Consider the following 72089-nt stretch of genomic DNA (forward strand, 5'->3'; position numbering starts at 1 on the left):
GCAGTGGAGGATATGTTGACAAATAGCGCAACAATTGTTGCGTCTGTTTCAATGACTCTTTCCATACAATTGTGTTTTTTTCTGTAAACTGCCACTTTCTGGACGGCCTCGTAATTGCGGTCGAGTGGCCAAAATTTTTATAAGCACTTCTTTTGACATAACTAACATGGTGGAAGAAAAAAAAATAACTTTTTTATCTGCCCCCAACAGAATGTTTGCTTGTTAGATGTTCGACATCGTGAAAACATACAACTGAAAATATGAGAGGGAGCATCACAAGTTTATTGATTTTGATGCAGGAAAAGGGGAAGAGGAGACTAGATACTGCAGCAACCGATGACATCGATCTAATGTTTGTACATGTTATAATATTCAACCTACATTAAAACTACTGGATACCATAATAACGGTCAACATTACACTTATATTGACGTGAACACATTGGAAACAACTTATCGTTGCCATTTGTCGAGGGCCTGTTGCCATATTGCATTGTGGTGCGAGATTGAAAGTATATTTTTAAAGTAGGAACATTAAAGAAATGTTTAGGGAGGTATACGTTAAAAAATAAAATAAAATAATAATAATAATAATAATAATAATAATAGTAACAGAAAAATTATATAGCTAATGTAAAATGTGTCATACAATTTATGTGGTCCAGAAGAGTAACTTTTACGAAACATCTCAGAGATCGTGTTGCCAATTTATCGTTAGCAGATGGGATGTTACATGAGAAAAACAATTGAATTATTAAGTTTTTTTATCGTGTTGAAGAGCACAGGAAAAGAACGTGCTTTGTCCACTTTTTTTCAAAAATGAGTTATGCATGCTATGAGATGCAGGATTCCATGTAGTTTAAAGTTATTAATCGACCAATGTGATAATGTGAATAGTCGAAGTGCTACAAGAGATTTTAGATTTGGCGTACAGGGAAAGAATGTGCTAAGTCCTCTCACTACAGGGAAATAATGTGCTCTGTCCACTGTCTCTGTGATTTAATTTTTAGTTTCCTTACGGATTGGCATGCATGTTATAGCAGGAAGAAGGGAATTGGGGTAAAAATAATATTCCATTGTTTTTCATTATTGTTATAATGAGAAAATTCGTTCTTGCTGCATAAACTTTATGTACAAGTATAAATCTTTTTAGTTTGAGAAATTCAGTTTAGAAGTATAAGTGTTGTAAATTTGTCACTTAAATTTTAATATTATTATTAATATTATTATATTATTGAATGTTGAGCACTTCATCTGAGGATGGAACTCAGAGACCTTCGACTTCTAACAGTGTTAAGGAAAAGAAAGTACGAGGGAGAATGACTGCAGTCATGAAGAAATTAAGGGTTCAATCACATGAAGTAGGAGAAGACTGCAACTGTTAGTTAAAGTGTTTCGAGGAAGTAAATACTGAAGAAAGATCAAGTATTATAAGGCAATTTAATGATTTAGAAGACTGGAATCAACAATCATTACATATGACTGGGCTCATTGCAATAATTCCAGTTTATCGAAAGCGATCAGTCATTACAGCAATGGAAGCGCCAATAAATTGTATCTCCCAGAAGAACTATCAGTGAAAAAGATGTATGAAATGTTCAAGAAAAAATACCAAAATTTAATAATTTCATATGAAACATACAGAATAATGTTCAACACCAAATTCAATATAGCATTTGGATATCCAAGGAGTGATACATGCATATGATAAGTACACAGCTGAGATGGAAGTGCTGAATGCAAGACTGACTGAAAATAATTTAGATGGCAACATAAAGAAACAAGTTTTGGAATAAATTAATAAGATCACCTCTAACAACAAGGTCCATAAACTCAAAGTTGAAATATTTTATACCAGAAAGAGGAATGGTCGTTTAAGAAATCGGAAGTTTGAAGAAACAGAAGCAATTTTCATGGACTACGAAAATATGTATGCTTACCGTACATTAGTATCAATGATGGCTATTAGTATTATTTCAGATGAAACTTCAATGTTTTTTAGTTGTACTGAAGATAATGGTAGAAAAGGAGCCAATGAAGTCGTATCCTTTTTAAATCACTTTGTGACAGGAATAATGGACAACAAAGCGGATATCTTGAAAATTTTTGGAATTCATGTTCAGGCCAGAGCAAGAATTATATTGTTCTGAAGTATCTTAATTATCTTGTGAACGAATTGAAACTTCTGAACAGAATGAAACATTCGTTTATGGAATGTAATAAAATATAGGACTAACTAATACAAAAGCAGTAGCAGAACTTCCAATGGGTTGGGTGCGGATCATGGTACAAGCTCGAAGTAAACCTACGCCTTTTGATGTTGTGGTGTTCAATCAAGATATGATGGGAAGTTGGGAGTCATTTCTGCAGAAGAAATATTTGAAGAAATATTCATTTCTTACAAGGCCCATTAGAGGGGTAATCATCACAAAAGAACACCCTCACCTCATTCAACATCGTGATATGTGTAATGGAACCAGGATTTCATCGGTGGTGAGAGCTTCACTGAGATTTCGAGAGCAGCAATCTGAAGAATACCCATGTCCTGCTTACAGAGGCAAAACACAAATTATTTTGAATAATTTATTTTATATCCGCTAATAATTTAAATATCGGTAACATTATTTCTAACAAAGAAACTTCTCTGGTAATATCGAAGGAAAAGTATTAGGACCTCCAGATTTTGAAGGAATTTCGTGGACACGAAGACAGAGTGTTTTACACAAACCTTCCACACTAGACTGGGCTGTGCATTTTGGGTCAAAAGTGATTTTTATTGTTATTAGGTCCTGTGCAGTTTGGAACAAAAGTGATCATTGTTATTATTATTATTATTATTATTATTATTATTATTATTATTATTATTATTAGGCTCTGTGCATTTTGAGTCAAAAGTGAGCATTATTATTATTATTATTATTATTATTATTATTATTATTATTATTATTATTATTATTATTATTATGTCCTGTGCATTTTGGGGCAAAATTGCACAAAAGTGACCTTTATTATTATTATTATTATTATTATTATTATTATTATTATTATTATTATTATTATTATTATTAGGCTTTGTGCATTTTGGGACAAAAGTGATTTTTATTATTATTAGTTCATGTGTATTTTGAGCCAAAAGTGATGTTTATTATTATTATACCTTGTGTGTTTTGGGACAGAATTGATCTTGTTTTATTCTTATGAGGCCCTGCGCATTTTGTGACAAAAGTGATCTTTATTATTATTATTATTATTATTATTATTATTATTATTATTATTATTATTATTATTATTATTATTATGCCCCACTCCACTTCATTACAGAAAAAGTTAAAAAAGGAAAGTGAAAATGTTTGACGTTATGTTATCATTTAAAGGTTTGTCAATCCCGTGATTTTGAAATTCTGAATGTTAATTCAAAATTTCTATACACACAATACGCACAAACAGACATACAAACACTTTTCCGGAAGAAAACAGCTTTACTTGTAATATTTAATCTAAAATTAATTCCTCCGTACATAAGAAGCACGTTTTTTCCCTGTAACTTATGACATTACTTTACGTAAATGTCAATAAAACTACAATTTAAAAAAAATATGGATGCAAACTTAAATTCAAATTCATTCAGATAACCTGTTCTTTCATACTGACTTAAGTGTTCATTAATATTTCCGTTAGTATCCATGGAATTCGGTTTCAAACTTTGAAATTGCTCTCCTGAAAAATTTGATAAAGTGGACAAAGCACGTTCTTTTTCTGTGCTCTTCGTATATGATTGAAGTACTAAATTTATTATTTCCTTTATACCATTATACTATAGGAAACGAATGCAGTTGTCGGACTTAGATCCGATATTATATTGGAAACCCTATCGACAACTGTCGATTAGAGACGAACAAAGCAAGGATTTTTAGAAATAATGCAAGTCCTATGCTGATGATAGAACCTCGTTAGTTCCGGCAATTGTATCGCCTACGTTATACAACCTACAACCACACAAAGACTGTAATCTTGAAGGTCGTTTGAATGGAGTGCATGGATTCATGTGGGAAATTCCAGAATATCGGCGGTCTCTATCAGGACTCTATAGAATCATTGAGTCTGTCCAGGTTTTCGACCATGATTGAGTTTCCTTCGGGAATAGGTTCCCGCTCCAGCAGTCTTGGCCCCAATAGGGTGATGAGTATGGCACCGAGGGGTGCGGTGACCAGTATTGCCAACACTGCCACAATCAGCACCTTGCTGGCGTACACTTCGTCCTCGTGCGACCCCACTTGCCGCGCAATGTCAAGCGCCACAGGTGCGATGGCCGCCTGCGACAAAAGAATGACCACATGAAATGTCTTGTCTGTGAGCACTGGTTAGACTATGTACTGTACTACTAATAAATACAAAAAACCAGATTACATCTCTTTCCCGCTACAACTAAATTCAATTCATTATATTTTCAATCTTAGTGTGGGGAAAATTTGCGTGAAAATTTACTGAAAATAATATGAGGTAGACGGTCCTAAACAACTTGGAGCAGCAGGTTTTTTTTTTTAAGTTTTCTCGTTTTCATGGTTTCAGAGAGACGTCGCCCGGGTATTGCACGACTGCAAAACCGGCCCCTTTAGATTAGTGACTTTAGCCCTATGTCATAAGTAAAGACCATTTTCTTAGTACCACAACATTGGAATGAGTATAACTGTGCATGACATGTAGGCCTACATTACGTCACATATCCTTCAGTAGACACCCTGCTCACAAACATAATGCGCACCGGGAAGCAAGTTTGCGGTAATTTTCTAGAAACGTAATTATTTTTTGCGTCGCAAAAGGCAACTCGTTTGCAGCATGGTTCTGCTAGTTTCAAGGGCATGTTTGCGGCAAGACTCAGCAACACGTGGTGACTGACTTAGGGGGTGTGTAAATTCTTGTTATAACACATGGCCACATTTTTCTTCCCAATTTTTACAGGCTTAGGACTGTCCACGGTTTGGTTAAAAATATGGCTATACTTCAGTGACAATAATGCCACCTCGTTTGATGTTCATAAAAATCTACAACTTTGTTGCATGGAATTTCATCCCTAACACTTTAATGTGTTGCAAGAGTCCAAAATCTCCATTCTGATATTCCTCTCATAGGGACACGATGAAATTAATTTTTTTCGGTCGTACTTTTTTTCCTCATGTTATATTGTCCAGAATTTACAGAGTTTATCTTGGTTCGGGCAACTGTGTGGATTTTCAGTAGAACATTGATAGTCTTGTAAATGTTGGGATGTGGCGAATAAAATTGAGAATTGTAGAATGGATGAAAGGATTCAAGTCCATTTGTTGTTCGTGGGCCATCAGATGGTTCAGCCGCCCAGAGAGGATTGTTGGGGCGATTGACGTAAGATCCGCGAAAGCATCACCTACTTCTGAAGATGGAAGGAAACATAGTCCAATATATATATATATATATATATATATATATATATATATACAGGATGTTTAAAAAATACGGGGCATAATTTCAGGTATGTATTTCCCACATGTAGACAATCAAAGTAGTTCATTACAACATGTGTCCGGAAATCTTTATTTCCGAGTTATGGCCTTCACAACATTGAAATTCACCGGAACGTTTTTCTTTCCGCAGGTCGTTGCCGTCAAAGGAGACATTAAGAGGGCACTCTGACAGTTCATTCCGAGGCGAAGGTTACATTCAGTGTTGTGTAGGCGTTAGACTGTGCGACATGTATTCAAATCAAGAGCTGGCAGAGATACCCTTCATGTACGGTAAGGCGGACGGCAATGCTGCGCTGGCTCGTCGTTTCTACTAGGAGAGGTACCCACAGCGACAATGAGCGTATTCCGAATCTCACCGGTGAGCAATCCGATGGCATTACGGTGTTCCGAATTCCACCGATGACGTCATTGATGCTCCACCGGTGTCGCACCGGTGCCATCAACTTGCAGAGGTGGTGGTAGTCTCCATTAGCCGCCATCAGTGAATCTGATTGGTTCTTGTATAGGGCGGGAATTAGCAGACGAATGACATCGTGCACTGTTGTGTCATGGCGGTGTGTTCTGCTGTATTGTTTGTAATGAGCACAACGTAAAAACAATATGTTAATAGCTTATGAGCGAACATGTCAACGGACCAGTTATTACTACCGGTTCAAGAAATAAGTTGTTTATGATCTCTTTTATTTGAACGAGATGGCAGTACGGAAATTTCGCAAAATTTTGCTAGCGTAGCACAGATAACCACTTACACAGTCGCCATGACAGCATCGATTCTTCCAGCAGTTTTGTTCCTTATTTTCGTTGCAACGTGACGTCATTGATGCCACCGGACCGGTGAGATTCGGAATACGCTGAATGTCCAGATCGGAAGACATTTGCACGTCTCCATTACCGTCTGTGCGAGTATGGAAAATTTAACTCTCCTGGTTTGGGAAGGGGACGACCAAGATCTACAACTCCAGAAGTACAGGAGGAGATTCTGGAGGCTGTGAACATGACACCGTCTATCAGCACACGAAGGGTAGCGTTGCAAGTCAGTGTTCCTCATACGACTGTCTGGAGAATTGTCTGTCGAATTGTGGCATGTTCTGAGGACATATGCAATACTCCTGGAGTTTGGGATCGTGTTCGCAGGTCAATGAGACATCGATGTGAGGTCTGTATTCAGGCAGGAGGTGGACATTTTGAACATCTTCTGTAATGACAACGACCTGCGGAAAGAAAAACGTTCCGGTGAATTTCAATGTTGTGAAGGTCATAACTCGGAAATGAAGCATTTCCGGACACATGTTGTAATGAACTATTTTCATTGTCTACATGTGGGAAATACATACCTGAAATTATGCCCCGTATTTTTGAAACACCCTGTATATTTAAGCCAATGGCCAAGTTCGGAATCTTTGTTTAAGTATTCTTTACAAAGCACCTTATTTTTCTGAATTCTACGGAAAATACTTTGTCCGAAATGGAATGTGCAGCATGTAAAATACGATAGTCGGGAAAAGAAGCTAAAATAGCAGCATGAGTAGCTTGCTTGAAGTCCACGTAGAAACAATCAATAATAATTTATTGTCCAGTTACAGAAAAGCGTAATTTCTTCAGTTCGATCTACATGTTCATATATTCTGTATAAGTTTTGTATTTTAAGCAGCAGTATGGAACTGATATATAACAATTGTTCACATAAACATGAATAATTGTGTACAGCTGAGCAAAATTGGCTAGTGAATAAGAAAATGTGCCATCGCCAAATGCGACCCTCTGTTTACGTAATATATTTAAATTTTCTTCCTATGTAAATAAAACTATTTGAACATTCTTTTTTTTTTTATCGACAGTTTAAGTGTTATTTATTGCGTCAAGCGAACATTACGGTATCGGTGGTGCTGTTACTTTTTCGACACCCTTTCAATTTATTAGGTTTAAACGATGTTTTTCATGTACCGCACTCGGGTCCTCCAAAACCAACGCAAACTCGCTGTGATTTAATCCTCCTGATTAGCTGTCCTGCCGCAAACATGCTGTCCCTATGCGCACTACGTGGTCACTCTTAAACAAGCACAGTATACTTCAGGTTAGCAATGTTTATGATATTATGCACTACGAGTTGAAATAAAGATGCCTAAAAGCTAAAAGAAGTGTACGAAAGTGAGTAGAGGAATTCTGAAGACAGCATGTCTGTGTAAGTGGCGACATAATTGTGTGTAATTTATGTAAGACTGACATAATCTGTTCTAAAAGACGGTATTTATAACATTATTGTAATTAAAAAATATATAAACCATTTGAAATTGATGATCATACCAACATTCCTTTCAACAAAGTTGAAGACAACCACTTTAAAAATGTTCTTGGAAAGTGCACTTGTACACAAGGGCAGTATCGTATATTATTGTAGTACCGGTATTTTTTCAGTTAAATTTGCAGAAAAGATTGTTGTAATATAGGCTTAAATATTTCATCCTGAACAGTACCTGTGTTACAGTTGTACCAGTGTTCTAAGTTAAAATTTCACAACAAAGATTATCGTAATATGGGCTTAAACATTGCATTCAAATCCGTACCTATGAAAAGTAACAGTAAAAGTTAAAATTTCACATCAAACATTATTGTAATATAGGCTTAAACATGTTAAGAGTAGTGCCTTTGATAAAGTAAAATTTCAAATTAACATTTTACTGCTATAATGTAGACTTAAACATTTCATTATGCAATAGTGCTGTGAAACAGTAAAATTTTAAGTTAACAGTTTACAGGAAAAACTACGGTATGTTTTTTTTTTTTAATATAGAACACATCCCTACTCTTGAAATCATTCTTTTATTTATTTTTATTTATTTATTTTGCTAACAATTGTAACATAAAATATAATATAAACAGAAAAACTTTAGCTCGTCCCTGAAAGAGTAGAACTCGTGCTCAGAGGCAGATTCCTGATTTGAAATTAAGAAATATATAACACAATTTGTCTTATGTCTACTACGCAATAAGAATATGTAAATTTAAATTTACGATTTCTTAATTTTTATAAAATTCACACATAACTTTTTAAATTTAATACTAGAACCATTAGAATTGACAAGATTAGGATATTTAAATATAAATTTATTATACATATCCTTGGGCCTAAATTACTATTATGATTAAATACTGTAGCAGTGTTGCATTTTAGTTCAAAGAATCTTAAAACATTCATACCTTTTGTTTCATAACTATGAGAATACAATTCAAAATTATTTCGATTTTTATGTATGAATTTTATTAATAGAAAACAATAAATTAGTCTTATTTTAAGAGCATTAAAAGTCTAAAAACAATTTTTGAGTTGGAAAATCAATAGGTTTATGAAGATATATTTTAATTATTTTCTTCTGTAATAAACAAAGTGGATTAAAATTGGATTTAAATAAGCTACCCCATCCTATAATTCCATACATAATCACCGATTGAAATAAAGTTAAGTATATTGTGCGTAATATACTTATTGACAAGTAATTCCTCAATAAAACAAAATAATATATTATTTTACGTAATTTATTACAATTTATATCAAACCATTTCTTTAAATTAATTTAAGTCCATTATTTGAATTATGTACAGTATGTGTTTGTTGTCTTTGATGTGGGAGTAGTCTGTTTACATCGTACAGCACCACGCGCTACTACTCTAGTTACAAGACTTGTCGTTGAAATGCTCGTGATTATATTTTATTAAATTATTATTAATCAGTGTCAAAGATTGTTTATTGTAGATGTGAGAGTGTAAATCTACATAAGTTTATTCAATAAGAGGTAGCGGAAGGTATTGGTAGAATGATAGAGTGAAACGGGAGTATTCCTGTGCAATGTCTGATTTGTCGATAAAATTTTATCACGACCAGGGTGGGAATCGAACCCAGGTTATGTGTATGAGCCATAGACGTGACAACTCATCCCCATACGTCTTGGTCACAGTAGGAGTAAGCACTCATTCACTGTGCATGCTGGTCTATTGTCTTACTATTGTCTTATGTCAATGACAAGCTTGTTTTATATGACATTACACATGTCATTTATTTCAGACAAATAATATATTATCAGGGTTATCAAGAGAATAAATTCTATAGGAGGACATGGAATCTAAAATACGAGGACACTGCTGAAAAAAGGAGGACTTTTTAAAAATTGGTATGAACAAAATTAAAGATAAAACAATGGCTCGCCTTAGTTTTCTCACTAGTTGCTGGATCAGTATTACATCTGTACCCTACTTATCGGTGGAGCGCACTTTGTGAACAAGAGCCTGAAGAGACAAACTTCTATCTTGTAACAAATAACTATGGACCTGTTCACAGGACATGTCCTTGAAATTATATTTCACCATGACGATACCTCTGACTGTCTCCCTTAGCATGCGATTTCGTTCTTTTGTCCATTGAGTAGATATTAGGGAAAATACTCTCTCAGCACTTCCATTGTGACTGGGATAAATAAATAGAATTGACATATTTTTAAGAGTTCTGAGAAAGTTTCAGTGCTCGCAGAACTACTGTAATTGAAGAATTTGCACCATTGTTTATCTGAACTTAAATCTTTGTCCAAATTAACTTGATTGTCATATCTTTGTACATTGACGAATAAAATTGATAAAATAGCTTAGAATCATGAATAGTGACATTTTTAGAGTGTAAGGATTCAATGCATGGCAATAGGTCATCATATTTTATGTTTTTTTAGTGCTCCAGCTTCAACTATTGAAAGCAGTTAAATTATTTCATATGGTTTCACCATTTGTTTAGATATTCTATGCATAATATCGCACAGTATTCAATATTCATATTAGTTCTAGTTGAAATGCGAAATGCCGGACATTTATTTTTTTTAAATGCCTGCCGGACAGGATAAATGATTAAAAAAAGGACATGTCTTCCTTTTGCCGGAAGGATGGTAACCCTGCATATTAAGCATTAATCTCAAACCACCAACACAGTGAAAATATTTTATGTTAGTACGAAATAGGCTATAAAGAAGAAAATGTAATGAATCTGGTAGGTATATGTTGTGTGAATTATTAAGTTGAAATTGCTATTAAAATTAATGAGTATATATTTTGTATCATTTCTACCCATATGAATAACAAAATCACTCCTCCCTCTATCTTATGCAATAGTTCAAAATAGGCTAGTGTAAAATCTTGATGGTGATACGAGTATTTGATGCTCATATAATATTTAAGAGCTTTAGAGCTCCAGGTCCTCGGACTGATCATGTGTTTTTCCGGGAATGGAACCTTACCTTCCTGTCACTAGCCTACTGTACTCATGAATGTCGACCAGGATGGAACAATCATCATAAATAGTGCGGACAACAGGTCAATATGAGCCCACGTATGTGAATCTATTCCGGTCAGGTTTTGAAAAACCAGCCAGCCAGTGTTTAGATACTTCCATTGTGATTAAGGTGTATGAGGGTGAGTAGAATGTGCCTCATCCGTTGTGAATTCGTCGTCTCTGACTATCTACATTCTGCATTCAAGGACAGCGCACTTTCACCCATTCTATTCTCATATTTATAAGTACTGCGAACGAACCACCAAGCATGAAAATTTCGGGGATCTCTAACCATGTCCAACTCCTATGGAAGGAAGATAGATCTTGACTTCCTGGCAGGAATTGATCCCGAACCCACAGAATTTTTAGCTAGAGACATTATCTTTCGAGACACAGAGAAATTTATAACCGTTGATAACAAACAGTTTCTGAGAAAAAATCAAAATTTTTAGACTAGGTACAGCAGAGTGTCGATAGTCCGACGCTAGGTATAATCCGAGTGACGAAGAAGCATAAAAAAAAAAAAACAACAAAATGACCAACCGCTAACAAACAACAATCTATTTCCGACGCGTCTTTGAATTCAGTTATGTTTTTTTTAATTGGGTTATTTAACGACGCTGCATCAACATCTCAGGTTTTTGAGTTCATTTTTGCAAAATTCAAATAAGTCAAGTGCTAAATCAAAAAGAAAAATATTATTCAATCATATGATTCATTTTAATGTATATTGTAAGGTTATAAATTTACATTTTATTTATTAAAATTGTTAACGTTTCCGCCATGCAATATGGCATCTTCAGACATTGATTAGATATATATTATGAAAAAAAAAACATTGCAGTAAGATTGTGAAGTGTAGTTTATTAATGTCAAAGTTAAAAATATTAAAAATGTTAAAATAGTGAAAACACTTAAGTATACAGTTACAGTCAAAATTTTAACTATGCATATTTAATCGAAATAATAAAGCACATGAATATTATTTGTCAAATGAGAGTATCACAAATAACTAACATATGGAAGGGTTTTTATAAGTGAACCTTGTTAGGAAATCTAAATGTGGTTGTGAGCTCATGTTTAAATACATAGACTTATTAAATATTCATATTTTTACAAAATATAATATGAATGAATGAATGATAATTAATATTTGAAAAAAAAAAAAAAACATATAAACTACCATAATGCAAGTACTATGAGCATAGAGAAGAACTTGTTCTATTGCATTGATTGTGTTATATGTTACGAAATGATTAAATGAATCATAAATTTTGGATATGAACGTATATTGTATGATTAAATATGGTTGCTATTTTGTGCTAAGTTGTATTACACTGAAGATAAACAATAAATTATACAGGTACAAAATATTTAAAAGTAATATACATGTTTTACTTTCATTAGGCCTACTTTATTACTATATTATTAGTATTATCCGAGTTTTCGATATGCCGAGGTAGCCTAGATCCCATCCAACTCGAATTATCAAAACTTTATGCAGGGGTTCTCAAGATTTTGAAGATTGTGAGCATCGTCCACATGTAATAGTAAGTGAGCGAGCACCATGAAATCGAGTAGGTTTAGTAGGCCTATATGAATACACAAATAAAATAAATAAACAAATAAATGAATGTTTAAAACACTTATCAGTATAATATCCTTGAACTTTAATGTTACTCAGAATGTCAGTAATATTTCAGGGCTAAGGAGGACTGGAGATCTATCAATTGAAGATCTTGAATAAAATAAAATTGATTTTCCTTATTTAGTTCAAACTGAATTATACACCATGAAATAAGGCCTATAATATTATATTATAATGGATGGATGAGAACACTATTTGTTCTGGCTCATACAACGAAGTTTTAATTGAAAAATGGACCCCAGGTGTGTTCGTGCTCGCGAGCACCTCTTTAATTGCATGCCGAGAGCATCAAATGTCATTTAAAGAGCACCATGGCGCTCGCGTGCACCTGGTTGAAAACGCCTGCTCTAATGTATAGGAACATGAGGAGTGAATTTATATTTCTTGCTCTTTATGTGAAAATTTGGCCCAGATAAAATTTGTCACGATAAAGACACACAATTTGTGGGAGATCGAGATACAGTATGTCATATGACGTTCTTATCGAAATGTGAAGCAATAAAAAGGATACGGTAGGTATATATATATATTTTTTTTTTACCTGTACAGTAGCCTTGGGAAACCAGGCCCATGCTACGAAGACCTTCTCTTTGAGAGTGAGGTTCCCCCCAGCTGCAGCCGCTACGGACACGATCAGCCTTCCCTGCAGACGGCAGCAAAACAATAAACTGTATGGTGTGAATGAAAAATATAGAATACATTTCTTTCATTAGGTTCTGTAGTACCGAAATTAATATAGTTCATACGTAAGGTACTTTTTCAATCTGTTATTTAATGAAGTTGCATCAAGTGCCAATTTATGTAGAGTCAATTATATTTAGGGTGACCAGACGTCCTCTTTTGTCGGACATGTCCTCCTTTTTAGGCCTTTGTCCGAGGTCCGGACGGATTTAAAAAAATCAAGAAATGTCCTCCTTTTCGTAACTTGCATACCTGCTATTTCGAAATTATCTGATTTGACGCTTTTTTCAAGTAATTTGCCTGTAGGTGACAGCAGCATCGATGGAATGTACTCTTTGCCAACGATCATAACTCTCTTTGCTTACAAAGTAATATTAAATTCACATTTTGTGCCGTCTTTTTATGTATTTTGATAATAATTATAGTTCCCTTGGCTTTCATATACAGTTAACTGTAAAATCATTATATATTATTAAGTTTTATCATAAGTATACTGTAATAAAATCGATATTGACATAATTTTAAGTATAATATAGGCCTAAGCCTATAGATATTTTCTGTACCATTTCATAATTATAGTTTTTTTACTTTCATATGTAGTTAACTGTAAAATCATTTTATATTAGTAAGTTTTATCATATGTATGCTGTAATAAAATGGATAGTGACATAATTTTAAGTATAGGCCTAAGCCTAAATCTAAATAGATATTTTCTGTCCCCTTTAACAATTATAGTTTCTTTACTTTAGTATGTAGTTAACTGTGAAATATTTTATATTATTAAGTTTTATCATATGTATGCTGTAATAAAATAGATATTGACATAATTTTAAGTATAATATAGGCCTAAGTCTAAATATAAATAGATATTTTCTGTCCCCTTTAATAATTTATAGTTTCTTTACTTTCATTATGTAGCTAACTGTAAAATCATTATTAATAAGATTTATCATAATTATTTTTCAATATTAACATACTTTCAGTCCCGCGCCATGGCGTCGCGGTCTAAGGCATCCTGCCTAGGACTCGCGTTACGGAATGCGCGCTAGTTCGAGTCCTCATGGGGGAAGAAATTTTCTCATGAAATTTCGGCCAGTGTATGGGACAGGTGCCCACCCAGCATCGTGATGCACTTGGGGAGCTACGATAGGTAGCGAAATCCGGTTGCGAATGCCAGCTATAACGGCTGGGGGGATCATCGTGCTAACCACACGATACCTCCATTCTGGTTGGATGATCGTCCACCTCTGCTTCGACATGTGGGCGTGAGGCCAGCAGCCGTCTGGTCGGTCTAGGCCCTTCACGAGTGTAGCGCCACGGATTATTATTATATAACATACTTTTAAATCTGTACTGTAAATATTTTGTAAGAAACTATAACTATAGTATAGTATAATATAGGCCTAAGCCTAAATCTAAGTACATATTTTATGTCCTCTTTTTTCGAACAATGTCCTTTTTGAGGCTTTGTGTCCTCTTGTCTACCGATGTGAATCTGGTCACCCTAATTATATTATCAAATTGGTGAGAGCTAGATCAATTCGAAAATTTGTCATGAGATTACTTTACATTTGTCTTACAGTTTAGGAAACTTAGTAGGAAACCCTACCAAGAAGTCAGCCCAAATGGGATTCGAACCCATATTTGAACGCAGCTTTGAATTAGCAGGCAAACGTATACAGCTTTAGCTACGCCGATAACAGCAACAAACCTATGTACTCGTATTCATTCATAGTTTTCTGTCCAAGGGTAGTCTTCCATTGCAAACGCAACATTGTCCAATCTTTCCTCTTCTCCGCATTCCTCTTCGTCTCCACAAAAGATCCATAAATCTTAATGTTGTCTATCTTCTGATTTCTTCTGCCCCGAACTCTTCTCCCGTTCCCTATTCCTTCCAGTGCATCTTTCAGTAGGCAGTTTCTTCTTAACCAGTGGCCCAGCCAATTCCTTTTTCTCTTCTTCATCAGTTTCAGCATTACAGTTTCTTCACCCACTCTGTCTAGCACAGCTTGATTTCTTATTCTGTCTGTCCATTTCACACGTTCCATTCTTCTTCATACCCACATTTAAAATGCTCCTAGTCGTTTCTCTTCACTTCCTTGTAATGTCCATGTTTCTGTCCCATACAATACTACACTACACATAAAGCATATTTCTTCCTTAGTTTTTTTTTTAGACAAGTTATAGTAGTGTTTATTTCGTTAATATACCAGTTCACCAATGAAGTGTACGATTCCGTTGAAATTTCAACCAATCAAATTCATACTGTTAATTTCATTTTGTAAAGTTTGTTTTTGTAGCTGATGATTGGCAATTTTTTCCACAAGTGAAGAACATCATATCTACTTATGAATGCACTTAGAAATAATCAACATTTCTCTCAGCACCAAGGACACATTAAATTTTATTTTGTGGCATATAAATTATTTTTGTTGATTTATTTTTTACTTTTATTAAAATTATTTATTTTGTTTTTGCATATGTTGTAAAGTGTAAGCAGAACTAAAAAAGATAAAAATTAAAGTATATGGTCCTGTATTAACTAATAAAGTTAATAGTAGATATCCTGCAAATAACCTATCCTATTATCCTGCTATTTTACGGTCAATTTCTAATAAATTAGGAGGAATAATTCATCTATATGTGTTGCGAGCTGCTACGGTTGTCGTCATTTCTCGCTTCCCATCAGCCATCTTTTCCTATCATTCCACTCTCCTTCTTGAAGACTTCTTGCATCCATGGAATCTAAGATATCTTCTTTCCAATTCTTCATTGGTCTTCCCCTCTTTCTATGTTGTACAGGAGACCATTGCCATACTTTGTATATCATACGCTTAATAGGAATCGTTTAGCTTCTATGGTATCCAAGAATGTTCTATCTACTTCCATTATTTGTCTTATCGTCTCATTTTTAACAATGGTCATCCTGGAGATACCAACACTTCTCCGTCAGAATTCCATCTCTAAATGGAACCAATCTCTTCTTATCCAGTTGATTGGTTAAGCTCCCGTGTTTCAGTCCCATAAGTACAGAATAAATACTTTCCACTATTTTGCAAATCTAGCTTTCAGGTGAAGTTCCCTGTGAAGCAGACTTGAATAATTTCAAGGGAAAAAATTGTTCTGGGGCCGAGTATCGATCCCGGGACCATTCACTTAGCGCAGGAATGCTCTATCGACTGACCTACTCAGGAACTACACCCGACACCGCCCAATTTTTTCCCTTTACATCCACACAACTCAAGTGGGCTGACAAGGCGCCAGAAACCCAACTTTGAGTGCACACAAACTCTGTGTGACTTGAATTGTGGTTTTTGTTAACGTACCTACAGTGACGTATATATTATGAAAATTTGGCTTTCAGGTGAAGCTCCCTGACAGACTTGACTAATTTCAAGGGAAAAAATTGTTCCGGGTCGGGTATCGATCCCGGAACCATTCGCTTATTCCAATTATTCACTTTCCACTATTGTTTTATAAATAATTGTTTTAGTTTTTTTTTGTAACTTTATAATTCCAGAGAACCGAATTTAGCTGTCTACTAGTTCTCCTTTGGGCAATTTTATTACCCTATAATCTCTATTTTGTCTTGTATATGAAAGAGTTACTCCTAAATAGCATATTTAAATAATTTACAGTTCTTAATTGTACTTGTTCCAAGATCCAGCTATTGCATATTTTCTTTCCCTACTTTTAGATATCCTGATTTGCCAATGCTTATAGATAGGCCCCACTTATGATATTTCTCTTGCAGATGTCTCACCATATAACTTAACCCTTTCTCATCTCCAACCACTACTATGGACAGAAGGTTATTTTTTCACTTTAGGGAGTAAATAATCCTTAAATTAAGGGGCCAGTAGAGATGACTCGTTAGCAATGGTGAAGACAATGCCCTTAGGGGATGGAAACCCGAATAAATATCCCTGATCATCCAGGTTGGCGGTTGAAGCGACGGACCTGCACTTCGTAATTCGGGAATTTTTCAAAATTCCTGTAACTGCCTCTCATTGGGAAGGATAGTAATGGGCCTATATTGTGTGGCATATTTAATTAAACGTACACTTTGTAAAATGTCATTTTTTAAAATAAATATAAACATCAAACTTCTATCATTCCGCTCTTTTTCTGTCATTCATGCGTAGTTAGATTAATTAATTAACACTTCTGTGGTACAGAACGTTCGGCTTGGCTCCCGGTTTAGAACGCGCGCACTAGACATACTTGCATGGCTGTAATTATCGATCCGTAACCTCCCGCGTATTTTACTACTACAGTATAACTTTAATTAATGACAGCATTCATACAACTATCTTTTTATTCCATAGTAAATACTAACAGGTGTTATGGGAGTTGTTCAATGTGTTGTCCATCTCCATTCACACATTTTCGTCACCTTTTGAGTTAGTTAGTGAGGGTTTAAGAAGGGCACGTCAGCAACTATGGCTATTTGCGTCCTTAACTAAAATTGTTCATAAAACATAAAACACAGACAATACAATAACCATAATGATAAAAAGGAGCTAAAAACGTTGTCACAGTAAAACGAAGTACACCACCTTTTGATGAAATTGCCATTGACACCCAAAGTTTGTACGTATTTCTGTAATGATTCCAGTTTTCCTCCTTATATTGTCTCTAAATTCGTCTATAATGTGGAGTCATTCCTATAAACTCTATTTTTTGGGGTGTTTTGGAGTGTGAATACAAATTTCATGAAAAGATGTCAGGAACGTGTGAATGTAAACGGATACCACTTCTAACAACTTCTATAACTTAAGCTGGTATTCATTATGGAATACAGATATTATCACTTTATGCATGTTATTATTAGTGGAAGTTTATGAGCAAAAATACACGGAAGGTTAAGGATAGATAATGACCAGTTGTCCGGCCATGCAACTATGTTTTATCCGCGTGTTCTCGGTCGGGACCCAAGCTGAACTTTATGTAAGTCCTATTTGGAAATAAGTAACTTCATTTTTTACGGATTTGGATGAAATATTGTACAATGTAAGTAAATAGTATGCGCTATAATCTTTATTTAATTAATTATTTATTGAGTACTCTATTCGTGAAATATTATTAATGAATAACTTGTAAGGTTTTCTTATTCTTTGCAAAAATTAACTCGCGCTCGACAAAATGAAAACCTCTTGTGATACTAGATTTAATAACAACTTTTATAGATATTTAACTCACTAATATATTTCTGCATGTATATCACCAAAGATCATGAAGTTATGACACACTAGTATATAATAATAATAATAATAATAATAATAATAATAATAATAGTAATAATAATAATGAACTTACGACAAGAGCTACGACGAGGCATGCCAATGCCAGGCCTACAACCTGAAGATCAAGGAAATACAGGTCGATTTCAGTGCCAATCAGTCCAAAGAGAATAGGCTGGAAAATACTCCACAACACTGCGAAGTTTTCAGCTACGGAGCTCTGTAAAATGGACGATAATCGTGAAGGTGCGTATATAATATTGCTGGAGCAAAAAATATTGAACGAAGAGAAAGAAAGAAAGAAAGAAAGAAAGAAAGAAAGAAAGAAAGAAAGAAAGAAAGAAAGAAAGAAAGAAAGAAAGGAAACTCAGCAGAAGCCCACTAGTCTGAACAAATACTGGGACCGAGGCCTGTTCAGATTAATGAAATTTCGGAGTAAGCTGGGAACAGGAATGCACGCAGGGAAACCATGCAATATACCCTATTCACCCTTTACTGTTCACCTCTTCGTCAAGATTATCTGCTCATAAGGAAAAGCTCACAAATTATCAGAATTAGACCTGCGAAATATATGCCATTATACTACCAGTGCGCTTCGTGCGCCTCTAAGTTTGAGTACGTCTCAGAGTTGGGGTGAGTTAACGCAGTGTGTTAAAATAAATGTTATGTTTTATTTAACGACGCTTGCAACTGCAGAGGTTATATCAGCGTCGCCGGATGTGCCGGAATTTTGTCCCGCAGGAGTTCTTTTACATGCCAGTAAATCTACTGACATGAGCCTGTCGCATTTAAGCACACTTAAATGCCATCGACCTGGCCCGGGATCGAACCCGCAACCTTGGACATAGAAGGCCAGCGCTATACCAACTTCCAACCAGGTCGACTTAACGCAGTGTCTTTCGTTCGTTTGAACCCATGCTTATCATCACGGTAAGGTTAGTCTTCAGCATTTGGGTGGTTGAAAGGCACTCCTTTGACTTCGAAACACAACTATCTGCTAAAGAAAAATTTAAAGACATAATTTTCTGTGTTAAAGAAAAATTGCAATATTTTAAAGACATTTTATCTTCTGTCTGTAGAAAATACACCTAATATAACATTGACAAATATCAGCCTTATTATTTCACTATGTTAAAATGATGGTATATTACGTTTTTGTTTTACATCATTTTTCATTTCAAATTTTCAAAGGGGAATGATTACCTGTTGCTAGAAAACACAGCCTTACATCTAGGAAAATTTCGTTCCATTTCTGCAGAAACAATGAGGACATATTTGAAATATTTTATATAAGCATTACCTATCTCAAAATCTGTATCATTATTAATAAATTTCCTAATTTGAATTGAAGTCACAAATTTGACATAGTTTATCCATTATTTTTTTCATCTTGTTTGCTACATTTTTTCCAATTTGGTGTTCCAACTATTCAGTTTCGTCACAATATCATTGACTACATGTTATTTTCGGTCTGTAGAAAATACACGTAATATAACATTGATAAATATCAGCCTTATTATTTCACTATGTTAATATGATAGTGTATTACGTTTTTCTTTACGTAATATTATCATTTCTTATATTGTTGCAGTGAATAAAAAAAACACATTTTCAAATTTTCAAAGGAGAATGATTGCCTGTTGCCAGAAAACACAACCTCATATCTAGAGAAATTTCGTTCCACTTCTGCAGAAACAATGAGGGCATATTTGAAACATCTTACATAAGCATTATTTATCTCAAAATCTGTATCATTATTACAAATTTCCTCATTTGAAATTAAGCCACAAATTTCGTTCTCGGCATCTTGCTATTATTCTTCTTTACAGGACGTTGAATGTTGCCTGTTACGAATAGCAGTATTCGGTCGTAATGTAACCGATCAACTAAAGTTCACTGCTGAACGAAACACACTGAAATCCCCCACCCCAACGCAATTACGTACCGGTACCTAAAGTCAGAGGCGCATGAAGCGCAATGTAACGGCATAAAATTCTTAGCCCTACTCATAATAGTACAGAAAACAAGGACTAATTCATTCACTAGTGATAAAGTAAGTAGCAGTGTACGAGTATATTGTACATTTTGAGTTTCTATATTTGCAAGAATGCCGCTTGATTGCAGAAGAAGTTGCAAACCCTAGGCCTACTGCCTTTATTGACGACGGTCGCAGTTTTTGCTATGATGTTGCTACCGCAGGTGCACCGTATTCAACGATTAGAAATGTAGTGAAATGGTTTAGAAAAAAGAAATGTTACTCTAGAAAGCCTAGATCTTGCCGGAAACGAAAACTATAGCCTATGATGACTGATTGAAGAAATCGTCATACAACGTCGGTGGAAACCCGAAATCGACTCCAGAACGTGATGGGTGTCAACATAAGCGTTAGGACAGTTCGAAGGCATCTAGGTGAAGTAAATGTAAATCATACTGCCTTGCAAGAGGTCCAATATTGAACCCAGAACATCGAGTAGCCCGTCTTCGATTTGGCGTGAACATGAGGAATGGATTGGAGAAGTGGAGTCATGTTCTCCAAGAGATCACCAGACGGCGGGAGAAGAGTCTGGACGCCAGAGTCTGGAATATCCAGAGTATCGCAATCCTTTGCGCCGGAAATGCCGACAAATCAGCCATTGTTATTCCAGCGCACGCTATTTGCCGTATACAGTTGTATAGGGAATGAATGTAACTTATGTAGGCTAAATCAGAGTCAAATATTTTTAATTTTAAGGGCCACGGACCCTGGCCTAAATTGAGTTTTACTTTAAATGTTCCTATCCCAAGTTGTTGAAATGGAATAACAATGGCGGCCGATTGCGCTACTCTGGTCTGCTGGAGGAGAGCTGGAGAGCGTTATGCAGCATGTGATTTCTCCCATAGGAATTCTACTACTATTACTTTTATCTAGTTTTTAGAGTGAGCGGATTTTTTTCCTCTCAATGTATTTCCACCATATGTAAGTTGGTTTCATTGATTTTCAGTGGGAAATAAAAGATTCTCTTATTAGTCACTTTTCAAGCAGGAGAAGTTCGACTCGTCTAGTGTAAAAGTAATGTACGGTACTTCGGACATCGAAACTATTTTAATGATATACAATTAATATTTCTGAAGTAATTGTTTATAGAGATATAATATGATATATTTAATTTCACTTATAATTTTATGTTACGTATAAAATAAAAGAAAACATACAAAATAGAAAATGGTTACAGTTTATTTCGAGTAAATCACTTTTTAAAAATATTTATGACATTAAAGAAACGTATCAATTTCTTTCATGTGCACCATTCCAAGATGAACTGGGTCTTAGATACATAGCAAGAACAAGATCGTTTCAATAATAATTTGAGAAAAAATTACGTTACAGGGAGGGATAGACAGACAGACGGCATCCCAAGAAGCAACTTATTCAGTGTATTTATCCCGTAGTCCAGACAACACGGCTGTTTCTCTGGGTAGTCTGGTTCTCCTGTCCGTCACCACCACCACCACCGCCACCACCACCACCACCGCCGCCGCCGCCGCCACCACCACCACCACTCATTCATTCATTATGAGTGTAAAGTCGATCCACTGCCCGAATTCAGTCTGGATAGTCTCTGACGAATGAAGTGGCCTGTGCTTCTAGAGACTAGGGACATCTATGAGCCCGATCGTAGAATCGGGTGAATGGTGAATAGCGGTAAGTTAAGGGGCATGTTACTGGAAAACAAAAAGTTTGTAGCCTATAATGGGAATGTGTAACTAGAAAGAAACAAAGAAAAAAATTAGATGGTGTAAAAATCAAATACATACGGAAAATATAAATCCAATACATGGTATATTGGAAGTATAAATAAATAAAATAAATAAATAAATAAATAAATAAATAAATAAATAAATAAATAAATAAATAAATAAATAGATAAGTAAATAAATAAATAAATGAGTAAATAAATAGGTACACGAATAAAGGAATAATTAAATAAATAAATAAAAACAAAAATAAATCAATGAATAAATAAACAAATAAAATAACTATATAAGGAAATAAATAAACATACAAATAAATAATAAAATGAAATAAATCTGATATTTATATTAATTATTAATCAATTGCGTGGTGGTATTGATGATAGATAGATGGTGTTTGGCTTTGAATGATTGAGCTTGAGAACCGGTCATGGGATTACATGACAAGTAGTCTTAAACTGAGGAAAACCTTGAAGGAAATCAAACTACGCAATCGAGTGCAGCCTGGAGTTCAGTTCTAAAGCTTTACAAAACGCCGGTTAATATAAATATTAACAAATAGTAAATTAACAAATTACCTTCTCTTGGTCTCTCCAGCCACGAGCCGCCGCGAAGGACGCCACAATGCAGCCCAGAGGCCCCGCACCGTCATACCCGATCATCTCGCTGCCGAAGAGCAGCAGCATGCCGCCGAAACCGAGCAGCAGCGTGCGCAGCACCACCACGTAGCGCTGCGACAAGAACACAGGAGGTAGCGTGCTCGCTTCTTGTCCGAACTTCGAATTACAATCCGGTAAGCCTTTGAATGAAATGGGGTTCGAGGAGCCTTGCCCTGTCACTTACGTCGCTCTTGGCCGGAAGGTGGTGCAGAAGCAGTCCCCACAGGACGCCCAGTAATAGGCCGCCCAAGAGACCCAACGGACCTTTGAGGATCGTCATAGTCATACTACCTGCAACACGGTAATTGTTTCCTATGGATTGATCGGATGTATTACAGGTTGGGGCAGGGAAAAAACCCAGAACTCATTTTGACGAGAGGGGTAAATATTGTCTGAAGTCTTTCAGCCACGAAAAGGGGATTAGTTCATTGACAAACAGCTAATGCGTCACCTTTCTAGGCTGTAAAGTAGGATTCAAATCCCAGTGGAAGTGAAATCTGTGCTGAAAAAATGACTGTTTTGTGCTCTTCTTTAGCAGATGTGCTTATCGGTTGGGACATGGAGCATCCTTAAGTGCTTCAGCCCAAATAGGCTTTTTGAGCACCTGTGGTGGAATGAGTTCCGTGTCTACTGTGCTGACCGGCTAAGATGGCTCTATCATCAGCCATACTACGCATTCCTCTTTAGCCATCAAATCCGTATACCATACCATGGTGATCTGCCGTACGTTACATGACCGTAAGAGTCGTCATATCGCCGGCATTAGAAGACTCCTGTGTCTCTGATACAGACCTATTAATCGTCAAGAATCCACCACTACTGCCAATCCTGAGGAAAATTGCTAGGAACACCCAATCATGACGGAAGATGGATTCAGCGTTACGCAAACACAAGTGGTGCCCTACTTATCGAGATGGAAAAAAGAATGAAAGGGTAATTCTGGAGAAAGTTTATGAAATAGTGAGGGAAAAGTGGGGGAACCCCTACGAAAATATTCACATCTTGGCTTTGTCCATCAGACATAGGCTACATCTTCACCATCACTGAGATTTGAATTCTGGTCGTCGTAAGCCAATTGAGCTGCCAAGTCGACACACAACTGACCATATTATAATCAATTTGCTTTAAGATTTAATTGACTGTATGTTTTAGCTGGAATTACTTTAATTTTGTATGGTGATATTTCCGAGTTTATACGTGTGTAGTTTTCAAGAATTAATAATTCTTCATGAACCAAGTATTAGTTGCAATAGCGGCCCTAGCAAAACATAAAAAGCTTGAAGTTGTCCGTGTGCAATGTAGAAAAATGATTAAACGGTTATAAGTAGATTTTTGGTTCCCAGTCGCTATGTCCACGGATATTTCGTTCATTGTCTCGTACGACCCTTTGATATTCTGTTCACTATATTTTTTCGTCCTCTGGTGTTTTATGTCCACTATTATTTCGTCCACAGTTTAAATGTCCATTGTGCTGTTTTGTTCTCTGAAAGCTCGGTTCACATTTTATTATGTCCTACATTTAGACCTACTGTATCTTTGTCCTCTTTATTAAGTTGTCCATTTTATTGTCTCGTCCAATACACTGCGTCCAATATTCCTGATTGTCCATTTGCATAAATGGTTTAAAACTAATAAACTATTACTATTATACCACCACAACTGCTATAATAATAATAATAATAATAATAATAATAATAATAATAATAATAATAATAATAATAATAATAATAATAATAATAATAATGTGAATGAAAGTGGTAAGTAGCATATGGACTAGCATGTTCTGCCTTCTTACGGTTGTTATTATATAAGCCAGTAGTGTCGGAGTTGTAAACTCCAAAACCGGTTGTGGAGCTAGAGAGTGCAGTCGGAGCGTGAACTTGCTTATGTCTGTGGAAACACCGGAGCACGCAACGAGTCATAGTGGAGCGCTCCACTCCGTTTAGTCTCTGTCTTACTACGCTGATATAAGCCATTTTAAATGTTTTCACTTACTTAAAAATTTAATACTGAACCATTCCATAAATATGAATATTATTATGCTACAAAGTAATTAAATACATTTCCATAGCAACCCTTCTTTTTTAAATTGCATATTGGAAATACTTGTTACCCAAAAATGAACAAAATATTTAGTTGGCACAGAAACTAGTGGAGAAAGAAAAATTTCGAAAAAATTATGGACACAATAATTCTTGACCGAAATATTAATGGACAATTTTTTTGGTGGACGAAATGTTTGCTGGACTAATTTCCTTGGGCAAAATAGCTGTGGACGTGAGATAGTGGACAAATTGTCTGATGGACGTACTGCTATGGACGTATCGTCCTGGAAGCATATTTTTAAATAATTTATGATCTACAGAAGAACATTCCGAGAGCCACATTCTGATTGCTGAGGTATGCAGTTGTGTGTGGGTACAGTTTCGAGAAGTCTATGCTACAATGCATGACCAACTGTTGTCACCTGTAGAGTAGATGACACTGAGCATGATTCCAAACGCAGAGATGGAAATGATGTCGTCGAAGCTTGCAGCGGCGATTACCAACGTAGGGATGCCCTTGGATCTGCCGTAGCCACGCGCCTGCAGACTAAAAAGGCAAGGAACTACTACGGCCGGCGATACGGCTGCCATCACGGCGCTGAAACACAACAAATTGGTATGCTTATTTATTATAGAGAACTAATAGTTCGTAAACAGAGTAAGGTATTCCGCAAAATCTGAAAATGAGCACACATTCTATTAAAGTAATGACAGGCAATGGGAATGGGCATACAATGTCACCTGTGAAGTTTTGAGTGCTCATCATCTTGTGGTCTTCCGGTGCGGTTTGGAAAACATTGGCTTGTAACTCTGTGTAATATAGTATGTAATATATTGTAATAAGTGAGGAAAAAATATGGAACATTTCTAGTAGATTACTAGAGATGGGTAGAAAAAGCTGGGACAGTTTTTTTGAAACTGTTTCACAATTGAAACTGTTTCGGGTAGAAAAAGCTGGGACAGTTTTTTGAAACTCTTTCACAATTGAAACTGTTTCGTAACGAAACAGTTTCGTGAAGTAACCTGTTCCAACTGTTCCAAAGAGTTACACTGCTCCAGGTATCATTTCAACGTTCCACATGGTTCCAATAGTTAAACAGTTCAATTTATAAACAGTTTTCCTCTTCTTTGCTGTCTGCAAAGGTCACGTGTAGCGCTATCGTCGACTTCCAATCGAAAGTAGGTATAATAATATCTATGTTCCACATGGCCTTCGTGCAACAGTAGCCTATGTGGGGCATCGCAATTTAATTCTACGAATCAAATTCTCTAATAAATCTGATATTAATTATTAGCTGCCCATTGATGGAAAATATGTTCATGGTGCCCTAACATGGTGTTAATTATTAACATACCGCGAAAAATATAATCGACTTATGTCTTACCGTTATTAAACTCTCCTAGGGTTTTAAGCGTTATTTTTTTACTAAAATCGGTTCATTTTGAATTGTAGTTATTTACTGTACTCTTCAACAGTAACCTACGAAAAATGACTTTTGTCGTCATAATACACTGAACAGCCGATTTAAAGACGATTCAAGGGCTTTGAAACATGTTCCTGAAACAGATGAGAGGTTGAAACAGTTGGAACACTTGAAATAGTAGGCATTGATGTTGTAAATATATTCTTATGAAACTGTTATTTTGAAACAGCTTCGTTCATGAAACAATTACAGTCGAACCTGTTTCTTAAAAAGAACAGTTTATCCCATCACTATAGATTACTACTTTTGACTTCATAAAGAATATCTATGTACAAAAGTTGGAGGGAGTGAAAAAGGAATATTTTGAACATGTTTTGAAAACTGTATTTCTTTATTTATAAAGACTCTGCAAAGGAATCTACTCTTTAAATGACACCATGTACTTGTTTTTCCATTTCTGAATTTTTCAGGTCTCAAAACGTACAGAGTACACACACAGTAATGTTCTTTATACAGTAATAAAAACACATTTATGGCTTAGAAAACTGATATGCATCACTGAAATTTAACTATAATATTAAGTGAATGTACAGAAGTTAAAGGAAGAAAAACCATTAAAAACAATTTAACAATGTTATAATTGCGTGTTGATTTCTGTTCACAGAATGTGTTAAAAGATTACCTCCATTTACTACCAAACGATTCATAAGCCTCTCTTCGGAATTGTTCAATGTTTTCAGTAACGCTGTACTGTTGATCTACGGTATCTCATAATTCTTGTGTTCGCTTCGTCTGCGATGTCCGTCGCGCTGACCACATTACACCATCCTTCCAAACTCTAAACTGGCTACGGCTTAATGAAAGTAGAAATTTTCTTTCCCTTGTTCTCCTTTTTCAAGTTCTTCACACCTCTACACCTACCACCCTGCCTGCCGTTTCATTTACCTATCATCATATCACAATCTCTGCACACGCAAGCAAAATAGTCGCTTACTAGCCACACCAACACATAAGATATCATCGGTATTCATCTTCAATAACAATCTCGCTATCGCGCTTGTGGAATATCCTGCCCGGTGACTTCAGAGACTGTCCAAATTTAACAGTAGTCAAAAACAAACTTATTAAGCATCTTCTTACTGCGTAGAGTGTAATGCAGTAAACTGAGTATTCCAACTAATGTTTCGAAATTGTTACTGGTTTGTTTCCCTTGAAATTTGTATAATCAGTTACTTATTTTGAGATATTTAGATATTTTCTTTAATCACTAATATATTAGGCAGTCAATATATTGCACTTTTTGTGCCCATTGTGATCTTATCTTTTTGCATTTTTTGCATTTGTGTTTTTTGTATTTGCATTTGTAATTGTATTTCTATTTCTTATTTATTCATTCTGTCTGGATTTGTTTTTGTATGTGTCAATTTGTATTCTAGTGGCTTGGTAGAGAAGGCCTGATGGTCTTAACCCTATCAGAATAAATAAATAGATAAATTGATAAATAGATAAGTAGATAAATAAATAAATAGATACATTGATAAATTGGTAAGTAAATTGGTAAATAAACTAGTAAATAAGTTAATTCGTTAATTAATTAATAAACAAACAACTAAACAAATAAATAAATGTATGAATGAATGAATAAATAAATAAATAAATAAATAAATAAATAAATAAATATTATTCTTCATTTTAACTCTTCCTGGTATCGTGGTAGATTTTCCACTTCAAATAGCCCCATAAGAAAATAATCTAATATGCTGAGATCAGGGAATTTTGAGGGCCATTCAGGAACCATTGTTATTCAATTGCTTTTGATTAGCTTTCGTCTATGATTATTTGATAATGATTCCGTTATTTTCCATAGTGGTAAGTTGATATAAGCCTACTCAAACATTTCTCTCTCTTATGTACGTAGATCTACATAGAAAATTTTTGCAATGTTTCTGAAATAATATTTTATACGTAAATGATAAAGAATATGATCTTATGCGTTTTGAGACTAAATAATCCAAAAATGGAAAAATAACTAAGTTACATGGTGTCATTCGAAAAAGATACACACTCCTTAGCCCACCCTTTATAAATGAAAACACAGTTTTGAAAACATGTTCAAAACATCTTTTCTTCAACACCTACAACCTTTGTATACCTTTAGGGTTTCGCCATAAAATGAAAAATGGGAAAACTACAAGCAATGTTCCGTATTTTTACTCACTTTGTATGGTATGGTATGACAATCTCTAGATGGCCGATTGTAACAGACGCATTACCATTCTCTTGTAAAACTCTTCGTTGTTACCATTCTTCTGTTCTTTTCTGATCGTGGCTACTGTTATTATAAAATAGGCTAAAATTTCCTTTTTCAAAGTGTATTTCCGAGTATTGTCGCAAGGAGCAGAGTTTTCACAATGAATAACACATTTATACTTCTTCATTGTCTATAAAGACTGTCAGAGAAAATGTGAAAAGGGCTACCACTATCTTGTTAACATGGTTAGTACTTTCTTACGAAATACTCTACCTGATTGGTAATGATAAGTCCTATATACCAAAACAGGAGTAATTTCCAAGATGGGATTGGAGGATAGTATGACACTGAAATTTGCTGGTATGTTGAATGCATGGAGTGTGGTAAAACGAAGTATGTAGGAACTATATTGACAGTGGCTTTAAGGTCAAAGAATTTGGAGTGCAGTAATAGTAAGTTCACAGAAAGCGACTTTCAGGTCGGAGTGCCGGAGTATAGTAGGCTAAATTAAAGTAGAATGGTCTACACAGCATAAAGCATAAGTTATGTTCAATTTCTGGCACAGAGTACTTTACGATGTCTAGTACTGTTAAACATCAGCAGACATAATATCACCAGACTAGGTTCCTGAGGTAGCTGTATCCATAAATCATCATCTGACAGCTTCGAATCCCGGTAAGTTCTGGGATCTTTCATTGTATGTAAGCCAGTATTCCAGATTCGTGTCAGTTGTTAATGAAAGCTTGGAAGCGATTTACTTAACAATGAATCATATACATGGATTTCCTTATCGCGACTGGAGTCTTTTGTCTGGATCCGATTGCATTTTATTGTACAGCCACGGTCAAAAATATTTTACAATACTTAATTGTACAACAAAATTCACAAGGAAGTTACTTCTAGTTCTTGGGACTTGGGATATAGTTAGGTCTATTTTGAATTGAACCAGAGTATTGGAGAACAATCATTTATCTCCCGTACGGGTGTGCACTACTTTGGTTGTGGATGCTGCGCGATATCGATAATTCGACAAACCAGAAACCGCTAATGTATTATAGGCTATTGTTAAACATCAGTTAATAAATTGTCATTTACTCACGCAAATTTATTAATAAAGTTTACGAAACTGTATGCTTTACAGTTCCAAAGATTTTTGACGCCTCTACTGCGGCGTACTATTCTACGGAAGAAACTTCATAGAGTTCTCGGGAATAGAATTATCAATAGAAATGTATGGCCCCTTCGATCTCCAACCTGGGGCTTTATATCTGGATAACTTTAAGAGATCATCTTATTCTTTATGACGTAGGCCTTTTGACATGTTCCCCCTCGTCTCTCACCATATTTTCCTTGGCCTTCCGAGGTATGTTTTCCCCTTCTATTATAATTGATGGCTGCTCTTACAACACGTACAGAATGCATTTTATCAATATGATCCTTCCAATGCTTGTGATATTGTTTTGAAAGATAAAGTGTATAAAAGTAATCCCATACCTGGAAGAGCTCAAAAATAGCATCTGGTCCACATCTGTGGAGTAACGGTCAGCGCGTCTGGCCGCGAAACCAGGTGGCCCGAGTTCGAATCCCGGTCGGGGCAATTTATCTGGTTGAGGTTTTTTCCGGGGTTTTCCCTCAACCCAATACGAGCACATGCTGGGTAACTTTCGGTGCTGGACCCCGGACTCATTTCACTGGCATTATCACCTTCACATCATTCAGATGCTAAATAACCTAGATTTTGATACAGCGTCGTAAAATAACCAATAAAATAAAATAAAAATAAATAGCATCCGGGAAAGCAATCACCTAAGTTTCTCAATGAGAGAGAACTACAGCGAGTGATGTGTAATTTCTTAAGCAGTTGCCAAAAAATACATAGTCTATTTCTAATTTATATTCGTAGTTTGTGGTTTGCCCAGTCACCGATGCTGCGTTGTCTCTGTAGCCACCGTAAAAGTGCGCGCCCATCAACTGCCAAAGTAATTTGCTCACCCAGTGGAATAAGCCGAGGAACTCACATTTCTTAACACTTACTAAATAACTCTCTCTGGAACCTCTACAATCCTTAACAAATCAAAGCAACTATTTGTACTGTCTATAGGCTTATAGTAAATGGGGCTTTGCTATACTGTAGACTGATAGATAAATAATAGAGAGGCTCGGATGTAAAACATGGTAACTGATATTTTGGTCAAAAATGAGATATATAGCGTATAGCCTAATATGGTATTTTACATTGTGCGTCTAATGCAGTAGTTAGTTTTCCAACATCTCAACAGATGGCAGAAGTATACACATTTCACTTTCTTGGTAACTATACAAATTGCTGCATGTATAAATGTTTACCTACCTAATAACTTCAAAACATTAAAACGTCAGTTACCAAGTTTTACTCCTGAACCCCTCATTAATAACAATAAATTGTACCAGCAGTAGTAGGCCTACAGTTTTCCGTTCTCACACAACAACAGAAAGGAAGTGACAATGTTAATTTAAGAATTGCCGTACTCACCCGAGGAGGAAGCCCCAGTCCCATGGCAGGTCGAGAAGGAAATGCGTCATGACGGCGATGCAAGAGGCCTCCATCAGCGAGGGCACAATTGCGAGGCGCAGCACCATGCCACTCAGCCGTTTGAGAGCTGCTGGGTCGAGCCCCAGCCCCGCTCTGATCAGGATGATTGCCAGGGCCACCTTCCTGTTGTGCGGAGAGAACTGAGATTGTGACTCATCCTTCATTCGCAAAATTAAATGTGATTTGCACTGATATTTAGCCTTACGGTCTCTATGCAAAAACAGCGATATATTTATTTGCAAAGGGAGGGGGATTCGATTTAGGGACCATTGATATTGTTTCTAACGTTCAGAATGGAAGATAATGCTATAAAACGAAGTAGGCCTATAGAAAGGCAAAAGTAAACAATCCTCAAAGACTGGCGAGTTGTTAGCAGCGAAATTAGCTATTTAATTAAATGTGGCCTCAACGATCTCCAGATTTCAATCTGACTTTTTGTTGTGGAGTTACCTCAAAGAACGAGTTTTTCTGACACATACAACAACCCTACTGCAACTGAAAGATGCCATCTCGCAAGAAATTGCCAATATTCCAAGACATCATCTGCAAAATGCTGTACATGGTGTCGCAGAATGCTGTACGTTGAACAAGAGAACGGTGGACATCGTCCCAATGTTTTGTAAACCCCGTTGTTTGCCCAACACTGTGATGTTTTTGTTTTTTGCCTATCTCAAATATTATAATATTTATAGCGGTTTTTTTTTTCTCGAGTGGGATTTAATTGACTATTACACGATTAGAAGAAAGTATATAAAGATTACAAGTAACGAAGTACTCCAATACAATAAAATATTAATTGACTTACGAAAATACAACTGTCTTTTTTTTTTATTTTTATTAAAACAGATACAGAACAAAGACTTCATAAAATTATTTTAGAGATAACTTAACCCCAGATATAGATGTCATTCTGCAAAACAGTTCTACAAAAGGCATTATGGTAACAAGCATTCTGAAAATTAAATTTTTGCTCTTATATACCTTGTAAAAAAATTCTCAACACACCATTGAAAAGTGAATCCCGAGACAACAGTAAATCAATGTTCTCTCTTCAAACTCAATTTTACATATCTAATCGTCTTAGAAACATCAGAAATTTGACACTAAACATAATATCAATAATATCTTATCTTTCTTACAATATTATCTCAAACATTTTGTAAACTGAAACAGTTTCACATTATGTGAAACTTAATTCCTACAAGTTCATAATTACTGTTTTACATTCTTAAACTGTGTTGCAAGAGCATACTACATTGCTATCCTAGATGCCCAACGCAATCTGATAGTATAATTATTTTGAAACTTATCGTCAATAACCTCAGTTAACTTCATGGCTTGAACTTTTCACTCTAATTCATCTTCATAGTCAAAATATACCATATAGTTTCAATAGTTAACAGATTTAAAGTTCTATGCTATTAACTGTAAAATTAAAATTACATAAAATCATACAGTAATTCCTGGCTTATCATTATAGCTACATTACGAGAACCTGTGATGTTGAATGAATAAGTTATAAACTTACATTATTTTTTAAACTGAGAATAACTGAAATTAAGTTAAACTATTACCTCAAAATTCTCCTTATTTCACTAATAACAACATATTTACATACATTTAAATACTGAATATAAGTTGAGGTAAAATGTACACTAAATATTGTTCAGTGTTGGTTTAATATTACCAATGAGCGAGCATGCAATGGTTAGAGAACAAAACAACAAGGGGAACACGTTTGTAATTCCTGAATTAAACTAAATTGAGTGAGCTATTCAGTTGTAATAGTTTGAGTTCTTTTAAAATTTGGGATGATTTGTCGTCCTTCATTTCCAACTTGGCTGCCTCTTCTTTCAACATATGTAGGAATTCTTCCATTTTGTGCAAGGACTTTGTCAACTGGTAGTACAGGAATCCTGAAACAAGCCATAGCGTTACAAATTTGTTTTGTTTTGTTGGTGGGTCTAATACCAATAATGTTTGGAACCAATCATGTAGTTGCGAATCTGGCCATACTTTTACTAGTAAAGCTTTTGCTCCTTCCCATATGGTTTTCGCAGCACCACAATTTGTGACACGATGTTTCAGTGTGTCTAACCACCCACACTTTTTGCATGCCGGGGAGTCTGTTAAATTATGGCGATGTCTCTTTTCTTCAGTCGGTATAATCTGGTTCAGATAGCAATATACTGTTGTCTTCCATGCAGTCGGGATGTTTGCCATATGCAAATTGCGCCATATATTTCCCCATTTTTGGTTTGGCAACTTTTCCACGATACGTGGCGTTTGCACGGCTTTCTTCATGAGGTAAGTGTAGATAGTCTTGGTGTTTTGATTCTTTTCATTCGTGACTGTTGTTGGTGGATATGACTATTATTTCCCAAATCATTTTCAGCGAGTGCGGTAAGGTGGTAGTTGTACTGCATAGTAGTGGAATGTGGTCTTGCCAAAATTTGTTGTCCATGGGATCGCTTTCATCGTGTTTCGCGCGAAGAATATTCCGTGTCAAAAGGGCCTGACTTTTTTCTTTTATTGCCGTCAGCTGTAAACCTCCTTTCGTTATTGGTAGATGCAACTGCGTTTTCGGAAGCTTGTAAAAATATCCTTTCCAGACATAGAAGCTGATTGCTCTGTCTAGCACTGTGGAGTATTTGGAAGGAAGAGGCAAAATCTGTGCTAGATACCACAATTTGGACAGGCAAAATACGTTTATGTGCCATATCCTCTCAAGGAGATTGAGGTTTCTATGTATATGCTGAAACATTGTTGCTCGAGTTCTTGCAGACGTAATGGACCAATTGATGTCAACCATTTCTTTGAAGGATGCACATACTGTCAATCCTAAAATCTTTGCTTTTCTTTTTATAGGGATATGATTAACAGTGTGTGTAGCAGCCCAGTTGCCTAATGGTACTAATGATGACTTTTGTACATTTATTTGTGCACAGGATGCCATACTATATGTGTGTAGAATCTGTGGTAATTTTGTACACTCGTCTTCATCTCGGAGTAGGATTACAACATCGTCTGCATAAGCCCGGATCGTGAACATGTTGCACGTGGCTCGTCCAGATTGTAAGATGTTATGTGACATTCTAATAAGTGGTTCTATACCAATAGCGAATAGGCACATTGATAGAGAGCATCCTTGTCGTACCGATGATGCAATTGGAATACGTTTCGTAAAGAAACCGTTCACTTGAATTTTGGAGTATACACTATCATACAAGCTACTTATAGCATTAACAAATTTTTCTGGTATACAGAAGTGTTTCATAACTCGTTGTAGATAGAGATGGTTCATTCTATCAAAGGCCTTATTAAAATCTATTGATAACAGTGCTGCTTTTTCATCCGGGAATTCTTCATAATATAAAATTGAATCACGAATGGTGGCAAGGTTATGAATGATTGATTTGTCTGGTACACTGCAAGTTTGGCCTATTTCAATAATATCCCGAAAAGTTGTTTTTACTCTGCACGCTAGTATCATCATAAATAACTTATAATCTGTGTTCAAGAGTGTAATTGGACGATATTCCGACACTGTACGTGGATTTGTAACCTTCGGGAGAAGTATTACAATCCCATCACTGAACCCCTCAACTACAATCCCTCTATCAAAAATGTAATTGAACAAGTCCACTAATGTGTCTTTAATTAAATTCCATTGCATTTTGTACAATTGGTATGTAAGTCCATCAGGTCCAGGGGCAGAATTCTTGGGTGCAGTTTCTATTGCCCTAAGAATTTCTTCTTCTGTAATTGGTAGCTGAAGATCGTGTTGCTGCTGCAGATTCAAGTGTCTATTCACGTGCTTAAGTAAAGTGTCTGTTCCCGTTGCAGATGTGGGAGATGCAGAATAAAGGGCTCTGAAGAAGGTTTCAATTTCTTTAATACAATCTGAGTTAGATGTTAATTGTGTTCCTTCCGTTGTTTGGAGGTGGGATATATATTTAGTCCTAGCGTTGCGTTTTTCCTTTACAAGATGGTATAGGGCGCATCTTTCATCTTCGCTTACTGTTCGCACGTATCTTTACACCGTCCATGAATTTTTGTTGAAGAGCACAAATAGTCGATTTGATGTTCAGAATTTCTTGCCACTTATTACCACCCGCCTGTTGTACCGCATACAATTCATTTAACAACTGATAATAAAAATTCAGTGTGTCTCTATTTGCTTCGGCTCGAATGATACCTGCTTGTTGAAAATAAGTTTTTATTCCAGGTTTTATAATGTTTACCCATTTTTGCATGATGTTGAGTTTGGACTTGTTGGCTTTGCTTATTAATTTTTCAAAATGTTGAGAAAATTGTTCACTAATTTCAGGAATGTGTAGTAAAGTGTTGTTCAGTTTCCAAGAGCCCTTACCATATATGGGAAGAGTAATATCAGTCTGGAGTGAGAGGAGGACACAGTCATGGTCAGAAAATGGCGTTGGAAAAACTTGTATACGGTAAATATATTTACTGTGTGTTCGAGTGATATAGAAACGATCTAATCGCGATGCTCCATTTTGTCGGCGAAAAGTATATTCGACTCTATTACCATGGAGAAGCTCCCACGTATCTACTAAATGTAAGTCTTGTGTTAGGTTTGCTAAAACCGGAGATGGATTATACTGCCCCGTTTGATCTTTGCGTGAAGCACGCAGTTCCAGTCCCCACCTATCAATAGACAGTCATATCTGTGACGAAGGAAGAAAGGGAGTTCCTTACTTAGAAAACTTTCTCTCTGTTGGCGATGATTAGTTCCAGAAGGGAGATATACATTGAGCACCTGAATGTTATTAATCTTCATGGCTATCACTCGTCCGCTTGGATGTTTTTCGATGGCATCAACCGTAAGTCCACAACGATAAATAACTGCCGTACCACGATTTTCATCACCAGTGTTAACAACATAATCGTACTGCGGTCCTATGAAATCAAAGTTTTCGGTATTCACTTCCTGCAACAATAGAATATCTATGCTATTTTGCCTTATGAATGCATTGAGTAACGACTGTTTATTTTTACTTTGTAAACAATTTATGTTTAATGTTGCATAATTTCGTAGTAGCACCATATATTGAATTAAATAAAGTAGTACAAGTACTGACTTGCCGTACGATATGGATATCCCCGCCTGCATATTCTACGTCCCAAAATTATTTATGGCTAACCGTCGTTAAGGGATTCTCCAGCCCTAACGTTTTTATCCTCCTTCGGAAGAGATTTTCCATCAGGACCGTCCTTCTTACTGCCGTCTTTGGTGCGACCGTAGATTGCGTAGGGGTGAGGTCGTGGACTGTTCTTGACCTTATTGCTAGGATACGTGGTTGTTGTGTTCTTTTCGCTGGAGCTGCTGCCAGACGCCGCCCCATCTTCGCGACTTCTCAGACGTGGGTCCCGTGTAAACTCATTTTGCGCCATAGGTTTAAGTTTCTTAGATGGTGTTTCGGTAGTTTCGGTAGGTTGCCCTATTTTGTTTTCTTCGAGATCGAGTGTGGATTCCCCAAGATGCAGAGGTGTTTTTATTCCAGATGAAATATTCGTTATTTCCACGTCATCGGCGATAACTGCAAGTTGTTCCATATCCTGTGCACGATCAGCTGCATCATTTGCTGTATACTCTGTGGTGTCCATGATATTTTGTTCATCTTCGGTAGTCACTGTTTTTGTTGCCTCAGTCTCTGATGCGGTGTCGGTTTCCTCTTCTACAGGTGCGTCACGTTGCGTGGGCCGTTCCGTAGTTTGCTCCTCGCGTTCCTGAACGACTGTTCCCGAAACAATGTCACTTAATAACAGTTGTCTTGGTTTGACATTAACATTAAAGGTAGTTTTCCTCTGAGTGCAGTCTTCTTTTTTATGATTGGGCTCATGGCACACATAGCACAAAATTGGTTGTCCCACATACGTGATGTGTGCGTTATATCCAGCAATGGCTATCGATCCTGGAATAAGCTTCTTGATTTCCATTTTTACCGCACGAACGCCATTGTTAACTGGGAAAGGATAAGCTGTGCTCCACTGTTCTTGTCGCACTGAATGAACTACACCATACGTGTTTAACACTGTTTGAATTAATGAACTCGGCACCTCCGGGGGTAAATTAAACACTCGGACAGCTACGGATGGAACATCTGCCTTGCTTACTTTCACTTGCGTTTGTTCACCATTATTATATTTGAAATCCGTTGTACCTTCATGTTTGTGTATCAGTTTTTCGTATATCGTGGGCGATATCACTTTTATATATAATGATTTTTCTTGTGTATTTAATTGCAACATTTCTACCTGTTCTGTGTTTAATTTGAGAGTTTGTTGTATCCAAAGATGTACATCCATTGCCATAGGACGAGTAGCACCACTGTCAAATTGTACTTTAATTGTATTTAGACGTCGAATTGTAGACATGTTTGGTTTTCCTGTTGTCACTTTTCTTTACTACGAAGAAGAAGAAGAAGAAAAAAAAAACTAAAAAACACGCGAAAGTATTCATAGAATGTAAACACTGCACGAAAATACTCCGGTGTAATGCAACACTAGTCTACAGTATACACACACTCCGCGTACACGAACTCACCAGATAACCGCTCCCGTAACCTCGACCTTACTCTGCCGTGGTTGAAGCGAGACTGCGGTTTAATGTTTGAACTAACTTTTGAAATATCCTATACTTCTCTTCCGAAGAGAGACATACTAAAGAATCTGTATCGCCTTTGACAATTAAACGTGATTGGTGAATTTGAACCCATGCACCATCGATCCTATGGTAAGTATGGGTACGTACAAGATGGAGCCTGGCTGGTTACCGTGTTGGTGGCTCGTAAACCTTAGTTATATGGGTATTTTCAGTGCGGAAATAATCACGTAAATAATTCCACTTTTCTGAAAAGCGTCATAATAAAAACGTTTCATTAAATTCCATATAGTTCATTCTGATACACATAGAGTATTGATAAAATAATATGTATTAATTGCCAAAAGGTGAGTACCGGTAATTATATTATTTCTAAAATCGCCACTTTCTGTCAAATATCAATATTATTCATTTACAAAGTTACTTATTATTGGTATCCATTTCACACCACCTCATTCTAGTGCCGAGATCAAGAAAGCATGGAGCTCTATCTCCATTCTTCCGAAGTGCCTTTATAGCATGTGAAGGATCTACCTTTACCTTTATTAGTAGGTATCCATTTAAACTCCTCTTTCATCTCACAATTTCACAATAAGATATGGGCTTTGGTGGTCGGGTTGAACCTGTTTTCAAAATTTGTAAACATTGTTTATCCTAACGAAAAATTGTTTCCAGGATTTAAAGTCTTGAAAATACATCAAATTTATATCAATGCATTATTAAATTTGATATATAAAAATCACACATATTTTAGACCATATACTCACAAACAAAACCAAAAGCATGAATACAATACGTTTGTTGGAACCTAAGTGTTTAACGAGCACTTCTTTCAACCAAAGTACTAATATCTGCCCTAGAATTTATAACAAATTAATAAAGAAATACGCAAATTTATTTATCTCCAACAGTTTGAAATTTAAATATATGTGCAAGCAATTTGTTATGAGTAATGATTAATTTTTAGAAGTTGTTATGTTGTAATTTATGCGTATACATTTATTATGTATTGAATCCTAATCTGAGCACGAGGTCACTCTCTTTTAGGGGAGTGCTAGAATGTTGTAAATTTACAATTTCATTGTATTGTATTTTTCTGGCAATAAAGATTATTATTATTATTATTATTATTATTATTATTATGTGAAATTAATCTTTCCCAATCCAGCTACCAACGGACTTACAGTCTACATAGCTGTCTACCGACCAAGCCTCGTCTTGCACGTCTCCATTCCTTAACGTTAGGGCATTCCTTCCGACTAGGTAACCGGTCAGACTACCAACTACCAACCAGACTCCCTCTTGCACGTACCCTATGGTACCACTACTAGACTGACTATCAACGGAAAGAGTATAATAATGAGGCGTTATACCTCCCATATATGTTATGAATACGGTTCAGATTAAGTAGCTGTATCAGGATAGGCATCCTTCGTCCGTGCGTTTTGTTTACAAACATTAACTGCTGGGAAGAGCGCTACACCGCCCCCTAGATAAAACATCAGCGAATGGACAGTACAGTCTTAGTTAATGTTTGTAAACAAATCCCACGGACCAAGGATGCCTATCCTGATACAGCTACTTTATCCGAACCATAGTTATGAATTATAATGAGATGACTGCAGTGAAAAATTTCTAAATATAATTTTTCAGGTACCTGCTAGAAAAGGAAGAGTCAACGAAAGGTACAGCGTTCGATCCCAAGTAACTTCTGTGACATTTGTGGTGGATCAACTCAAAGTCGAATAGAATTCTTTTTAATAGGCTATAGACTAGGCCTGCACAAACAGCGCTCAACGAGCGCGCGCGCTCCTTCGGAGCGGGAAAGCGGTGTTTACCGCTCGCCGAATCGGAGAGGAAGATACGTCAGAATGACATAGACTTGCTATAGATAGAGGAGAGGAAAACGACCACCCAGTTATCTAGTGGAGTGCAGTGTGTAGGCCTATTCTAAGTAACTGTTTGACGTTGCTTACCTACTACTATAGTACAGTATGGAGGAATCTAAAAGACGGAACATAACATTTAACATTTAACGATTTACAGCTCGAACTTATTGATCTTCAATGTGACCTAAGGGCTAAAGATCGTTTGAATAATACTACTAGCCTGGTTGGATTTTACAAGGCTAAACATTAGCAATAATATCCACGACTACACAGGCTGGCTGTGAAAATGATTGCTATGTTTGGCTCAACATTTATATGTAATCAACTGTTTTCTATAATCAACTTTAATAAAGGCAGACATCGAATATCTGTAACTAATGTTTCATTATGATGAGTAGACTACTGTTCCTTTCAGCTGCCAACAGCATAAAACCTCGTTTTGATGTACTGATAAATACAAATATAACAAAATGATATTGTACATTTAAGTAGCTATAGAATTTCTATTACTTCTGTAAAATAAATATTTCTTTATTAATTAATAATAGTCCAAGATAGTTTTGCAAACACTGAACGGGAATTCATTTCATAAGCACTCTTACTAGTACTTCCTTCCGTGTATATTTTGTACGAGATCACCCCTTATACAGAGCGCAGCCAATATCTGCATTCCACTCATGAGCTGTGAGCCGACTCGGAGAGCGCAAACCTTGTGCAGGCCTCCTATAGACTATTAATTTCACATTATATCTTCCTTTAGTAACAACTCCCCTACCTGAGGCAGGCTGCGAGCACAAGGTACTGGCCATGTAGCACCACGAAGCCCACGTTCCTGAGAGCGACGCCCGTCAGCAGCATGCCCAAAAGCGACGGTAAGCCCGCGAGCTGCACGACGCCGCCTATCAAATAGGCAGCCACGCCCAGCGCGCCGATGGGGAACAGTTGGCCCCCGGGCCCCGCCTCATCGCGAGCGACGGTGAAGGCGTTTCCCCACAGGAGCATGGCCAGAGCCGCCAGGGACAGGTTGCGGGCCACAGGTTGCCAAATAGAATGCCTCGTGACGCGTTGACAAACGTTTCTCCACCTATAAAAGCAATAGCTGGTAGAGGTGTGTACAGACTGGATTCAATACGAAGTTAGAATAAGAGAGATATGAAAATGATTATTTATTTTTAATTGTATTCATTAGATGCACAAAAATTATCCCAACAAATAGTTAAGCTCCGAAGAATTATAATATGTGTGCTCTCTACCATGTTACTGATATTAGCCTACACACAGCTCCCATACAGAGTGAACCTAAATTCGCAAACAAGCTATCTGTAGCTTTATTTCTCGTTATAAAATAAGTAGATATTAAGAAGAAAGACCGGAGAAATTTTGGTTATTTTCAGTCAAAAGTCGCGTTTTCGTTTTCTTGTAAAAATGAATCAACAATCTCTTATTTCTATGTTGAGCAAGTTTTATTGCTCTGTGGTGCTCGAAAGCATAAAAATTATGCAATATATAAATGGCTGCACCCTTGAACTTCAATTTCATGCAAATTTTACAAGCTGTTTTCTCACACTTTTTTTTCAGCATATTTCGTCAGGTTCGAAATCTAAAAGGCTCTTAAAATTTTAATGCTAGGAACATTAAATTTCTACTGCATGTTCTATACACTAGTAGAACAAGGTACAGGAACAGGATGAACACTATACCCACCACTAGCAAGAGGTATTGCCCATGCCGGAGTATCAGTTGATTTAGCAATTTTTTCATTACACCTAGCAGGTGTATCCTCAATTCTAGTAGCTGTTAATTTCATTTCTACAACAATTAATATAAAACCAATTAATATAAAACCGGAAAAAAATGGAGCATGGGTTTTATGAGCAAATGAGTACTTTTTGAAATAAAAATGAAATATTTCTATTTCTAGGTATGCAGTGGTCATAAAAATGTTTCCCTCTCTTTTGCAGTAGAGATATGGGAAAACTAATGCGTGATATTTTTTCTGAATATGCCACTGGTCTTGCAAAAAAAAAAAAAAATGTATACATTTCACTGAAAAATTGAGCGACATATTTCATTTTGAATTATGCATATTTTTTTAGAATATTTTTGTTAATAATTGAGAAACTAATTGACTCACAGAAATGAAACTTCACCACATCATTATCTGTCGCATCATGATTATGTGTACAAAAAATCAAGGACGTAGCTTGATAATGTAGAAAATAGAAATTTCACCATCATCCTCACCTTAATTTATGTCCTCCGAGTCTTAGTTTTGAGATGGTAATCACCGTAAAATGAGGTAACTATCATTTTGAGATTACAAGAGGTGTTCAAAACATTCTTCGTCTGTTTTAATACACTTCGCAATGCACCGCATCGCACTATATCGATTCCATCGTAACTTGTTGTCATCCATCATTCTTGTAGCAGAGTGATGACTTGCTAGCTTATTTCGATAGTCTTAGGTAGTACCGTGTAGAGGTACAATTTCAGTTGCCTCCCACAATAATAAAATCCCTGGGAGTCTGATTTGGCAAACCAGGTACCCGATCCTTCGATTGAACTCGACTTTCATGTTGTTTTATCTAACCACCGTTAAAACAGTTCCTTCACATGCAAATCTGGCTTTCAGGTAGTAGCTCCCTGTAAAGCATGTTTGAATAATTTCAAGGAAAAATTGTTTCGGGGCCGGGTATCGATCCCGGGGCCCTTCGCTTAGCGCACGAATGCTCTCCCGACTGAGCTACCCCAGAAACTATACACGACACCGTCACAATTTTTCCTTTTAAATCCACACAACTCAATTGGGCTGACAAGACGCCAGAACCCAGCTTTGAGTGCACACAAATTCTGTGTGACTGAAATGGTGGCTTCCTGTTAACGTACCTCCAGTAACGAATATATTATGCAAATCTGGCTTTCAGGTAGTAGCTCCCTATAAAGCAGGTTTGAATAATGACCTTTCCTAGTTCTTTCCACAAATCTCTGTTCTTTGTTGTCCTCGAACATTGTTTCCCCGCCTCTTTGGCGAACATGTCAGCCCATCTGAGCCGTGGTCTTCCCTGTCCTCTCTTTCCGACGTACGGGTCCCACATTGTGACTGCATGGGTCCATCTTGCCTGGTGTAGTCTCGCCACATGTCCCCCCCCCCCAACTCCACTTAGTTGCCGTGGCTCGTTCTGCTGCGTCAGTAGTGTTCGTCAGTCTTTGTAGTGTTTCGTTTGGTATTATGTCTCGTAGCGTGATGCCCAGTATTTTTCTTTGCATTTTCCTCTGGCATGTTTGTATACTTGAGCGTTGTCTCTTGGACAGTGTCCAAGTTCGGCAGCCGTATAACAAAACTGGGATTATACATGTCTCCAGTGCCTCGAACTTGAGCTTGCGATTGATTGTCTTGTCCGTCCATATGAACTTCAGGCTCCAGAACGCCTTCCATGCCGATGAAAGTCTTCTATTAATCTCTTTGTGGTGTCTTTGTGTGAAGGTAATTCTCTAGCGACTCTTCGCGAGTTTCTCCATGGTTCGCGTTCCACAGAAGCAATTAGAACATTTTCGTTGAACGGAATCTGAACATTTCTTGAACAACCTGCACTGATATGTACCAGAGGGGTCACATTTCTCCGCTATATGATTGAGACCTAAACAGTCCCATTATTTATGACGTGTTACTTAACTTCTCATCTTCATCTAATCCCGATGACAAATTTATTTCCTTATTTGACTGCGCTTGATACTTCCAATACTATAGCCTACAAGATATGAATTGTATGACGTTTTATTTTTATTATGTAACAAGCGAAAGCCCATCGCCTTGGTAGCTCAGGTGATAAAGCACAGGCTTAAAATGACTGCGGAGCCGGATTCACAACCCAGCTACGTCAGAATCGTATTATGGTGGACAAAGCCAAGGTTTCTGTTTCTTTTTCGGGGTTCTTCCGTTTCCCTCTATCATTCCACCGTCACTTTCCAATTCAATATTCATAATTAAAGTTTCAATATATACATATAGATACCCAAAACGGTGAAACTGAATGTAATATTCAAATATTACTAAAATGCAGTTAGCGTTACTCACCTCTCCTGTAGTTTGGAGCAGATCCCACCACTGGATGGATTACTTAACACGACGCCGGGGTAGTGCACCATGGTCTGGTATCCCGGGATGGCGTCCCTGCGCGACAGGATGGGCTGCAGATCAGCGTTCATCACTGCCAAGGCTCCGTTGCCTCAAGCCGCACTGACTCTTATCAGAGGTGACGGCTCTTGTTTGAAGAGCTTACTATGTCATGAGCTCTAGCTTCTAGCACACTCATAGCGTACAAAGTGTAGTCAGAGTAATGGGACGATGTCGCGGTAGTGAAGATTTCAGGGTTGCCACCTATTGTGTAATTAACGAGTTTTATGCTAGGGGTGGTAAATATTGAGTACGGGAGGCAGGGTCAATAAAGTTTTGATAAACGGAGAATTTTGGGAGAAGTCAATATTAGTGAAAATGAAGCCCTTTTGAATGATCTTCTTAAACTTATCGCAAGTTTATTTAATTCTACTGTATACACTGAGTATGTTATGTATTATTAAATATATTTCTCGTAAAAAATACTTCTCTTCCAATTTCTTTTTCAATTAAGAATTAATTTCCTTACTTTGCATTCTTCTGAATTGTGCTGATATTTTAGGTCCAGTTGAGATATTTAAAATTAAAGAAAAATATCTGTAGAATAAATAATTTCATTGCTGAAACTATTGAAGTCATTGATTATACACAGGTACCGGTAAGTGATTTACTTTATTTTGTCTCACCATAGATAAAAGCAATCCTTAACCCATTTTCCATTTGATTATTATGATGTACCGAAGTACATATAATATTTCCGTGCAGGAATGCTTCATTATCATATGATGAAGGATGGGTGGAGCGGAGAAAAATTCTCTCCAGCACCGGGACTCGAACCCGGGTTTTCAGCTCTACGTGCTGACGCTTTATCCACTAAGCCACACGGATTCCAGTTCCGATGCCGGATTGAATCCTCTCAGTTTAAGTTCCACCTCTTAGTTTCCTTTTAGTGACCAACCCTCATGCACTGTGACATAGATGTGTGGCAGTGGCACAATGTCTAACACACTATGTGCAGAGGTGCACTCATTACGAGTGACTAAGTGGCCAGGATCCGACGGAATGAGCGCCATCTTAAATCACTAAATCACGCATATCATATATTCGTACTTCGGTACATCACAATAATATGATATGCGTAAATAATCACTTACATATAATGCGTTTATCGAGCTGTGGATAATGCTTTCACTTAGCACAGAGTAATGCTCGAACTGCGACGTAGCTGACACGTCGGGTAGCGATTTTTTGGAAGACACAGCTACACCCACCACCTCTATTTCTCGCTCCCCCAGATAATGTATCCAAATTGTAGCCTATAAAATTTATATTAGGTGAATAAAATTAAAAAATTAATACAGAATCAGCTGTTCAAATATATGCCACTTTATTTGTATCAGATCATAACAAACTGCCTTCCATATGGCGTAATAAATTTCGGGTTTTAAGTATCTATACAGAGATGGCTCCACTGTGCAGCAACATGTAGCTAGAATACAATATACTGAGTAAATGAAACTCAAGAACAGTTTTATTTCTGACGTGAACTTTGTCGTTGATGATCGGAGGTCTTGTTCCCATTATCTTCAGAGAAGACTTCATAGAATGCTAGCTTAAGTCTTTCTGTGGAAAAGGTTTTAGGGCTCCCGTGAATATCGACTTCGAACACGTAGTCAGATATCCTACGAAGAATTCTATACGGTCCTTCATACGGTGGTACAAGGGATCCTTTAGTTGCCACACGAACAAAGACATGCGTACACGTATATAATATCTTATGCTGAAAAGCTCTTCTGTTTCAGTGGTGAGCAGCGGGGATCGATCTGACAGTGCGCATTAACTGTCTGTGTTTTTCAGCGAAGGATCGCTGCGACAGTTCGGTTTGGTCGTCGACGAAAAACTCTCCCGGAAGTCTTAGCGTCGCTCCGTAAACCATTTCTGCGGGCGAAGCGTCACAATCTTCTTTGATGCTGGAGCGCAATCCAAGTAGGACAGCCGGTAAGATATCGATCCAACATTTATATCCCGTGTGACACATGATAGCGGCTTTCACTGATCTATGCCAACGCTCTATCATGCCGTTTGAGGCGGCATGAAAGGCTGTCGTGCGTATTTTTGTAGTATCAATGAGATTACAAAACGCTCGAAAAATAGCAGATTCAAATTGCGAGCCTCTGTCTGTTGTAATAGTGGCAGGTGCGCCGAATCTTGCAATCCAAGTCCTGAAGAATGCGTCTACAATAGTCTCTGCAGAAACTTCAGATATCGGAACCGCTTCAGGCCATCTTGTGAATCTAGCAATCATTGTCAGGCAATACTGAAAACCTTTGACAACTGGAAGCGGACCAATGATATCTATACGTACGTGAGCGAACCGCGCGCTTGACATAGGAATGTGTAGGGGCACATTTTTTTGGTGACGATTTATTTTACTTCTCTGGCACAGAAGACACATACGAGCCCACAGCATAATTTCTTTATTCATTCTAGGCCAAACAAACTTGCGCTGTATAAGTTTCTTAGTTGCTTTACCGCTAGGGTGAGACAGGTTGTGAATGTTATCGCAAACTTTCTTGCGAAGACAAGATGGGATGTAAGGTCGAATGACCTGCGTCGAAACATCGCAATAAATTTCTTCCTTTGATTCAGTCAGCGGAATTTTTGTTAATTTTAAGCTGGTCGAATCAGATTGAAGAAGTTGTTGAAGTTCTTCATCAGCAGCCTGTGCAGCCATGAGTTCATCTGCGGATATTAGCGTCGGCATGTCTATGGCACCTACATATACGTGACAAACAGTCTGCTACAGTGTTGTCTGCACCCTTAACGTGGACGATTTGCGTCGTAAATTGACTAATGAAATCCAAGTGACGGAACTGCCTAGGCGAAGCTTTGTCTGCACTTTGATTAAAAGCGTGAATCAATGGTTTATGATCAGTTACGATAATCAGTCTTCGTCCTTCAACCATACAACGAAAATACTTAAGGCTTTTGTAAATTGCTAACAGTTCACGATCATATGTGCTGTATTTAATTTCCGCATTGGTATGCTTCTTAGAGAAAACACCCAAAGGTTCCCAACTACCGAAATTGTACTGCTCGAGCAGTCCCTGGGCTAGTCCTTTTCATCTCGTTTCTGAAAAGAACGGATGATGGAGACCCTGTGGGGATTACCGTCGTTTAAATGCTACAACTATCCCTGATAAGTATCCAGTTCCTCTTATACATGACGTAACTCAACGGTTAAACGGTTGTACCATTTTCAGTACTCTTGACTTTACCAGAGCGTATCACCAAGTTTCCATAGCCCACTCCGTTGTATCATGAACATAGACGTAGACCAGTTGTGACTGCAGAACTCAGAGCCCTACAAACATCTTCGCTATAGTATGAAGGCCAAACCATTGCTAAGCTGTCTTCGCAATATTATACCGTTCATGGTTCTCGGTGCACGGGCCTAAATGAGAATTTCGAATATGTTGCAGACATTTGTTTTACTATAGCCTACATTACGTATACCACGCGTAAGCGACGGGCAGAAGAAAAGAAGAACTGACGGAATTAATATTCACTGATAACACTGCTCAACAATGAAAATGCTTCGAGCTCAAAAATAGCTAATTCTTATGTATTTCCACCTGCTGAATTCAAAAATCGCCATAAAAGTGACAGATTAGCTCTTGCTTTGGAGATAAAGTGACATTTCAATTTTTAGAGTCAACATTTTCAGTTTGGGGGAAATTTGGGGGAATTTTTGTTTTGGGAGTTGGCACACCTGTCAAATAATAAAACACAAATGTTCTTCAGCTGTTTGTAAGTTACAAACATAGATATTGTTGCTGTGGCTGTGAATTTCATATTGTTTCTGCTGTAATTAATGCAGAATTTCTGGTTTGGAAGTGTTTTTAAAGTGTAAAATTTGTAAAAATGCCACGAAAATTGTGTGTTTGAAGTAGAAAATGAAGACAGTGTGGAAGACGAAGAAGCCTTCCACATCCCACGACCCTGATTTTTAGGAAAAAAGATGCTAAACCGCACAGACTGAGTCAAGCTGAATTGAGTGGTCTCATTAGAGACCTTGACCTGTCAAAGGAGAAGGCAGAAATTCTAGGGTCTAGACTACAGCAATGGAATCTTCTCGAACGTGATGTCAGAGTCTCACATTACAGACAACGTCACAGGGATCTGCTTCCATTTTTTGATAAGAAAAACAAACTTGTTTGCTACGACATTAATGGCTTGATGAAATGTTTGAATTTGAACCATGATCCAACTGAATGGAGGCTATTCATAGACTCCTCCAAGCTTAGTTTGAAAGCTGTATTACTTCACAATGGCAACCGTCTTCCTTCTATTCCTGTTGGTCGTGGAGTTCACATGAAGGAGACTTATGCAAATATGGCAGCCCTCTTCGACTCAATCAAATATCATGAATACAAGCGGAAAATCTGTGGTGATCTAAAAGTCATTGCTGTACTCTTAGGAATGCAACTGGGGTACACAAAATATTGCTGCTTTTTATGTATGTGGGACAGCAGGGATAGGAAATCACATTATATTCAAGCAGACTGGCCTGCAAGAAATCTTAACCCTAGCGAGAAAAATGTCGTCGCCGAGCCTCTCGTGGACCCAAAAGATGTTCTTCTTCCACCCCTGCATATTAAGCTGGGTTTGATAAAAAATTTTGTCACAGGTATGAACCAAGAAGAACAGGCTTTTAAGTATGTAAAAGAGAAATTTCCTAAATTAAGTGATACCAATTCGAGAACTTGTAAAGGATCCTGCATTTGATCAAGTTTTGGAGGGGAAAGAAAAGGAAGTTTGGGAAGCCTTCAAGGGAGTTATTCATAGATTTTTAGGCAACAAAAGAGATGATAACTACACTCAGTTGGTGACAGTGCTCCTGCAAAAATGCCATCAACTCGGATGCAACATGTCCCTTAAAATCCATTTCCTCCATTCCCACCTAGACTTTTTCCCTCCTAGTTGTAGAGCTTTCAGTGATGAACACGGAGAAAGATTCCATCACAATATTTCTGTTATGGAACAAAGATATCAGGCCGTTGGAATGAAACAATGCTTGCGGATTACTGCTGGTCTTTGCATAGGGATGCTCCGGAACTCACTTAAAGAGGCAAGCTAAAAGACAACGATCTCATGAGCCACACATGATTCTCTTCAGACCTAACCATTTGTCAGGTATTCTTCCATAAATTTAAAACTCTTAAAATGTAACTGCCATTTAAAGAAATTAAATGCACTTTCAATGTTGTTGGCATTTGTAATTAAAATGTATCGTTTTCTCTTAATCCGTTAAACTGAAATACTTCCACCTATTGTGTATCACAGAAACTAGAGCTAAGAAAAATTTTTCATTGTCATATTCGTTTTATTAGAAACAATGTGTGTTCGATATAGACTAAGTGAACTGAAAATCAAGAACGAAGTGATGAAAGTGTCAATTTTGAATAAATTAGAGGAGTGTAATAGGAAGTTAAGTAAAATGATAGAGATAAGGAAAATAGGTGAGGAGTATGGCGGGGGAGGCTAGCTAGGATAGCGAAGTATATGTAGAAAATTAGTGAGATCTGAAAAGGGAATGTACACAAGAAACAGACATAATAACGAACATATTGGACAATGGTGTAGTATGTTTAGTACGTAACAAGTATTATTAGAAACAGTGTGTGTTCGATATAAGTGAACTGAAAATCAAGAACAGAGTCTTAAAAGTGTCAATTTTGAATTATCTAAATTAAGTTGTTAGGTTTTAAAGGTGGGAATACTGATCAATTTGAATGGGGTCGAAAGTTAAATTATAAGTAAGTATATTTGTAACGAATGTAATTGTGGTACCGAATACAAAATTGTGAGGTCCACATTACATGCATGGAAATGTTGACATCAAATATATATCATAACGTATACTTTTATTTTAAAGCTCGAACTTTCGATATCGGTAGTGTTCGAAGTTCTGTAACGTTTCTGGCTGTTGTACAATATGAAAACTAAAGGGTTGACTACTCTGTTGAATGAGTACCGGGTCTTTCCCGGGGGTAAAAGGCGGTCAGAGCGTGGTGCCGACCACACCACCTCATTCTAGTGCCGAGGTCATGGAAAGAATGGGGCTCTACCTCCATACCCCCCAAGTGCCTTCATGGCATGTCATGGGGATACCTTTACCTTTACTCTGTTGAATATGCTTGGTTGCGAAGCCTGCCGAGTTACCTCTTTATGCTAGCCTGTCAAACATGGCTTCTGAGCACTAGCAGGATCAAATTAACCATTTCAATTTATTCAAAGTTTTCTGCTCAAAGGCACAAATCCAGCATTCTCCAATTTTTTCCTTTTTAATCCTTTCACCTTCGTCTCCCCATACGATCCATATATCGTAATGTTGTGTAGCATCTGATAGGCCTATGCTATTCTGCCCCGAACTTTAACTACTAGATTGAGCACAAGAATATTTAATACGGACGTTATGAAATATATGAAATGTTTTCATAATCGCATGGATTCGTCGCGCTTAGACTTGTTAATAACTACAGTACAATCTCGATGTAACGCTCCTAATCATAGGAGCATTTAACGCTCATTTCTCTTACTTCTTGACATAACCTGAAAGGGATGTCAAAATACCCTGTAAAGAACGCTCCCGCTTTCAATGCTTTTCCGCTTATAACTCCCTTTTGGACAAACTTTATGACGTAAAATATCTCTCCTTGCTACCGAAACATTAATTATCCAAGAGTAACGAATCCAAATGATGGGTTAAAAGCATGGATCTAGGTAAATAGAGAAGGAATTCTTATTCATTTTATGTGTGAATAACATTCATATTTATTAATCAGTAGAATTAAATTCCTTTTATACACTTACAAATTAAATTCTTTTAATTATTATCAGTTCTTCATTACTTTTTTTAAATTCTGTAGATGTGTGAGAATTTAACTAAAATTTACAACTTAATATCAGTAAATAATTTTAATATATTATAAATATGCCGTTGAGTTATCTCTCTCTGAGAATACACAGGAGTGTTTCATTATGATACAGCTAACAAACCTGAAAAATAATATATAGAGGCACAAGCTAATTCTGTTTTGAATTTGCCACTGAAAAACAAAACAGTTCACTCTTTGGATATTCTTCTCGAATTCCTGGAATCAGCTCTATCTTCATGCCGGTGATCCAAAATTTCCATAATAAACGTTTTGATACAAACTGTCCACATATTGAGGCGCAGGACTCTTACAGCACTCGTTTTCTTATTTTATGTTGACAATAGGTCATACATTATAATATCTAGCCTTTCTTCACAAGGTCATCTCTGCTATACTATTTTACTCTTTCGCGTTTTGTAAACCATTTGAATGTGATAAACAATTTTCAGTTTTTTTTCACGTCAGGTATCCTACGTCTCCTAGCGACGAATTTGACAGATGACAAGAGTGTTAATTGTCACAAGTTGTGACAACTTCTTTTCTTTTTCTGTTATGTGGAGTTAGTGACAAGTGGACAGTAAGTAGTAATAAAGTACTCAGTGTCAAATCTGTTTTTCTGAAAAGTGACAGTTTGTCAGAAGTCACAAGTTAAATAATTATATATTTTTTACCATTGGCTTGGATATTGATTATATGATTTCATAGCTTATTACATAAAAGTAAACCGTATTCACATATTTTAAAATTAATAGAATTTTATTAGCCAGAAATTTATAATTTAGCTACCTTTTCCTTAACCTGTTACACTGAGTAAAAATTTAGTCTCCCATATCAATTATATTTTACTTCGAAATACGTCAAAAGTTTTTAAAGAAGCGTCAGTGCTCAGATGCTAATTCTGTGTTAATCAAACATAGCTTTGCTTTCCACTTACAATTAAGGTTGATTACAATGTTTACAGGTGTTTGCTGAAATCACAAGTATTACTCATGCTGCTAGATTATTCCTATCCTTTTTTTGTAATTGATGGACAATAACTTCATTTAGGTCAAAATGACAAATTCTTACTTAACAGATTAATTACTAATTAACAAAACTAACAGCTGTCCATTCTTATTATTACCATTAATTTCTCTAAATAGAATACAAACTCTTTAATGGCAAAATCTCATGACATTAATATTCTCATTATATCAATATTTTTAGATACATATTTTTCTCTCTATAACATAGTTCTAGTAAACTTCTATTAAATTAATTCTCATCATTTTAACAACTAGCTATCTCAACTTAATTATAATTCTTTACATATTACATATAGACTGAATTGAACTACATTAGCTCATAAATTAAGTTATTACTTTTTCTTATAGGTTTTATCTCAATTTAAATAAACATGTACTAGTCGTTAAAACTTAACTGAAGAATATTACTGGAGAATCTTTTAACAGTGTTACTAATAAACCGTGTATAGTTTTTATACGAGATTTATACAGATTTGGGACAGAAAACGTTACTAATAAACATGCATAAGCGATGGAAGTATAAACAGTTTGTAACTATACAATGGGAAATGCTTTTCAGTAGTTATAATACACGAAACCCCTTGTTTAAGTGTTGTATATGGAGAAAAAATGGCCGCTCCTCTAACAGCTGTTCGTATCGACTGTCATTTTATGATGCTGGTTGTCTTGTAACCACAGAAGAACAAACCAAAGAGCACAAAATAATTAGAATAATATTGCTGTAGCTTGTACTCTTTGACCAAATTGTAGTGTGGTAATCGATTAGAGCCAGTTGTACTATCGATACTTAACACTCCACACTAGAGCGCTCTACCGGATGCAATAGAGAGCCTCAGATATTCCTTTCGTAACGAAATAATGACGAAACTATGACGTAGCTGTGTAACAGTTATACTGTTATACACGACGTATGTAGTGATTATTAGTAAGGAATTTACACACGACTTATAAACGAGCTACTCATTTTATAAGTACAAGACAGTTAAACGTCTGTATATAGAGTTTTTATTAGTAAGACCGTAAGTGTATTGTAAATATTCATAATTTAAATATGTATGTAACTATTGTATTGATTAAGGTTAGTTGAGTGGAAGAGAAGGCCTTATGGTCTTAACTCTGCCAGCGAAAATGAAACATTCTATTCTATTCTACAACCGGAATAATTTGTACAATTTGCTGACATATAAGTTATTATTTTACTTCTGGGCCAAATTCAATATTTTTCTGTAAACTATCAACATGCATGCTCACTACTACGTCTTGTTTTAGAACATAAACATAGCCTATTATTTTGTTTCATACCGATCAATTTAGGAATAAAATGGTGGAACACTGACAAATTGGCCAAGGGATTTAGACAAATACGAATTTTCCAGCGTGTTGTTGTCTTTAGGAGTGCTAAGTTGTCATTTGTCTAATTTATCGCTTTGAAAAATAGACTCACACAAATCATGCCTAGTTACTTGCCTTCCTGGTGCTATTTAATTCAAATCGGAGTTATCTTTTCAAACGGTGCTCAATGCTAATGATTAATTAAAACAACAGAAGTTCTGTGAACGTTAATAATAATAATAATAATAATAATAATAATAATAATAATAATAATAATAATAATAATATCTAGCAAAATTTTATAAGACAATGGCAGTACCGATATTGATTAATGGTAAAGAGACATGGGCTCAACAGCAAGATAGAAACAATGAATTAAAGCATCGAAAGATAGATTTCTGAGATCAACAGCGAGATGCAATAAAATTTAAATGTTGATATACTGTAACATATAGACCTAATCACACTATACGGAAGGAATTTCAATTAAATGATCTCAACGATTCAATAGAAGAGTACATGAGTAAATTGAAAGAAGACATACAACGAATGGATCCACGTAGGATACCATATAAACTTCAATACAAACTGGATGGAAAGAAACAGAATGACCAAAAAAAAAAAATGCTGGTCAGACAATATTAAATACTTTGAAGCTGGAACAGGCCTTCAGGCTTCATCTTTGCTTCAAGGAAATATTTTAGATAAGTCAATTATACAGTATATGGGAGCAATAAAAATTACAAATTTATTCCGTCTAGTAACTTATCATAAAAAAGACGAACCCTGAAATATTTAGAAGTCATTAATAACGAACAAATGTAATGTAATGTGCAATATGAACAATATTAAAATGTTAACTATTGATCAGTTAAAATATCTTCTGTTAAAGTTTTTTAAAATGTTGGTTGAATATGTCGATAAAATTGGTATAATAAATGCATTTTGAATAAACAGCATGCTGATGGATCTGTGGTATAGTACGTCGAGTAATGTTAATTTAGTGCAGATCGTGACTGTTCATCGTGCTGGTGTAACACAGGTGCTGTCAGTCATAGGCATCTGGAAGTACGACGAAAAATATTTTAATAATTATAAAACGATTTTTTTTAGGACTAAGAAGAAAAGAAATTATTGAAGCAATGTAAGATTTCGATGTACTCGTACTTACTGATGGTCCAGATAAAGATGTTATGTGTGTGACAAACGCTGGAAGACTGACGCATCAGACTTTACTCAAGGATTTACGAGCATGTCCATCATTACTATGTACACTTGTACACATATGCAATACTAATGCAAAAACGATGACTCAGTGTGATGTAATATTAATTTACAAATGTTTGTATACAGGGTGTTAAAAAAGTATCCAACATTTTGGAGGTGATAGTATACATCTAAACAAGAAAAAAGTCTAATAAATATGGGTTCTACAACACATACTTTCTGCGATATGAACACTTGTTCATAGGAAGTGCTCAATGTGACGTCCATTTATGGCAATACATTTTTCTGCCCTGCAATACAGCAGGCTACCAGATAATCATACGGTAGTTGACACTCGTGGCATGGAATAATGATACGTCGCAATGAATACTGTAAAAAAAGTTTGGTTGCGGATATGAGCGGGATTCAGCAGAGTTGGTGTTGTGAATTTTCGTAATCAGAATGTGTGCGCTGATGAAAATCCCCATGCACTTGAAGAAACAAGGCATCAGCACCGATTCTCAATCAACTTATGGGCAAGCGTTCTTGGCGATAGATTAAGGGCCATACGTGCTACCAAGGAGATTAACTGGGGCTCGTTATCAGGACTTTCTTATTAACGTATCGCCTATCTTGTTGGAGTATGTGCCATATCAGCAAAGACTACACATGTGGTTCATGCATGATGGCACACCAGCACATTTTTTCCATAATGAGCGTGATCTCCTGACCCTGATATTTCAGGACCGCTGGATTGATTGGGGAAGCCCCACACCTTGGCCTGCTCGTTCCTCAAATCTAAATCCCCTAGGCTTTTGGTTATCAAGAACAACCAGGTCACTTTCAAAAAGTGCGTGATTCCTTACGCCGAAGGGCAGAGGAATGCATTGCCATGAATGGACGTCACGTTGAGCACCTCCTATGAACAAGTGTTCATATCTGAGACAGTATGTGTCGTAGGAACCATGCTTATTAGACTTTTTTTCTTGTTTTGATGCATACTAGCACCTCCTAAAGTATTGGATACTTTTTTAATACCCTGTATATTGTATTAACTCAATGAGAGTACTGTTCACTATATTATATTATTTTCTATGTTCAAATATGTAATATGAACCTGAAGATTACCCAATGTAGTTGAAAACGTTCGTTATTAAAGACTTTTAAATGTATATATATATATATATATATATATATATATATATATATATATATTGGATTACAGTCCTTTCTTATGATAAGTTACTAAACGGAATAAATTTGCAATTTTTATTGCTCCCATATATTAATGTGTGTTGTAAATTATGAAAATGACGAAAGTATCATATCGCACAACGATTAAGATTTACAATCTACATTTGCAAGAAATATTAAACTAAATGCAGAGCATCATGACAAAAAAGTTGTAAACGATAAAAGTTGCACCAGATATCTTATTATGTGAAACATTTTGTGAAAAAGTGCAGAAGGATCTTTTCAATTATAGAAATTGCTATCATATTAACTTTGTGGCTATTCTTTAAGAGTTACTCAAGTTAAATATAATGACACTACGTACGCTGTGATTAGTGGAAGTTTGTCGCTCACATGGTCTAGGTGTCACCATGCTCACCACTGAAGCACGAGTACAAATTTGACTTTACGCTAGGGATTGGTAAGGAGGATAAAATTTTTGTAGTGCTTACACGCAATGAAAGTAAAGCTAAAAACTCGTGTCGTAGAAATAGATCACTCCAAATAAATTTGTTCCCTTAATGGAAATACTTCAGGCATTATTACCCGTTATTTCCGGCTTTATGAAAGGTCTCTCTACGAACCTGTTGGACTGTAGTGCTCTCTACCGCTCGAAACGGAAAAAATTAGTTTGTAGCATCGTTGTAATTGTTTTGCTTACTTTTATCAGGTCGCTATACACTATGTAAAGAAACGGAATTGGGCTAATAGTACTGTCTATTATGGAGGTAAATCAATGAGCATATTGTGTTTGAACTAACAATTACTAACTTATCCGGCCTTTATGCTGAATACATGTACAAATCTATTTTGAAAGATTTTTTGTAATGATAAAAGCAAATTGATTTATGTGAAAGTAATAAGTTATCCTGCAGTATGAGCTGCAAATAAAAGTTACGTTCTCTCTACAACATTTTATATTGTGAAAACAATTCCTTTAAGTAGATATACAGACAAGCACAGAAACAGACATAAGATAGTTTCTGGCTATCACAACTGACTGTTTTTACTCATTTATGATAAGAACAAGATCCGGGCGCGTTTCTGTGTTGATGCTGCTCGCGTCACAGACACATGATTGTCACCTGACTTTACACACAGAGTTGCACACTTCTCAGAGGACAGAGAGAGTTGCGTTTGATTGCGCAAATTTCCACAAGAATGCGAAAACAAGAAGAATCATTTATGTAACAGCTAAAGTTCAGCTTTCAAATTGGATAGAAACGATATTAGTATATTCGAATCTTGACTTGTCCATTAATGATGTGATATTCTGGGTTGTAGTAGATGAAGGTTCTTTAGGTCACGAGATTTTTACTTAGTGTAGTTCGAAAGAAGTCCGCAGAATCCTAATAACAAAGAAATTCATTCACTCATTCATTCATAGTGTTCTGCCCAAGGGTAGGTCTTTCACTGGAAACCCAGCATTCTCCAGTCATTCCTATTTTCTGTCTTCCTCTTAGTCTCCGCATAAGATCCATATAACAAAGGGATATGGGAAGAATAAAATGAAAGACAAAATGTATCGAGTACGCTTCACTTGACAGAGTATCAAAGAAAGATGCTAGTGGAACTTAAATAAATCTCAACTGAAAGCTTACTTCTATACAGGGTGTTTAAAAAGTATCCAATATTTTAGGAGGTGATAGTATGCATCAAAAAAAGGAAACAATGTCTAATAAACATGGGTCCTACGACATATATTTTCTGAGATGTGAACACTTGTTCATAGGAGGTGCTCAATGTGACGTCCATTCATGGCAATGCATTTCTCTGCCTTACAATACAGCAGACTACCAGATAATCATACCGTAGTTGACACCTCTGCCATGGAATAATGATAGCCTATGTCGCAAGGAATACTGAAAACAAACGTTTAGTTGCAGATATGAGCGGGGTTCAGCAGAGATGATGTTGTGAATTTTTGTAATCAGCATGTGTGCGCTGATGTAAATCCCCATGCAGTCGAAGAAATAAGACATCAGCACTGATTCTCAATCAACGTATGGGCAGGCGTTCTTGGTGTTAGATTAATATGGCCATACGTGCTACCACAGAGATTAACTGGGGATCGTTATCAGGACTTTTTTATTAATGTATTAACAACAAATTTCATACAGTGCGTGATTCCTTACGCCAAAGGGCAGAGAAATCCATTGTCAAGAATGAACGTGACATTGAGCACCTCTTATGAACAAGTGTTCAGATCTCAGACAGTATGTGTTGTAGGATCCATGTTTATTAGACATTATTTTCTTGTTTTGATGCTTACTATCACTTCCTAAAATAATGACTACTTTTAACACTCTGTATATGACTCATTGTAAAATCATATGAGTAGCATAGTATGCAGTTAGTTTAGGATATACAACAATATGCATTTATGTGGTACCTTCTTCTCCTATCCTCTGATCTGTTCCATCATCCTTTTGTGTTAATTTCGAATCAACACTAAACATTGAGTTGCAAGACTCTTGGTCATGTGGGCAGCTTGGTACAAGATATCCTATCATGACAATTAGGCTACAAGACAAGAGACTGTCCTAAGTGTGTTCTTGAATCTTCACTTCTCTACCTAGATTCCAGCCCTTGGTCCGCAAGTTTAGAAACGTGAAATACTACCACTAGTTCTGGAACTTAAGGGAATAATATTGTGAATATTCTTGCAAATTTAATGATCGGAAATTCGTCCAAAGTACTGGACAATTTTTATAGGGCACTTTATGGCTTTCGTCAGCAGAACGTTTTGGACTAAACTCATAAATGATCTCGTTTTGATTTTAATTCAATCATCCATGGGCTTGCTCCAGTCAAAAAACTAATTTAAAGCTTGTCACAATAATAAAGCGCAGTAATCTTGTACTTAAAATGCAAACTTTAAATCTGTTGAATAAGTAATATAAAATTCTTCCCATTTTACTTTAGTTATGTATTACGAACTTAAATGATTTATAACGAAGGAAACGTCAACATATCGTTCTCCCTACCAACCCTCCTCTCTTAAGGAGGAGATACACCACTCCAATTATGTAAATGATGTGTAATTTAATCTTTATATCTCAGTATTTTTCAGCCATGGTGAAATGAAATTTGACACACTTGTAATGCATATTAGTATATTCTTCTTCATTATGCATTTTAAATATTTTCAAAGAAAATTTCCTATTTAATAATAATTAATTTGCCAAAACTTTGGATGAAAATTGAGCAGTTATAATGCGTTTTCCCGCTTTTTCCACAAATCTGTGCCTTTAAAACGATTATTACTTTTGAATATTTCTGATATATACATGAACAACATAAACTGAAGTATTATTTTTCGTGTAGGCCTATCTTTAAAACATATTTTCGTCTTAAATTTTTATACAATACATTATTATTTTTACATTTTCAATATCTATTTTGTTTCTTTAAAAGTAAATAACAAATGTTACAGCAAATATTATAGTGTATGTTGTTAAGATACAAAAACGCAAGCATGCAAAGTTCCACTAAAATACCTAAATAACACTTTGATTTATGGGGAAAAACAAGTATAAAATTTGAATTTTCGAAAAATGAGCGACAAAGACAAAATTTAAAAGGTAAAGTGACATGCGTTCTTGTAAAGGCCATATCTCGGACACTATAGAAGTAGACTATCTAAGAAAATTTTCTACAAGAAAGAGAAAAGTTTATTCTGTAAAGAAGATACTAAATTGAAAAATCTGATTTCCTCTCTAAATATTACTGTCGCACTTCAGCACATTAATTGACGATGAATAAGAAATTACTTTCAGTGTGAGAACTTGTTAGTGAAAAAGGTAGAATTTCAGGACATAAGAATGCATTCACACTATCTTGGAATGCATATGGTAATTTCTTACAATATATCACAGCAGCTATAAATAGCAAGTGTGATCAGTCAGGTAACATGCTACAGGGGGACTCCAAATCCTCATTGAATTTCGTGCTGTAATCAGTACTCGAATCAACATTATATTTTATATTATACGAATCCCTATTCTTTCATTCCTCACCATTTTCTTGGCACTTATATCCAGTCCTCCATTTTAAAGGGATATTTTGTTTGAATGTAACGTAATATATAGTATTAGCACCTAAGAAAATTAAATTCATTAAAAGTAATAGGCCCCAAATGGGATCTCAGGATAGCGAACGACACTCGTGCTCAGGTTGATCATGGGAATTGGTTCGACTCTAGCAAGGACTGATTATCTGGTTGTGTTTCTTAAAAACGGAATGTCAGTTAATTCCGTAATAAATACGTCCTTATCATCAATTCTATCAACGCTAGATAAGTGCACAGTTGATAAAGCGTTGTTAAATAAACAATTAAAAGTGTTTTATAATAGTGCTTGGAATATATATCTCAATGAACCATGATTAAAGAAAAATACCCAAATACTTACATTTTACGCAATTAATTATGGGCAGTTATCCAAATTGGCCTATATACTTTAAACACAATTTAAATTGTTATTTCTGTACAAATTAGGACGAAACCATTTGACATTATTTTTCAAATATTTCTATCCTAACTTAATTTGGTGCTTAATGTGAATGACTTCTTCAGCTAACGTTGCGAACAGAAAGTAACTTGCAGTTTATTATTTTCCTCTGTAATCGCTATTCGGAAGTAATTTTATACAAGTGTCCTTCAATAACAGGTCCTAGATTATTATCAACTTATTCCATCACGCTTTATAAAGCTTCAAAATTACTGTAAACACAAACTCACTTATCTTCTGGAGAAAAGCTTTTTCTGACATTTGAAAACTATTCTAAACTATACAACCATTTTAGACACAGCACCTGATACCTATAACTCCTTGTAACCCTTATATACACAGATTTACATTCTAACATAAGGAAGCATATTCATAAACAGAATTTCAATTCCTTATTTGACCTAACTATGAGAGAAATCTCTCAGTATTCCAAAACAACGCGATCTTTCTTTCCTTCACTCATCTACACAATCTTAGAATTGCTGACTTGCAAATCTTGTTGCGACTGTCACGCCTTTGTTTCGCTAACTCGAGCACTACTGTACTGAAATCACAGTAGCATCCGGCAGCCTAGACCGATATGGTAACACCTAGACAGACGACTCGGGAAATAAATCCACGATCTCTCTAATATATAATTACACTATCCCATATACAGGGTGATTAACGAGGATTTACCGTCCTTTACGGAGCTTTTTTCCACGATCTCTCTAATATATAATTACACTATCCCATATACAGGGTGATTCACGAGGATTTACCGTCCTTTACGGAGCTTTTTCCGAAGACATTCTGAGAAAAAAATGCCATATAAACATGGATCCTATTCTCAATATTACCGAGTTACGTTTCGTTATTGGAACGCATTGCTGTGAACGCGTGCAGTCAGCAGCCAGCGCGAGCGCTACGGAAATCAAAGATAGCCGTATGCAGTTACTTAAAGCGACGAGTGCCGTTCACAAGCGTACGGCCAAGTGTACTCAAGCGGACGGCGACATTTTTTAAAATGTATTGTAAACTCCTTTCTTTAAATATATCTAAATCAACTTTAGTTCCTTTTTCGTTAACAGCTGCCAGTGTTCAAAATTTAAAATTTAGCGATGAATATATACTAATAATACACAGTGAAAATTGTTTAGATCCCAAAAGTTGTAAATGTCCACCATTGAAAGAAGCCACGTATGTGAAATATCTGGGTATCATTATTGATCAGAATTTAAAATGGCCTCATCACATTACTTATCTTTGTAAGAGGCTTCGTAAAACAATTTATAAATTCGCTAATCTTCGATGCTACTTATCCATTAGAGTTCTACGAAATGTTTATTTGGCCATTATTCAGTCTATCATTCAATATGGTATAATTGTTTGGGGTGGAAGTACAAAAATTAATCTTAGTCCGTTAAATTTACTACAAAAACGAATAATTAAAATTTGTTTGAAGAAACGTTTCGATTATCCAACTAAATTAATTTATTCTGAATTTAATGTATTTAATATTGAACAAATTTATAAGTATACGCTGTTAAAATTTTATCATAAAAATCGTAATAAGTTTGTATTACAGACACACAATTATGACACAAGACGAAATATTAATTCAACATTAGTAGAACCTAAATGTCTCACATCTGCTGGTCTAAAGCATAGCATTAATTTTGGCCCTCGGTTGTACAATGATTTAACTAAATTACACCCAGAACTTCTAACATGTAACCCACTAACATATAACAAGAAAATTAGAAACGTGTTAATATCTTCAATTTGATTGAATAAATTTATAGCCTATATGTATGAATTAATCAACCTATATTATATTTGTATTCTATAATTTTGATATATATATTAGTCCTACTTTTCACGTGCGATATTATTCTTCTCTAGTGTTAATATTATATTATATAATTCCATTGCCGCTGTAATTATATTTTAGTTCCTATTTTATTTTATTTATTATTATTATTATTATTATTATTATTATTATTATTATTATTAATTATTTTAATATTATATCTGAACTGCGACCGAGCACGAACGCTGGTCATTCGGTCTCAAATTTTGTTAATACTACTGTATCTTCTTTTTATATTGCTTGTATTATTTTATTTTTATTTCTCTTGTTTGTTTTGTAATTATATTCTTTATTCTGTATATTTAAATTTAAATAAATAAAAAAAAATAAATAAACTTTCCAAGATTGTAAATTAGGATGCAAAATTGAACTGCAAATAATTAAGTCGGTGGAAGTGGTGTGATTTGTAATAAGTTGTGATAAGTGCGTAAGAATAATGTAATTTTCTAGTAAATAATAAAAAAAAGATGTCTTTACGAAGCAACTAAGGAGTTCCCAGCATATTTTTAGCTTCATAATACTTGCCAATTAAAGAAATGATACTTCTGAATGGTTCATTCTCTATTTCTATTATTCTTTTACCTTCAAACTAAAGAAAAAAACTATTTTACAAACAACTTTAAATTAGTGTAACTCTGAAAATATTGAGAATAGGAACTATGTTTATATGACATTTTTTGCTCAAAATGTCTTCAGAAATAAGCTCCGTAAAGGACGGTAAATCCTCGTGAAACACTCTGTATTATAAAGCGGAAAATTGTGAAAAGTAACCTCGATCGAGCGCGGGGTTGGTGTAGAAGGCGATGTTGTGATATTTTGAGATTTTGTTCCAGTCTTCATTTCTGGCTAGTCTGGTACTGTGCGTCAGAATGCTACATAACTATTGGGTTGATGCAAAAGTTCTTCTCGTTTCTTTTGCTGTGATAAAAGTTTTTATTTGGGATGAATAGAAGATAGAAATTAATCAGTAATATATTCTTGTACATTATCTATGATTCTCTGCCAAAGCTGGGGTAGTTTTTCGATTCCGCGTCTGAAGAAATCTGCTGGTTTGGAGTTAAAGAAGTCGTCAAGCCAAGAGTGTAAAGCATTCGTTGTAAAAGAATTTCCCTTGAAGACTGTTGGATAGAGAACGGAAAAAGTGAAAATCTGAGGACTCAATATCGGAAGAATATGGGAGATGTAGAATTACCTATCAACTAAGCTCATGGATAGCTGATCTCATGTAAGGGGGTTGCGGGTGTGCATTTATCACATCACGTAGCACTTGATGCAGCTTTCTAGGTATTTTTTCTTCAATTGCGGCTGCAATGCGCCTGAATTGTTGATGATAAATGTCAGCAGTTATGATTGCATTCCTGGGAACTAATTCATAGTATAGGACGCCTTATTTATCCCACCAGACGCGTAAAATCATCTTCTTTGGATGGACACTAACTTTTGTTCTTCTCTGACGCTGACATAAAGGCAACATTTTTCGTCAAAAGTAACAGTCTTGGACAAGAATGGTCAATGTTGTTCACGAGCTAATCGATGACGAGCAAGCAGAGAAGCACAAATAGCCACGCGCTGTATTCTGTTGTTTTCACGTAGAGCGTGCGTTATCCATACATCCGATTTTTGAACATCGCCCATGGAATATAAATGTCGCACAACGGTTGAGTGGTCACACTTCATCACATCTGCTAATTATCGGGTTGACTGTCGTGGCTCATCATAGATTAAAGCGTTCAGAAGGTCTTTAACAAAGCCCGATAGTCTTCCTGAAAGTGGCGAATCTCTCTTGTCAAAGTGGCCATCTGTGAAACAACAGAACCATTTTCTTGCAGTACGTTCTCCGATGACATTTTCTTCGTACACGGCACAAATATTTCGAGCCACCTCCGCTGCCTTTTTCCTCTATTAAACTCAAACAGAAGAATATGTCGGAAGCGTTCGTTTTTTCCACTTGACACTTCATCTTCTTTAGCCCATAAATAGCACAGACTTTCTTCAAATCCGCAAAATCCAAGACTTATTTACAAGCACAACATTCCGAATAACAAAAGGCAAACGACAAACAGTCTCCTAACAACGCAGTGTTGTGATAATGAACAAAAACGCTAAGAACTTATGCATCAACTTAGTATATTGACATTTATGAAATGAGTTCCACTGTCTCACAAGTTTTCCATCAGCCTGTAGAATATTCTGATGTTGTTGGTACAAGTAATGACGTCACGTTACTCAAAGCTGTTGCAACAGTTGGATGTGATTTGCTTGAACTTCCGAATGACATCTGGAACTGAATCAGGATCACAAGGTATGTTGTAACTGCACCTACAATCTGGAACAATTAAGATAAGGGATTACTTTAGTGTGTTGATTTGGGATAAAATTGTGAAGAGGAGATTTTCAATTTGTATAAAGTCTTAAAAATAGGTTTCAATTACAATGGACTTTATCTAAAAGCATTTAGATTGTGAAAAGCATTTTTTGAACATAATGCGTACAAATATATAATGCTCTTCTATAAATCATATATTTAGAATGTGTTCAAAGTAGAAATCAGTCGATGCAGACGTATCGTAAACATATTTTATCATATATCGAATTACGCGCATGCATACAAGTTTCATTATCTGTCTCCAAGTCATTTCTTTCCTCTAGTCTTATATGAAGTACTTAGTTTTGTATAAAGGAGTGTCTTTTATACATTGGAAATATAGGAGAAAAATACAGTTTAATAATAATAATAATAATAATAATAATAATAATAATAATAATCATAAACTAAATATGTATCAAATTTTACTATGTGAGTTCGGGTATAAAAGGTCTGGCCTGACTGTATACATATTTCCTCTGACGAGGCTTTTTACGTCTATCAACGTTATTTACTTTTTAGAAATGTAATCTTAAACACAATAATTATAACAGCTTACAACGAAATATCTTCTTTTTTAACAGCGTATTTATTAGATTCTATAAGGGTAATTCAGAAATATCTGTACACATTTTTGGGGTTATTTACAATTATGTGCCGGAATACCTTGTGAAGCCTATGAGTTATAATTAAGATTCGGTTAAAGTAGCTGTATCAGGATAGGCTGTACAGGATAGAGCCTTGACTTGCTTCAGACTAAGTAAACACTACCTCTTTTCACTAGCTAAACTCTACCTGCTGGGAAGAGCGCTCTCCACCCCCTAGCTAAAACATCAGTGAATGGGCAATACAGCCGATAGAAATTAAATATACGTCGTCACTATTGTCGGCTGGGGAAAACGCGACAAATAGTTAATGTTTTGTAAACAAAACGCACGGACCAAGGATGCCTATCCTGATACAGCTACTTTATCCGAACCTTATTTATAACTGAAGGATTACATTTAATTTCAAGGTAAAAGCCATCAACTTATTGACCTAATATAAGCTTATCACTGCCCAATTGAATTAATGTTATTAATAAGATTGTCCTGCGCCGTGGCGTCGTGGTCTAAGGCATCCTGCCTAGAACTCGCATTACGTAATGTGCGCTGGTTCGAGTTCTCATGGGGGAAGAAATTTTCCCATGAAATTTCGGCCAGGGTATGGGACCGGTGCCCACCCAGCATCGTGATGACTCGAGGGAGATACGATAGGTAGCAAAATCCGATTAGGCAAACCAGCTATAACGGCTGGGAGGCTCATCGTGCTAACCACACGATACCTCCATTCTGGCTGGATAATCGTCCACCTCTGCTTCGGCATGTGGCCGTGAGGCCAGCAGCCGGCTGGTAGGTCTTGGCCCTTCATGGGCTGTAGCGCCACGGATTATTATTATTATTATTATTATTATTATTATTAGTAGTAGTAGTAGTAGTAGTAGTAGTAGTAGTAGTAGTAGTAGTAGTAGTAGTAGTAGTAGCCGCCTATTATTAAGATTACTAGGTACATTGAATTTGGGCATGATTTTACGTTTTCATGCCCGCTTTGAAGCACATGGAAGACATTTTGAGCGTTTGTTGTGAATTATGAGCAGATAAACAAAAGAACTGAAGGTTTATTACACTGGTCATATGTCGTTGTAAATACCGCATAAACTGTCACTTTGAAGTGAAATAGGGTAAACTGTATAGTGATTGACCACTTAAGCTAATGAATAATAAAACAATGAAATAGCGGAAAACGGTGGTAACTTATTGAGAGAATTTTAAAGGCATTGGGTCAAGTGAAGATTCAGAAACAAATCAAAATCAATAAACAAAAGAAAAAATAAAATTTTAATGCAAAGATAAATTAAATAAACACAACAAGTCCACTTTTACAGTTATTGACCGTCTACTGCACAGTTATTGACCACACGCTTATTAGTGATTGACCGTCTACTGCACAGTTATTGACCACACGCTTATTAGTGATTGACCGTCTACTGCACAGTAACTGAATACTCATTTATTAGTGATTGAACAACACATTTTCACAATATTCACTTTTTTCTTGTCTGTTTCGTTTCTTTTCTTCTGATCTTTCTCATTAAGAACTATTCGCCACCGGCGTAGCTCTGTCGGCAAAGGTGTTTGCCTGCCGATCCGAAGTTTCGTTCGGGCGCGGGTTCAATTCCAGCTTGGGCTGATTACCTGGTTGGGTTTTTCCGAGGTTTTGCCCAACCGTAAGGCAAATTTCAGGTAATCTATGACGAATCCTCGGCCTCATCTCGCCAAATACCATCTCGCTACCATCAATCCCATCGACGCTAAATAACCTCATAGTTGATACAGTGTCGTTAAATAACCAAGTTAAAAAAATAAGAAAAGAACTCTTCTCGCTGCCTTTTCTTTCATTTCTTATTCGCTTCCTTCCTTCTCTTGCCTCTTCTTCCATTTTTCTCTTTTGTGCCTTATCAGAAGCAAGTGTGTGTCGTTTCTCTGATGTTATTACAAATGGCTTCACCCAGCACTGGACGAGGACCAAAGAACACTTTTCCTTCAACGGGATATTTGCTTCTGGACGCTAAGGTTGCTTTTAGGACACCAAACTTCTTGGCAGCTTCATTTAAATCAAATCCACTGTGGACAGGTTCTGTAGCGTTTCGTAAAGCTTCCCCTGTATAATGCACTTTACCTGGCTTAGGCATTATAATATAGTATCAGTCCTGTAAAAATCCCCATCATTTAACCGATAACATATATAGAATTGGAGCAAATTGGTCATTATTCTAACAAATAATTTATGAACGACCAATCACTGTAGCTTGCGGCCATTCACTTTATAGTGATTGACCACGGGGCATTTTTATGTCATATAAAAACTTTAACAAAATAATATTCTGTGGACGGAAACCTTATACCTTTTCTCACACTGTGAGTGTAAAAACGAGCACCAGAATTTATGTATCCTTTGCAGAATAAATAAATTATTGCGTGCATTATTCTTAGCAATTTCTCTAGTTACTTACACTTGTTTACGTTCAGTTGCATTTCCAATCGATTTCAGTCCCCTCAGACAACAGACACTAACTCAGTGGGATGAACAGCGACAACTAACCACAAATAAGGATTGTTACTAGAGGTATATGCAGCAAAAAGTGAAATCACGATCGTGGTTTATTCACAATATACTTGAAAAAAGGAACCGGTCAATCACCGTATACTGGTCAATAACTATCTAGTTTACCCTATATCTTTTGTTTGTCTCTGAATGTAATCGATCGATTTAACTCACAAACCAGGCATTTCCGGACGTATGTCCGGATTTACTTAGTTGTTGAGAACTTATCGCCAAGAATTTTACGTGCAATTATTTCTGAATCTCCATGTATGATATTTATAAATGTCTTACCGAGTAGAGAAGAGTGAAGTCAAGAGGAAAGAAGCCGCAGGCTGTGAACTGGACCTTGCGGTGCAGCAACTGCAGCGAAAACAGTTGAAGCTGAAAAAATAATCACCAATGATGAACTATGAGTTCTTAACGCCTTTTTTTAAACAATACAGATGACGATATGACGACACTCACTTCCTCTCTAATTTCCGGGTCCTGAGTCTTGTTGATGAGTCTGTGTACCAGAACGGCCGTGCGATTCGCCTGCAACACAGAAGCAAACGGAGAACCATTTAACTACTCTGTTGAAGATTTGGGCCAACCTGCATTTGAAATGTGCAGTGAGTTACAATAAAGAATAAATTATTAATGTGAACATGTGAATAGAAACTTAAAATTCTTCTTCTTACACTTTGTAACAAATTACTGTATACTCTTATTATCTACTCATTTTAATTTCATAGCCTTCCTAATGATTATTTTGACAGGAAACGTCTGTATTCGACCTACAAGGAGAGAAAAATTGTAACTTTTGACAAGGTTTTTCTGTGAACTCTGACGTCACTCGTGGTACCATAAAACAGAAGTAGGCCTATAACTGCAGCCAAGGGCTTTCGTGGCACTCAGGGCCAAGCGGAGCATGGGAGGTAACCTCGGTTACGGAGAGCTGAACGCAGTTTCATTATTACTCCTGAACATCTGTAATACAGTTATTGCTGCATTGTACGATTTTACGAGTTAGAAATGGACGTTTCTGGTAAAAGTAGGATTCGAATGTTTCCAAAAGAATGGAAAAATGCTTATTTCATGATATTTAAGGGTGATAAAATGCATTGTGTGTAAGTGCTGTAGAAACAGACACAAAATATAAAAGCACACACCGCACAAGACACTACAACATTCATGCAGAATTATTGGTTTTGAAAGAAATGTATATTTTATAGACTTACTTCTTACGCAACCCCTGTTTACTGTGTTATTTTATGCATAAACCTAATTCGAATGTACAGTAGATCGCGGGCTTATGTTATATTTCAGATGTCGATAGGAAAGCAAAATATATGGATCTGGTGAAAGATTTCAATATAGAATTGGAAGAAAATCAAATTTCAATCCTATATTAGAAGCAAGCTATGTCATTTCATATGAGATAACTAACACATTCTTCTAAATGTTTTTCTGATAGTGACTTTGTTAAGAAATGATTAATTATTAAGGCATCAGATATTGTGTGTCCTGGAAAAACTTGAATGTTTTCGACTGGTAGATTAACTCTTTGTGCACGGCTGCACGGTTAACATATTCCCCCAGTGCGAGACCTAATCCGTGAGAGCGTCTCGGTAAGACACACACCACGGCTCGTGAGGAGGGGGGGGGATCTTCATTCGCCCTTTATGCTTCCTCTCTTGTGCCCATGAATAGCTTCGTGCCGCTAGGTTTTTTTCTAGCGGTTTGTCTCGCTCCATTCTCTATTTAGTGTGCCACTAGCGAAAACTGCAGCCAGACAAGTGGTCAACAAATTTAAAGTTCACATAGACACTTCAACTGAGCCCCAAGTTTCATTACACGGACGCGTTATTGCATTCATTTTTAACTGTATACCTTTCGTTTCCCCATTCATTCATTTGCCCGTCTCGTCCGCCATTCTGCCTGTCGGGATGAGCCATCACAAATGGTCCACAGACCTACCTTCTCCTCCACACAAATTTCGACATTTTCCGAATTAAAGCCTTCTGAAATCGGAGTCTTGGATTTCGCATGTGACCTTCCGTACTGTACTGCAAATTTATTTGAATGTCACTCGCACAGCACATGGATTCGGATCCTTTCTCTTCCAGAGACTGCTGTGCCCCTTCTCCCCATTCGCTGCCCAGTCCTTTAACATTTTCGGCGATCTTGTCCTACTGCTGTTATATCGTGCTTGGTTCCACTCTCATGTGGCAGCTAGTAAGTTAAGTCCATTTTCGGCTTCCCCATTTAAAATGATCTAATGTTCCTTCATATGGAATGACAGAAATCAGAGTGAGACAAGTGTCCAACAGGTTTGGAGCTCACATAGACATTTCCTCTCAGCCTGCAAGGAGGTGTTTATACTTAGCATTTGAATGTTTCTTCTTCCATCCACCCACCCACCCACCCACCCACCCATCCATCCATCCATCGATCCATCCATCCATCCATCCATCCATCCATTCATCCATCCATCCATCCACCCACCCATCCACTTGTTTCGTTATTTGTGTGCGGCCAGCTTAATTACCCAGACATTTAACGTTTTTCATATCTTACAGTTTTTTCCGGCATTTTCCACTGAATAATTTACTTAGGTTCCTTAAGTGGGGCAGTGTGAACGAAGTGAGAAAAATGGCGTTTAGGCTAAAAACCCTTAAAAGGACAGCATTCATGCACCTTTTACCTTATCTCCTTCCTTCTCCCTCTTTGATTATTTGACTGATTTAGGCCTGATCCATAATCCAATTTTATTATTGAATATGTTGTACCCATCCTGTCTGTGGTAATATTTATTTAAACATTAAATACAACTTTACCTAACCTAGATTCTCATGAAATTTCGGCCAGTGTATGGGAACGATGCCAACCCAGCATCGTGATGCACTTGGGGAGCTACGATAGGTAGCGAAAAACCGGTTTCGCAAACCAGCTACAACGGCTAGGGGGATTATGGTGCTAACTACACGATACCTCCATTCTGGTTGGATGATCGTCCACCTCTGCTTCAGCATGTGGACGTGAGGCCAGCAGCCGGCTGGTCGGTTTTGGCCCTTCATGGGCTGTAGCGCCATGGATTTACTTTACTTTACCTAACCTAGAAATTGCATACCAAGAATAATGAGTTTTCGCGCAATTCAAGGGATTTATTAAGTATCCTGTCACTTTTTCATTTGAATTTCAATTTAGATACTGGTAAAGAGGAACCGAAAGTTCAGGTCTTCGAGAATACTCAGTACGTATACAATTATAATCAATATGTCAATAAACAGTTATAATAATTTTAACCAATCAAACAACGTAAAACGACTGACTCACTTTGGTTTGAATGTTTGTTTTGTAGTAAAAACAGGAATTTGTATTTGTGTTCATGTGATGGTGAAAAAGCTGAAGGGTAGGTAGTGCAAAATATACATACTTTTCATATCCTCTGACGATGTTAAAATATTGAAAATAATATGCATTTATATTAAGTGCAAAGATATGCAACTATGTATGAAACACAGACCTTGTTAGATGACCTCAGAAATTACGTATATAGATAATTGGAATAAATCATTAATTTATAAACTTATCCCTGGAAAATGGTATGCAAAACATGACATTATGGACCATATTTATAAAGAACAGCGAGAATTATATACATACAAACACACGTTTCTGCCTCATTACACTTCATTTATCTGTGTGGTCCATTAAGTCTAGTAAAAGGTAAAATGTTTATTTATTTTATAAGTATACAGAATGTGAAGACGAAGTATTGTGATTTGTGATGCTGAACGTTTGTGGCGTTATATACGGCGCTATAATACTATACAGAGTGATTCACGAGGATTTACCATCCCTTACGGAGCTTATTTCCGAAGACATTCTGAGGAAAAAATGTCACATAATCATGTGTCCAAAATTTTCAGAGTTACATTAATTTGAAGTTGTTTGTAAAATAATCCTACCATTATTCTTTACTTTTAAGGGTAAATAAATATAAAAAAAGAACTATGTGTATCATTTCATTAATTAATTAATATTCTGAAGTTAAAAATGTGTTTTGAATTTCATTGTTGCTTAGTACTGATTTTTTTTTTTCGATTTTAACTACAAAATTACATTTTCTTACGCCTTTATCGCAATTGTTACAAGTCACGTCACTCTTGTAAATTCTTCAAGACTGTACATTAGTACGCACAATTATAGTGTAAAGAATCAAGTTACTAAAGTCGTATGATTTGTAACAATTTTTGTGATAAGTGCGTAAGAATGATGTCATTTTTAGTTAAAAATTGAAAAACAAAATCCGTACAAAGCAACTTATAACATGTTTTTAGCTTCAGAACACTAACCAATTAAAGAAATGATACTTCTGAATAGTTCATTCTCTATTTGTAATATTCTTTTACCCTTAAAACTAAAGAAAACAGATATTTTGTAAACAACTTCAAATTAGTGTAATTTAAAAAAAATATTGAGATTAGTACAAATGTTTATTTGACATATTTTGCCCAGAATGTCTTGGGAAATAAGCTCCGTAAGTGACTGTAAATCCTCGTGAATCACCCTCTAGAAACATTAAACAATTTGGTACTCTACCAGATACTTTATTTATTTTGGAACAGAGTAAATCACTTAAATTGTATACCTTGTAGCTCTACGTTTCGAATCGTAAGTGAAATATGAAATATAAGTAAGAATAAAATATATTACTGTAATAGTTATTTACGTAAGTAGGACAAGAAGTTGTAACTTTTGTTACGGATGAGACGCTTAAGGACGAGTCGTTAGCCGAGTCCGGATT

The 72089-nt window shown here is 36.2% G+C and overlaps 1 protein-coding gene across 1 annotated transcript; it reads right to left on the minus strand.

Annotated features, from left to right (window-relative positions):
• Positions 1-3013: 3013 nt before the first annotated feature.
• Positions 3014-43868, minus strand: LOC138696352 (sodium/hydrogen exchanger 9B2-like). The gene is made up of 9 exons (XM_069821170.1): positions 43650-43868; positions 40350-40658; positions 31001-31183; positions 25236-25411; positions 22953-23059; positions 22688-22840; positions 18454-18597; positions 12995-13096; positions 3014-4312 (listed from the first exon to the last, which is right to left on the minus strand). Exons 1-9 carry the CDS (start codon positions 43778-43780, stop codon positions 4076-4078), a joined length of 1542 nt encoding a protein of 513 aa, XP_069677271.1. The 5' UTR covers positions 43781-43868; the 3' UTR covers positions 3014-4075.
• Positions 43869-72089: the final 28221 nt, after the last annotated feature.

Source organism: Periplaneta americana, chromosome 3 (assembly GCF_040183065.1).
Source record: "Periplaneta americana isolate PAMFEO1 chromosome 3, P.americana_PAMFEO1_priV1, whole genome shotgun sequence".
NCBI lineage: Eukaryota > Metazoa > Arthropoda > Insecta > Blattodea > Blattidae > Periplaneta > Periplaneta americana.

Bases quoted from the DNA above. Each gene is read 5' to 3' on its own strand.
- LOC138696352 (XM_069821170.1), bottom strand. From the start codon at position 43,780: ATGAACGCTGATCTGCAGCCCATCCTGTCGCGCAGGGACGCCATCCCG. The intron at 18,598-22,687 runs GTAATTTGTTAA...TCCATTTTACAG, and splicing joins GCTGGAGAGACCAAGAGAAG to AGCTCCGTAGCTGAAAACTT. The intron at 13,097-18,453 runs GTAAGTTCATTA...TGCCGTCTGCAG, and splicing joins GCCTCGTCGTAGCTCTTGTC to GGAAGGCTGATCGTGTCCGT.